This window comes from Sapajus apella, unplaced genomic scaffold (assembly GCF_009761245.1).
Source record: "Sapajus apella isolate SASKATOON/1434 unplaced genomic scaffold, GSC_monkey_1.0 scaffold79, whole genome shotgun sequence".
Taxonomy (NCBI): domain Eukaryota; kingdom Metazoa; phylum Chordata; class Mammalia; order Primates; family Cebidae; genus Sapajus; species Sapajus apella.
The window spans coordinates 9974931-10045904 of NW_022437019.1; the positions used below are offsets into that span (position 1 = coordinate 9974931).

General features: G+C 41.1%; 4 protein-coding genes across 13 annotated transcripts in view; 3 read left to right on the forward strand and 1 right to left on the reverse strand.

Moving 5' to 3' along the window:
* Positions 1-6386: 6386 nt before the first annotated feature.
* PTTG1 (PTTG1 regulator of sister chromatid separation, securin) lies at positions 6387-14104 on the reverse strand. Of its 6 annotated transcripts, none has more exons than XM_032252739.1 (6): positions 14017-14104; positions 13520-13621; positions 13030-13211; positions 11355-11448; positions 7243-7401; positions 6387-6520 (listed from the first exon to the last, which is right to left on the reverse strand). In XM_032252739.1, exons 2-6 carry the CDS (start codon positions 13608-13610, stop codon positions 6441-6443), a joined length of 606 nt encoding a protein of 201 aa, XP_032108630.1. In that variant the 5' UTR covers positions 13611-13621; positions 14017-14104; the 3' UTR covers positions 6387-6440. The 6 variants fall into 6 exon arrangements, with proteins under 6 accessions (XP_032108630.1, XP_032108626.1, XP_032108629.1 ...); XM_032252735.1 differs by having other exon boundaries at positions 13030-13214; XM_032252738.1 differs by having other exon boundaries at positions 13959-14044.
* A 2241-nt stretch (positions 14105-16345) lies between these two features.
* On the forward strand, positions 16346-33549 carry SLU7 (SLU7 homolog, splicing factor). 3 transcript variants are annotated; one of them, XM_032252742.1, is made up of 17 exons: positions 16346-16375; positions 18127-18179; positions 21302-21487; positions 22127-22280; positions 22626-22706; positions 22992-23156; positions 24092-24160; positions 27458-27505; positions 27681-27812; positions 28061-28158; positions 28315-28382; positions 28516-28655; positions 29504-29665; positions 31315-31419; positions 31566-31637; positions 31872-31988; positions 32965-33549. In XM_032252742.1, the coding sequence occupies exons 3-17, from the start codon at positions 21318-21320 to the stop codon at positions 33142-33144; spliced, it is 1761 nt and encodes a 586-aa protein (XP_032108633.1). In that variant the 5' UTR covers positions 16346-16375; positions 18127-18179; positions 21302-21317; the 3' UTR covers positions 33145-33549. The 3 variants fall into 3 exon arrangements, with proteins under 3 accessions (XP_032108633.1, XP_032108634.1, XP_032108635.1); XM_032252744.1 differs by lacking the exons at positions 16346-16375; positions 18127-18179 and adding exons at positions 17559-17640; positions 20249-20480 and having other exon boundaries at positions 32965-33329; XM_032252743.1 differs by lacking the exons at positions 16346-16375; positions 18127-18179 and adding an exon at positions 17508-17640.
* Positions 17565-42701, forward strand: ZBED8 (zinc finger BED-type containing 8). 2 transcript variants are annotated; one of them, XM_032252741.1, is made up of 2 exons: positions 17565-17640; positions 39783-42701. In XM_032252741.1, the coding sequence occupies exon 2, from the start codon at positions 40360-40362 to the stop codon at positions 42142-42144; it is 1785 nt and encodes a 594-aa protein (XP_032108632.1). In that variant the 5' UTR covers positions 17565-17640; positions 39783-40359; the 3' UTR covers positions 42145-42701. The 2 variants fall into 2 exon arrangements, with proteins under 2 accessions (XP_032108632.1, XP_032108631.1); XM_032252740.1 differs by lacking the exon at positions 17565-17640 and adding an exon at positions 36271-36747 and having other exon boundaries at positions 40311-42701.
* A 15492-nt stretch (positions 42702-58193) lies between these two features.
* C1QTNF2 (C1q and TNF related 2) overlaps positions 58194-70974 on the forward strand; it is a 24475-nt gene continuing 11694 nt past the window's right edge. For both annotated transcript variants that reach the window (XM_032252747.1, XM_032252746.1), the window contains exon 1: positions 58194-58468. In XM_032252747.1, the coding sequence (XP_032108638.1) occupies positions 58343-58468 (126 nt within the window). In that variant the 5' untranslated portion in view covers positions 58194-58342. The remainder of the gene's footprint in view (positions 58469-70974) is intronic.

Below are 70974 nucleotides of genomic sequence, written 5' to 3' on the forward strand. Positions count from 1 at the left end.
CTTCTTTAACAGAAACACATGATATCTATTATAAACTGTGTCCCTCCCCCCACCTCAAAACTCATATGTTGAAGTCCTCACCCCCAGGACCTCGGAATGTGGCTGTATTTGGAGATAGGGCCAGTAAAGAGCTAATCAAGTTAAAACGGGGTCATTAGGGTGGGCCCTAATCCAATCTGATGGATGTCCTTAGGAAAAGAGGGGATTAGGACACAGGTAACACAGGGGAAAGGCCCTGAGAGAACACAGTGGGAAGCCAGGAACACGTCTGGAAGAGAAAAAGCCCTCAGAAGGAACCAACCGTGCCACACCGTGGTCATGGACTTCCAGCCTCCAGAATTTAAGAAAATAAACGTCCATTGTTTCAGCTCCCTCAGTCTGCGGCATTCTGTTATGGCAGTCCTGGCACACAAATGCAACATCCCTGTCAGGATTAGTCTTAAATGACAGATATTTCTGGTAATTATGCAAGGTCTTCAGAAACATATCCCTCCCATAAAACTCAACAGCCCCATCAGGAGCAGAAAGAGGCCTGATAGATGAGGTGGTCTGCTTTTGGGGTGCCTGCAGAGAAAAGCTGTGTCCGTGGTGGAGAGGTGTTCCTCTTCATCCTGCAGACATGAACATATGAAGATAGGAATCTTCAGGAAGGGGAGAATGGCCTCTCACCCCCAGATGTACTTCTGCTGAGTTGCAGGAGAAACAGGTAAGCCCATGCTAGTGCCACCAACAGAACCAAGAGTGGTGAGAGAGAGGGCTCTTGAGAAAGCATTCTGGGAGTATTTGTGTGTCACTCTGGCTAGACATTGAATGTCTCAGTATCTGACAGGCACCAAGCACTGTGTGGTTTTGTGTTTGCTGCTTTCTTAACTCCCCCTTCTTTCTCTGTCTCTTTTTCAAGGTATGAATCCATGCCTGCCCTTCCCTCTCTCCCCTTCAGCATCTCACATACCACCCTCTGCCTCTAACTACAAGACTGAAATATGATGTTTTACAACTCTAGTTACATGCAGTTTTCAAACTAATAATACAGAAGATCAATTTCAACTAGCTTTTCGTCTTTCCAGCAAGATGAAGATGCTTCATAGTTATGTGCCCTGCCCCTGACTTACACCTCTGGGCTAGTGTCCCTATAGTGCTGTCCCTTCTGGTGTCCCTTCCTGCTAGAGTGCAGGAAGCCAGGAGCCAGCCTGGCTTGGGATCTGAGCAGCATACCAAAGGCAGGCAGATCTCATCGCTGCAGCAGGGCTGCAAAGCAGAGGTGAGTGCTGGTGCGTGCTATTGCCATGGAAACCCACTCCCACTCCTCGGGCAGCAGAGGAAGGTGGGGCCTCTGGTCTGTTCCACTATGTGCTCTGAAAAGAAAAATGGCTCATCCATCCCAGACTCCTCTTGTAGGAAAAAGAGTCCTCTTCAGAAGGGAGCCTATGCACAAAGAGATAAAGGGGGCCACTTTGCACTCCTTCTTCCTGCTGTGATTCAATTTCACAAACTGATCATTCGTCTACTCCAGACAAGACACTGGACTTGGAGACTGCAAGGATAAATAAGACCCTCATCCAAGTTTACTCTGGCTGGAGAGACGTATCTGCTGTTTATTTGTTCCTATTGCTTGAGCACATGCAGCTAAGGTCCCCAAAGCCACTGAGTGTAGCATATTCTAAAGTTAGCTCTGGGCTTGCCAAGAGATGTCAGCCCTAGGAGCATCAATCATCAAGAGCAGAAAGAGTCCTGATAAATAAGGTGGTCTGCTTTTGGGGTATCTGCAGAGAAAAGCTGTGTCCATAGTGTTAGAGTCATTCCTATCCTTCCTGCAGCCATGAGAACCTTTAAATGAACATATAAAGATAGGAATCTTCAGGAAGGGGAGAATGGCCTCTCACCCCCAGATGCACATCTGCTGAGATGCAGAAGAAACAGGTAAGTCCACGCTGGTGACACCAACAGAACCAAGAGTGGCGAGAGCGAGGGCTCTTGAGGGAGCGTTCTGCGAGTATTTGTGTGTCCTTTTCAGTCTTCTCACTGCACTATGGGGAGAAGGGGAGGATCACTGGCATGTGGAGACTGACTTGAACTTGAAGATTGGTACCTACTCCTGGTCCAGAGATTTCTCATGGTGGGACACCTGCTGGAGTACCCAGGCTTGCAAGGAAATCTTTACCCCATCCTGGTTCTGCAGCCTTCAAAGGGGATGGAAAAGATCCTAGTGATTAATAATGGAAGGTAGGAGGCCATGAACAGTGCCTCGACCAAGCAACAGGAGGACCCACTTGGGAAAGGTGTGGGAAGAGCTGCCATTCTCAGGAGGGACAGGGTCCTCAGGAGGAGAGGGTGATTCTCTACATAAGAACCTCCCCATGAACAGAGGCCACCAGCATCGTACACAGTACAATAGCCAGAACAAAGCCAGCACACTCCCCATAAACAACAGGTGGCCTGTCACACGAGCAGACTCTTCTCCCTCCAGCCGTCCTCCCAGGCTTGGGGCTGGACTAAGCCCCCACAAGGGTCCTAATGCCAGAAGGGGAGAGGGGATGTGTGTGGCGAGCAAAGCATCACATGGGCTTTTGCCCAGCCCTCGCCTGTGCTGGGGGAGAGGGATAAGAGCCTGAAATAGGCTCAAACCTCATTTTAAAATAAGCAAAGTTTAATCTTAATCAAAATTAATTGGAAATCTATGAAATCTGTCTGAATGCTGCTCAGCATCACCCAACACCCAGAAGGGAAGAGAGGTCAACAAAACACAATTGGTAGTAGTTAAGAAAACTAGTTTATGTGGTAAGCAGGTTATACTTGGGCTTGGCGGGGTGCAGATCAACAGGTGACCAGGAGCTGTCTAGGGTGGGAGAAGCTGACCTCCTAGGCTTGTGCCTGCCCCCACCACTCTCTCTCTGGCCCTCATGCTGTGTGATGCAAACAGTGGGTACAGTGCAGCCATTGGGTCTCTAGGAACCTGGATCCTCAGGGACTGGTAACATCTTTACTCATTTCAGCAAGTCCCTAAGCACCTGCCACATGCTGGGCAGAGAATACAACAGTACACAGGACACACCTCATCCAGCTCCCAGCGTAACTGAGGAGAGGGCCAGATACAGCAAGTCAGTGTAAGGAAAAAGCTAAGGTCTGGGGCTAATTGAGCAAATTAGGGGACACAGAGCCTGATCTTGGGGCATCAGAAAAGGCTTCTGGTAAGAAATGCATCTCATTGGAGTACTAGAGATGGACAGGTGTGGGCCATACAAATCAGGAGAAAAAAAATGACACCCCCAAGGAGCCACCACAAGGCCATAGGAGCCACATTGAACAACTCAGACTTCTTCCTGGTGGCACAGGGACAACATTACAAAGTAAATGAAATGGGGAATGAGTGCTTGATGGGCATGGGTTTATACTTTGGGGTGATGAAAGTGTTCTAAAATTAGACAGTGGTTTTAGTTGCGTACACTGCATGTATTTAAACCCACTAAATTGTATATTTTTAAATGGTGAATTTTATGTGAATGTTACCTCAATTTAAAAAATGATACCTGGAAGAAACTTTCAATTCCAACCAGCATGGAGTAACAGGGACCAGATTTACTCTCCTGCCTAAAACTAAAAAACAAGACAAAATATATGAAACAAGGACTTCCCAAAGAGTGGACATCAGGCGACAAAGGACAGCGATGCCTGAGGAATGTGAAATGAGGTGACAAAAAGAAAAAACAAAAAATAAATAAAAAATAAATGAGGTGAGACTGATAACTGTCCTCGCTGACTACTTTTGAGTTTCCAGGCCTCAGAGTAGGGAAGACAGGTAGGCAGGCAGAGCCCAGTGAATTTCCTGAGTTGAAAAGACAACAGAGAGTCAGGTCTAGACAGACCAAGTTTGCAGAGCAGAGCACTGGAGAGCAGAGTTGCACAGAGAGAACCCTGGAAATTTGCAGAAGGTCTCCGGTAATATTCAGGAGAGCACTGATCCGTATATGCATATGAAAAAACTAGCTGGAAGAATCAGAGGGAAGAATTCCTGGAGCTCACACAGGGCCAGGAATAGCCACACTGGAAAACCTCATAATTCAGGGAGCAGCAAGCAGAGTCCTAAGAGTCTGACACTTCAGTAGTAGGGGGAAATTAATCCTGGACTAAAGGCTGCCCTGGTGTTGCCTAACATTAAAGGCAAGTCTCAAATGAATCAAATTGCATCTAGGTAACTTACCCATACTCCAGAACAAAGGTTAAGAATATTAATAGAAATGTAAAAACACCCAGCAAGAAAAAAAGTAAAATCCATGGCTGGCATGCAAAGAAGTAGGAAAATACAACTTGTGATAAGAAGAAATGGTAGCAAGATAACAGCATTCCTGACTGTTAGCTCCTACTCTGAGAAGGTACAGAATCGAGAGAGGCAGGCTCAGAGGTGGTGCAGAGAAAGGTAGAAAGCTTAGTTACAAAGGTACAAATAGTCTTATTTCAAAAGTGTCAGAATTTAACCAAATAGCAACAACCCCCACAAGATGCAAATTATCTATATTAATGGAGGAGCATCTGCTTCAAGTTCTCAGTCTCAACACACATTATGCACATTGTAATCTGATTAACAGCAGATGAAAAGATCAGATCCCTCCATGCTCAGTTCTAACCCAGAGGACAGCAATTAATTGGTAAGGGACTGACTGGTCCCCTTGCTCCCAGCCGTTGGTTCCCCCTACCACAAAAGACAATTTTCCAAAGCTTCAGTTTGTATGAAGCCATTCATTACCACACTTTTTTTTTTTTTGAGACAATCTTACTCTACCACCCAGGCTGGAGTACAGTGGCATGATTATGGCTGTTTAAGTTGTAACTTTGAACTCCTGGGCGCAAGCAATCCTCCTGCCTCAACCTCCTGCAGCTAGGACTACAGGCATATGTCACCACACCCAGCTAATTATTTTTAATTTCTTAGAGACAAGGGTATCACTACATTGCCCAGGGTGATCTCAAGCTCCTCGGATGAAGCAGTCCTCCCACCTCAAACTCTCAAAGTGCTGGGATTACTGGCACGAGCCACTGTGTCCAACCTATACTTTGCTTTTCTTAGCAGCCATTTTACCTGAGGATGCTAAACCTAATACTCTCCCCTAAAGCCAAGTGCCCTAGTTGTCTTACGGTATTATCTTCTCCTAGAAGTCTGCCTTTCTACTAATTCTGGAAAGTCACACTGATTCAGTTATATTTAGAAGGTAAAAAGTTTTCAAGTCAGGATAAGTGGTTGTAGGTGTTCTTAGTATTTCATGCCTAATACCTTTCAGCTTCCTCCAATAATAATGGCAAAGGGTTCACATTCTAACTTGACCATAGAAGCTACTGATATATCAAGGGAAAGACTTCCTATATAACTTAGCATCAAGCAAGGGTCAAATTCAGGTCCATACATGGCCCACGCAAGTCAAGTGAGTTAAGTAGGCTAGGTCCGAGAAGACAAAAAGTAAAAGGTTCACTTCAGTTCTCACTAAGGCCATTTAACGCAGGGTTTGTGAGATGAAAGCCTACACTCCACCTAAAAGGCAGCAGCCAGCAATCCACCTCTCCAGCCCCAGCAAGTATTGAAAAAAAAAAAAAACAGGGTCTACTATGGACACATTTCTCTTCAACAGAATCTCCAAAGCCAGATTGGTGAAATAGTGGGATTATACATAGTGGAAATGTTTAAGGTTTTTAAAATATCATCTACCACCACCCTCAGAAAGAAAACCTATGAGCAACCATTTGCGATCTCTATTTTGATTCCAACCTCAGAATTTAGATCAAAATGCCGAGCTCTAACATTTTCTAGCTCTTCACACCTTTGGCAAATCGATAAACTTCTGAACCTCATTGTCTTATCTGAAAAATAGTGTCAAACATTAAACATGTTTCTCAAATACTAATATCCAACACAAGGTAAACAACTACATACAGTTTCCTATAGGTGGAGTGTGGAACTTACTATCAGTAAATTACTGTACCTGCAGTGATCTTTAAAGAACCTAATTGAAGATCCCACGGAGGTTGAGTTCTTAGAAGATTTAGAGCCTTTCAATACTGAGTATTAAAGTCATTAGAAACTGAGTAGAACTAGCAATAAAGAATGCCTAGCAACAGATACTTAATGAGTTGGAAGTAGCTCTTCTAATTAAGAGATCTAATAACTGCCACTCGTTAATGGCCACAAAACTCAATAAAGTACACATTGAGAAGGATACTTTTCAGAGAAAACAGTGGTGGCTTCTAAAATAAGCTGTTAAAACAAACCAAAGGGATTTAAGTTTTTAGAAATCAGACAAATCTCTTGTCACATCGTAGACTCTGGTTAAACACCTCAGCTAGCTATCATATTGCTGTAAGTAACCTCTGTGGAAGAGCAATCACAATACTAGAAAGAATCTGTTAAAGCATGCTTTATTAATACAAATACAAACTCTAAAGCACTAAGAAATTTAAATATCTATGTCACAGCAAACAGGAGGCAATTCAACATCCAGGGTCGACAGAATGCTTGAAGGAGACTGCAACAGATCTAGAAAACAGGAATCTTATTAAATTTCTGCAAATTCTTGAGTCATTGTTCATATCAACAGACATTAGCTGTCAATCAAAAACTCATGTTATTCCCTTTGCCTAATGAATCACCTCCATCCCCCTCTTGATATGTACTTTTTGGAATGTGTCTGTGGCCCCAGAATTGGCTTTCATTAGGAAGTTTTAGAAGTATCTGAATCTCTATTGTTCTTAGAGACCAAAGAAAGAGCTAACAATCTCACTAATGCAACTTATTAGCACAAATTATCCCATAACAGAATAAACAGAAAACATAATGATGGCTTTGACTAACAGTTCAAACTAAGACCTCAAACCTTCTGCAGTAAGAAGTTATTGTCAGTCCACGCTACAGCACAGGTGTTTTGATCTTACACTAGCTTTGGATCTAACATGGAATCATCAGTCCAAACAAGTTTATTATATATGCTTCAACTTACAGCCTAAGAAGATACAAATGAATTCATCTATTTGCTGTGGCTAAAACTATCCAGTTTCCAGAATAACAATTGCACTGGGGCATTTGGGACTAAAAAGTAATACCAACTGAGAATAGTTTATTTTTCTGAACCTTATCCTTGTCATCTGAAGGACAGAAATTACTCACAGGCTAACTTCCCGCACAACTCTGTTCCCAAGGTAATGAAAGTGTTATGAAACAAATTGTTTGCAGCCCTTCTAGAAGGGCACTTGCTCACTTACTGGATTCCCATGGTGGAGAGGGCATCTTCACAGGTGAAGGAGGGCCCAGCTGAAACAGCTTTTCAAGTTCTCTCTCCTCGTCAAGGATCATAAGAGGCACTCCACTCAAGGGTAGGTGTGCAATCTGGTGCTCTTCAGGCAGGTCAAAACTCTCAAAGTCTGTGACAGAGAGAAAGTTTTTGTCAGGGCAGCAGTTCTTAGCGTGAGCTGTAGACCTCTTGTGGTCTGCGACCCCTTTCAGGTGGTCCATGAGGTCAAAACTATTTTCATGACAACATTCACACCTTTTCCCACAGGGCTGACATTTGTAATGATGGCACAAAGGCAATGGTGGATAAAGCTGCTGGTACCTCAACACAAATCAAGACAGTGACAATAAAGCATATTAGCAGTCTGTGTTCTCCATCTCTCTCCACTTGTAGTTTAAAAACGCCAGTTTCACTTAATGTCACTTCACCACATGCAGTAAGTATTAATTTTATTAGCTCTCCATCCTTGAGAGAAAATGTCTTTTTAATGTTCTGTATGATAAAATGAGAATTATGCCATAAAGCACTTCCACTGTATACCAAAATACGATTATCTCAAAGTAAAATGATTTGTGCAATCATCTGAGTTGGGAGCTAAAACTAGAGAACTTTTTACTGGAATACTGTTTTTACTTGAACTGCAAGAAATTCCATGGTCACTCAGACCTGATACTTGTCACACATTTTCTCAAAGGAATGAAAGAAGTCTATCATCAAGGAAAACTAAGTCTTTGTTGCCAATGACAGAATATGTCAAAATTTTGCCAAAAACAAAAAAAGGAAATTTATTTTTTTGAGATGGAGTCTCATTCTTTCACCCATACTGCAGTGCAGTGACATGATCTCCGTTCACTGCGACCTCTACCTCCTGGGTTCAAGTGATTGCCCTGCCTCAGCCTCCCAAGTAGCTGAGATTAGAGGCCCAGCTAATTTGTTTAGTAGAGACAGGGTTTCACCACGTTGGCCAGGCTGGTCTTGAACTAGTGACCTCAGGTGATCTGCCCACCTTGCCTCCCAAAGTGCTGGGATTACAGGTGTGAGCCACTACGTCAGGCCAAAAAAAGGAATTTCAGAAAACTTATCTGCAGTCATTAGCTTGACAGGTGCCTTAGACTTTTCTGATGAGATCAGTTGTGATATTAATGCTTTTAATATTGTATAATAAAGCACTTCAACATGGGATATCTACATATCTCAGTGAATCAATATTTCTGAATGATCAATGTAAGACAGATAAGAGATACATCCCAAGTGCAAAATAGACTAATGGATTTTACTGTCAAATACAAAATTAATGTCAAAATACAAAATGCTCATGATATGGTTTTGGATTCCCCATTGCAATTATATATTCAGAAACAGCCACTTGTGAGTTTTAGTGTAGTGGCAAAGAAAACTATCCACAGTTACCTGAAAAGACTCTTAAAAACATATCTGTGTGAGGCCAGGTTTTCTTTGTATACTTTAACCAAAACAGATGTAAGATTGAATACAGAATTTAACGAGAATCCAGTTGTCTTGTATTAAGACAAATAAAGCAAATTTTCAAAAATATAAACCATGCCATTCTTCTCAAAACTTTTCCAAAACAAATATTTTATATTAAAAAATTTATTAATGTAATGTGATTATTTAGTGAATATCTTAAGTTTCTCAGTTTTAATTTCTAATACAGAAAAGAGCAGATCACATAAGCAAAAGCGGTCTTCAATAATTTCTAAGAGTGTAAAACCAAAAATAAATTGAGAACCACTGTGTTAGGTAACATTCCTTCTTAAAATCCAAGTACCTTACTTCTTAGCAACTTTTTTTTTTTCGAGATGGAGTCTTGCTCTGTCACCCAGGCTGGAGTGCAGTGGCATGACCTTGGCTCACTGTAACCTCCACCTCCCAGGTTCAAGCAATTCTCCTGCCTCAGCTCCTGAGTAGCTGGGATTACAGGCACCTGCGACCGCACCTAGCTAATTTTTGTATTTTTAGTAGAGAGGAGGTTTCACCATGTTGGCCAGGCTGGTCTCAAACTCCTGACCTCAAGTGACAACCCCCCACCCCTCACCCCCGCTCCCCAGCCTCCCAAAGTGCTGGGATTACAGGCATGAGTCACTGCATCTTAGCAACTATTTAAAACAAGCAATTTTTCTGTACAGTAACAAAAGTATAATTTAATCCTGAATTTTTTCAAGGAGATTGTTTTCTCAAAAGATTAGAAAATCATAGTTCTTATCTTTGTCCTTAGGTGTGAAAGTTCTCTAAAGCCTAAGTACTCAAGAATTGGTTTGCTCTGGGCCGGCACAGTCACCTACACCTGTAATCCCACCCCATGGGGGCGTGGGGGTTGTCACTTGAGGTCAGGAGTTTGAGACCAGCCTAGCCAACATGGTGAAGCCCCATCTCTACTAAAAATACAAAAATTAGCCAGGCGTGGTGGCAGGTGCCTGTAATCCCAGCTACTAGGGAAGCTGAGGCAGAGAATTGCTTGAACCAAGGAGGTGGAGGTTGCAGTGAGCCGTAACTGCCCTACTGCACACCAGGCTGGGCAACAGAACAAGACTCCCATCTCAAAAAAAAAAAAAAAAAAAAATTAGTCTGCTCTTTTTCAAGCCTGGTTAAACCCAGAAGTCAAAAAGGAATTGAACGATACGTGACTACTTAAAACCACTGAATTGTAAAGGAAACCATAAACAGGCAAAAAATTCCAGAGGAAAGAAGTCTGCATTATATAAGGGAGCTAATTATATCTACAAAGAGCTCTTTAATCAAAGAAAAACACAAACAGGAAGTTAACAAAAAAAAAGCAAAACTGTAAGAGGCCAATAATCAAATATGCTCATCACACACACAGTAAATTTAAAATAATGAAATATTTCTTTTCTGATCCAGATTAGAGTTTTAAAACATTGATATTTAGTGAACATGGAGGAAGCAGGCATCTTCATCCACTGTAGGTGGGTTAAACAATTTACACTATTTTGAAGGGCCACTTAGCAATATCTCATTTCTCAAACAGGATATTGTGGTCTTCATTCTTGATCAATATGCATAAATCTACTTCAAGATCCTTAATGGCTGAATGGTAATTATTAGCATGGATGCACCACATTTTATCATTTTAAAACTTAATTACATATGTCCTTGAACTCAGCAATCCTCAGTTTCCCTCCTGATGTACTCTCAAACTTGCAGCAAGATCATTTCAAGAATACTAATTGTAGAAATGTTTTTAGTTTCTAAAAGCCAGAACAATCTGAATGCATATTAGGAAAATAAATGACCTCTGTGGCTAAAGAAAAGGGTAAAAGATACAGCTCAGCAATCTGTAAGGCCCTGCCTGATCTGCCCCCACACCTCACCTGTATCCTCCTTCACTCTGCCTGTATTTTTCCTAGAACCACTTCAGTCCCTTTTCCTCAGGGTCTTTGCACCACTTTGACCTATAATACTTTTTCCTGGCTCACAACCACAGCGAGCTGACTTGTCCAGCATTTGACTTTCCCTTCAAATTGTGGGCTCCCATAGGCAGAGCCCATCTTGTTAAACAGTGCGTCCAGCATCTAATGGTGCCTAGCACACGGTAGCTTCTCCTCAAATGGTTGAATACATTAAAGCTTGAAAAGCTTTTCTGTTTCCAAAACAGAAAATACTTCAGATACATGTAACGGGTTGAAGAAATCTGAAAAACACGTCTTCACTGTTTTATGTAGAATTTTCTAACCAAAGAAATAATCCTACCAAAGTACTCTCAGGCATTGCTCAACCTGACATATAGCTCGCTTTCTACAAAGCTTGTGAGAAAGACTGTCCACACAGTAACTCACTCAATGTTCATCAATACATCTTACTTCCTCTAGGTGATAAGCTTTTACAGACAGGAACAATGTCTTCTACATCTTCGTTCCTATTCCCCTCCTGACCTAAGATGATACCTTGCAAATAATTCCATCAACAGGTACACTTGTCCAAAGCAACCCTGATTCAGTCTCATAGTTTTTGGTCACATATTATATTCATGTCAAGTTACAGCTGATTTGAATACTAAGAAACTAAAGGCCAAAAGCAAGTTTTCGCAATTGCAAAAGATACTACCTAGAGGATTGAAGGGAAAAATTTTTTCTATTTCTGGATAGGCATCATCTGAGACAGGAACAGAGCTTTTTGCTTTAACAGTCTTCCCAGTCATCTAGAACAACCAAAGAAAATATCAGTTAGTGAGAGTTGAAGTATTATCAGCTGATTAGTTTTTAAATTTGTCAATTTCACGCTGCCTTCTAAGAAGCCATAATCCTTACTTTTCCTAATCACACCTAAATACACTTCAAATAATAGGATTCAAATGTAATTCGAGCAGCATGACTTAAAAATTAAATCTGAGCCGGGCGCGGTGGCTCAAGCCTGTAATCCCAGCACTTTGGGAGGCCGAGGCGGGTGGATCACGAGGTCAAGAGATCGAGACCATCCTGGTCAACATGGTGAAATCCTGTCTCTACTAAAAATACAAAAAATTAGCTGGGCATGGTGGCACGTGCCTGTAATCTCAGCTACTCAGGAGGCTGAGGCCGGAGAATTGCCTGGACCCAGAAGATGGAGGTTGCGGTGAGCCGAGATCGTGCCATTGCACTCCAGCCTGGGTAACAAGAGCAAAAACTCCGTCTCAAAAAAAAAAAAAAAAAAAAGTTAAATCTGAAATTTAAGTATCAGCACCTGTCAGCATAAGTTATCAAGAATGCAGAGTTAATTCAGAGCTAATCAACACAATTATTCAACCTAACAGAAGAGAAAATGAGCATGAATCACCCAGGACAGTAGCTAATCATCAAAACCATTTGTGGCTTATGGGAGTATGATTTTTTCCGTGTTACCTTAATTATTTGCTTGGTAAATATTAAAAACAAGTTTGTGTTCCTCAAATACACACACTGAGTAAGAGGCAGCAAGACACTGTCAAGACTTTATAAAAACACCATGGACAATCCCCTAGTCTGGAGTTGACAGGTCTACTACAGAAGCGTGCCACAATGGAAGCCTGCATGTTCCTGATTTATCACACCTCACATATGCATGCCTAGAACTCCCTATGGGGTTCTCACACTTCAGTACTGTGTCTTATTGCTTTTCCTGTATCTTTGCAATTCCTGTATTTAATATTTTTAATTCACTTTTAAAGAAGACGTCCTAGTTTGCACTACATGTAATTCACTAGTTGTTTCCTAATGCAAATTTTTTAAAAAAACTTTGTGTCGCTTGTGCTGGAAAAGAAAAAGTGTTTCAAATAAAGTGTCAATCCACATGCTAACTTCATCTTTCACAGCAAAGTGCTCTGGGTCTGGGATACACAGGCCTGTAGCTTGTGACCCACACTCGCAAAAATCAACATGCTAGCAAATTGTCACCTAACAAGCTGCTGCTTGCTCTGGAAAGCCAGGAGAATGGCAGCACCTGTGCTATTACAGCAGCAACAGAACCTCCTCAACTACCCTCTTCTCTCAGTATGTATCTTCAAGTGGATAACAACAACCAATCTGTTTCAAGACACTAGTTAAAAACAGGTGAGGCAAAAATATGCATTAGCTGCACGTGAGATTTCCTATCTCAAAGTACCAAGAAGCCACAAGGACAATGAGTTTCCTCCACTACTCTGTTTGCTAACCTCTGCTTCCCTTCTACCCAGAGGGAAAAAAGCTAGGTAGGATGACGCCAATGGTCATTTTAAGAGTCAAAAGTGCTTAAGTGTTTAAACAGTGTCTTTATAGCCAACACTCACCTTTTTGGCAGAAAAGCTTGGCTGTTTTTGATTGAGGGGTCCATTGGTCTTTACTGACTTTTCTGTAGCTCTGTTAACAGTTCCCAAAGCCTTTCTAGTAGCTTTAGGTAAGGCTGGTGGAGCATCAAACGTTTTGCCAAAACGTGGTGTTGAAAGTTGAGATCTCCCATTTAAAGCTTTGACTGCTGAAGAAAAAGTCTTACTGTAAGAATATTCCAGCAGCAAAATACCTGTGCAATTTGAATACTGTGTATATAAACTTGACCTCTCACCCCCAAACCCAACCCCCATTCTTGGTAGTGGCATGACTATGATACATCTAATAGCTGAGATTCAGTACTCTTAAATCATCTCATTAAGATATTGAAAATGAAAAAGGACCAATAACAAACTTGACTCTGATTGCCCACAAAGTACACTAAATTGTCTCGTCCAGCTCCAGGCCACGTCCACAATATGAGTGTATCTGACTGCAGTCTTGCATACTTACAAGGTCCAGACCCCAGCTTCAGCCCATCCTTAGCAGCCACACGGGTGCCTGTTTCTCCATTTTCCTTATCAACATAGATCAGAGTAGCCATTCTGGATTATTCTAAAAATGAGAAATACATATTAGATATTGGGGAAGGTGCGAGAAGCTAAGGTCCAGCAACAGTCCAAGCTTCCTATCCTAGGGATATTCACACAAAAACGAGAGCTAAACAGAGAGACAATACAATGACGGGCTTCAGTCAACAAGTACTTCATCCAGCCCTTAAATCTTCCAGCCTGAGTCAGAGGTTCCAAGGTCCTGAGGCAGCAGGCGGTTTGGAGCTGGCATTCATCAGAGGAGAATTGCCGCAGGTCCAGTTCTCAGTCCGAGACCGCGCTCATGGGGGCTCGGAGCCATTTGCGCCCCGGGCAGTCCCCCAGCCCCAGCCCCAGCCCACCTCCTTCGCCCCCCGACCCGGTTCGCCCTACAAAACTGCGACCCTCCGGCTCACTCACGCCGCTCTCAACAGCCACCTTCCTCTGAGATCGCAGTGAACGGACGCCGCGCACTCCCGGTTTAAACCACAACTCGCGGCCCAATTGGTTCTTCCGCCCAGGAGGCGGGGCCGGGGGCGTGGTCACCAAGCAGAACCAATGGAGGGACCTAAGCAGCCAGGGCTCCTCCCCAAAAGCGCTTTTCTGCAAGCTTTGCGGCACGTTTTCGGTGGGGGGCGGGGAAAACTAGGATCGTGTAATATTTTAAAAAACCTGAGTGGCTTTGTTTTGCTCTCCATATTATTAAGCTGCATGGACTGAGGTACTGGCTCAATAACAATGTTTTATTGCCTTAAGATATTTTTATTTAAATGGCACTGTAGGAAGGATGGAAAATAAATAGAATTACTTTTGGAAATGGGGGAACAACCAGTGTTGGGTCTAAAGAATACTAGCAGAGAAGAATTTAAAATTAAGAAGAAATGTAAGTACAGAGAGATCAAACAGCAGCGTTTGAGTCATTCTGTTATGCTTATGATTAAGAACAGACTGATCATTCCCTAATCTTAGGACTGTCCTCAATACTTGAGGCTAAGATGCTGTTTCTATTATACAATCACAAATCTGTCTTAGGAACAAAATGATGATTCTAATGAATACATAATTTAGTCTTCCCTTAAAATCCTATCATTTAATAGTGATTTATTTAAACCTCTAACATCTCAGGAATATATTCCAAAGCTGCCTGGAAGGGCTTGGCCAGGGAGCAAGAGAACATCAGAGAGATAATAAAGAAATAAAAAAGGAATTCCAGTTTCCCAGATATGAAAATAAATTTAGCTTGAAAAAGTTGATGACCTTTTCCTGTTTTTATAGTAAATTGGAATATATTGAACAACTGCAAGATAAAGGTACAAATTCAAAAGATCAAGGCTGACCTGTGTCATTCAACCTCTGCTTCCCACAGGTCACCATATATACATTTTAACCTGCAGATCAGCTGAGAGAGGAGTTGATTCCATATTACTCTTTCACAAAAGGTTTAACACTATACCTGACATAGACATGGTTCTCAATATATGCCAGTTCATCACCTCTTCTTCCCTGGCATTTCAGGACCAAAATTGATTGAATAATTCATTCATTCATTCATTCATTCACAAATATTTATTCAATACCTATTAAATGCTGGACAATTATACTAGGTATGAAGATGAAAAGAGCCTAACCTAAGTGAAGAAAAGAGGAAAGACAGAAAAATATGCATACCTTTATTGTCCCTTCACTGTCCTCTTTTCTTTATCCCCATCCCTTATTTCCTCCTGTATCTCCTAAATTTTACATCATCATATTATCAGCACTCAAAGTGTAAGTTTTTGTGACTAAATCTGTACAACACCTATAGCTTCCAAGTGGAGATTTTCTATCTACAAAGGTTTTGGGGTGCAAGGTTTATCTCCTTACAGTGTCTTCTATTTTCACCAGCAGAAAGCATTGTTTCTCCCAAGGTCATGCAACAGCTGTAAACTATAACCACCCTCTCTTTGAATAACAACTATTTCTTACAAATGATGCCCCCAGACCAGCTTTGCTATTTCTATTACTGGAGATACTCAATTGCTAACCCACCCTCACTCATAACAGCACTTAGTCCCTAATCAGTTTCTCCTAATCCTGCTTTACAAACAGCAACCCCTCCAGAACCAATCCCCGCTTTCCTAGACCTTCCTTAGAACCCTCCAGAGGGACCTCAAGTCTTAGAAAAGATTGAACTCTCTTGTCCTGAGCATTCTGATTCCTCATCAAGATGTGCTCTCCTGGTGGCTTTCGCTAATTAGGCCTTAACACTCCTAAGCAAATTTCAGGAATGTTTTTAAGTGGAAAAAAGCAAAGCCTGAGTGATTCATTGACTCTACTGCCTTATGTTCTCACAGCACCTGGTATTTCTTTCATGGCAACTTTTTACAACTGCTAAATTATCTGAATAGTTGTTTTGGTGTCTTTCACACTCTGATGTAAATTTGAGGAAAGACACTATGTTCACCAAAGCTCCAGCATGTTACGCTAGTCTCTGACTCTATTTCTTCATCTACTGCCTTGTAAAAGCAAAATTAACATTTTTTTTTTGAAGCGGAGCCCTGCTCTGTGCTGGGCTGGAGTGCAATCTCCGCCTCCCAGGTTCAAGTGATTCTCCTGGCTCGGCATCCCCGTAGCTGGGATTACAGGCGCACACTACCACATACAGCTAATTTTTGTATGTTTAGTAGAAACGGAGTTTCACCCTGCTGGCCACGATGGTCTCGATCTCCTGATCTCGTGATCCGCCCACCTTGGCCTCCCAAAGTGCTGGGATTACAGGCGTGAGCCACTGCGCCCGGCCGCAAAATTAACATTTATGTTCCTAAACTCCAGGTATTGCAAATTCTTTTGTTGTTGTTGCTGTTGTTGTTGTTGTTGTTGTTGTTGCTGGAATCTTGCTTTGTTGCCCAGGCTGGAGTACTTACTACGGCGTGATCTCAGGTCACTGCAATCTCCGCCTCCCGGATTCAAGCCATTCTCCTGTCTCAGCCTCCCAAGTAGGTGGGACTACAGGCGTGCACCAACCCGCCCAGTTAATTTTTGTATTTTTAGTAGAGACGGGGTTTCACTATGTTGGCCAGGCTGGTTTGAACTCTGGACCTCAGGTAATCCACCCACCTCGGCCTCCCAGAGTGCTGGGATTACAGGCGTGAGCCACCGCGCCTAGCCTGCAAATTCTTAGTACAAAAAAATAGATTATATTATGTTGAGCTATTTTATTGAGGCACGGATAGTCGCTATTTTAACTTTTACATTCAAAAAGGACACACGTTATGAAGGGAGAGGCAGAGAACAACCAGAATAGACAGCACAAATTAAAAAAAAAAAATTACAAGAAATTCTACCACCAATATTAGTTTATTTTCCAGTATTTTATTTCACATGTATACTTTTAAAGGAGGGATGGGATAGCATAGATACTAATGTTTCTCCAAAATGGAAATCGTCGTATTTTTTTCTAATGATAACATGCCTTATGTTCTCACAACACCTGGTATTCCTTTCATAGCAACGTTTCCCAACTGCTAAATTATCTGAATAGCTGTTTCGGTGTCTTTCGCACTCTGATGTAAATTTGAGGAAAGACATTGTTCACTAAATCCCCAGCATGTTACACAGCCTGGCTACTAATTAGTACCAATTTTAACTGGGTTTTTTTTTTCTTTTTTTTTTTCTTTTTTGTAGCTGATACGTCACCAACTTCCCCATTCATTTCATAGTCCCCTAGTGAGGCTTAAGCTGTTGTCTGTTCTGGGTTTTTTTTTTTAAAAAACTTCCTAAAATTCTTCGAGTCTAAAAGAAACGGAAGTTCCCAAATAGAAGCCAAAAACAAACTGCCCAACTTGAATCTCTCCACAATCCGGGTAAAAAGCGCGATACGCACACGCCAGATCGACGCCAGAGCACCGGAGGCTCCCCGCCCCTCCGGGAAATTAGTGCGCATGTGCCCTTCATCCGGAAGTTGTCTCAGTGGCTGCCGGAATAAGGATGAAAGCCGGAAGTAAACATTACGAGATTACCCGAGCTTCTGTCGGATGGACTTGAGGTCGGCTTCTGTGGGACTGGGTAAGAAAATGTTCCTAGAACTTGCAGGCGAAGGGCAATTGAGGAACCAGAGAAAATGGGTCGAAGGCTTTTAATTACTGGATCTGTCCTCACGGGGGTGATGAGCCCCCAGGTGTGGATGGAGCAAGGCCCGGGGACCGAGAAGGAAGCCGCTGTCCTGAGACGCATTCATGGCACTCGTGCCCAGCCGGACCAGGCCTGCGTCTTCATGGGAACAGTCGGGATAGCTATGAGAGTGTCGCCTTTGTGGCTGGTTTTAAGTAAGCCTCGGAGACCTTGAGCGGTCCCCTGACTGCCGGCGAGGAAAGCTGCTTCCAGTACTCAAATTTACAGACTATTTCCTCGCCAGAAAAATTTCCTTGAGCTTCAGTTTTTCCTAAGTCGGGATGATCTGACTTTAGTAAAGTATCATGAGGGTAAAATGAAAACATCTATATAAATAAAGCGTTAAATAGTGTCTTACGGTAAGCCCTCAGTAAGTGGGAGCAGTTACTGTTATTAGTTGGAGAAAATAAGCCACTCCACAGCGACAGAAACTAGTGAGTACAACTTAGTGACTAAAATACTTTATTCAGTCTTAGTTTTTAATATTTCAGACCCAGAAGCCAGTTTGGAGAACTGACTTTGGCGTCAGAGTTGTGTTTGAAGTCTTTGGTTCTTCCTACAGTGTGTCCTTGGCTGAGGATCTTACCTCTCAGAACCTGTTTCTTCACTGTAAAATGGGGTTCAGACTTATCTACTGGGTTTGTTGTGAAGATTAGATGAGGTGATGCACAGTAGGCTCAGTAAGTGGTAGCTGTTTTAATGAAGGTTATTAAATTTACCATTGTTCTGCCTCTCTTCACAGTATAGTTAGGCCATCAGTTCATATGTTACACAAGTATATGTGGAGGTTTTCTATAAGTCAGACACAGAAGAAAACACCTTTGAGAAGCATTGTAGAACCCCTGGCATTGAGCACTTTCCATTGGGAAAGGGCTTGTGTAAAGGCCCAGTGTCTACAGGGAGTATGGTGTGTTAAAGGAACTACAAGAAGGTCTAGATAGTTGGTAGAGAAGGAAGCGGGGATAATTGTCATGGTGAGGCCGGAAAGTAGGCAGGTGCCAGACCGTGGTGGACCATGTAGGTGTGTTAAAAAGACGTCAGTTTTTAGAGTAAAAATGATAAAATCCTTTGGAGTGTCACTTTTTTTTTTTTTAAGATGTAGTCTTGGTCTATCGCCCAGGCTGGAGTGCAATGATGCGATCTCAGTTCACTGCAACCTCCACCTCCTGGGTTCAAGTGATTCTCCGGTCCCAGCCCCCTGAGTAGCTGGGATTACAGACGCGTGCCACGACGCCCGGCTAATTTTTGTATTTTTAGTAGAGACAGGGTTTTACCATTTTGTTCAGGCTGGTCTCAAACTCCTGACCTCAGGTAATCCACCCCGCTCGGCCCCCCAAAGTGCTGGGATTACAGGTGTGAGCCACCATGCCCAGTTGTCACTATTCATTATGATAGTTATTAGCCACTTGTGGTTATTGAGACTGGAAATGTGGCTAGTCCAAATAAGTGTAAAACCCATATCAACTTTTAAAGACAGAATTTTTTCTAATTCAAATTTGCAATTATAACATGTTGTATATTAGGTTAAATAAAATCTTGTAAAAGTAACGTTACCTATTTCTTTTTACTTTTTTAATGTGACTACTGGAAAACATAAAATCACATATGGGACTAGCATTGTATTTCTTTTAAATGGTGCTGTATTGACTTTTTGGATGGTACTGCATTGGAGGATTTAAGCTTGGGCAGTAGGACATTGTATTAGTCCATTTTCATGTTGCCAATGAAGACGTACCCGAGACTGGGCAATTTACAAAAGAAAGAAGTTTGTTGGACTTAGAGTTCCACGTGACTGGGGAGGCCTCACAATCATGGTGAAAGGCACTTCTAACATGGGGACAGCAAGAGAGAATGAGAGCCAATAAAAATGGGTTTCCTTTTATCAAACCGTCAGAGCTCGTGAAACTCATTCACTACCAGAAGAACAGTATGGGCAGAACTGCTGTTGTGATTCAATTATCTCTCACCGGGACGGTCCCACAACACTTGGGAATTATGGGAGTATAATTCAAGATGAGATTTGGGTGGGGACACAGAGCCAAACCGTAATAGACATGATATGATCAGATTTGTGTTTTGAAAAATTAATACTGTCTGCAATGTGGAGAATTGATTGGAGGAAATCAGAGGATACCAGTAAGTAGGAAAAAGTAATAACTTACACTAGGGTGGTAGCAGTAAGAATGGAAAGAACTAGATGCATTTGAATGATATTCAAAAAGTGAAAATAACGGTTCTTAGTGATTAAATAGATGTAGGAATAAGCTGAAGCACTTAATGTAAAGGGACGGATGGTGTTGTCTTTCATTAAGATAGGGAGAACAGTAGAAGATTAGATTTCAAAAGGAAGGTCATGAGATTGAATTAAGTTGTATTGAATTTAAAGGTGTCTGACCTCTAAGTGGAGATGTCAGGTAAGCAATTGGATATATATATCTGAAGCTCAGATGAAAAGTCTTGAATAGAAAAGTAAATTGTTCCTTTATTATTTTTTGTTTTATAGAAAAATTAGTCGGAGAGCCAACAGTGGTGTATTGTGACCATTGAAACCTTAGAAGTAAATGAGCTTGTCCATTAGTGGGAGTTTAGAGTGGTTTAAAAGTTGCTGACTGAGCCTTGAGGAATCCAACATTAAATAACTGGGCAAAATTTGATGACAAGAGAGGTACAAGAAAAACCAAGAGGGCCTGGCACGTTGGCTCACGCCTGTAGTCCCACCACTTTGGGAGGTCAAGGTGGGCAGATTGCCTGAGGTCAGGAGTTGAGACCAGCCTGGCCAACACAGTGAAACTCCGTCACTACAAAAAATACGAAAAAAAAATTAGCCAGGTGTGGTGTTGGGCACTTGTAATCCCAGCTACTCAGGAGCCTGAGGCAGAAGAATTGCTTGAACCTGGGAGGTGGAGGTTGCAGTGAGCCGAGATCACGCCATTGCACTCTAGCCTGGGTGACAGAGTGAGACTCTGTCTCCAAAAAAAAAAAAAAGAAAAGAAAAACCAAGAGAATGTAGTGTCAGGGAAGTCAAGAAATAATATGTAAAAAGGGAAGGAACAGAACTGAAAAATGTCCATTGGATTTAGCACAATGGTCCTTAATGACTTAATGTAACTCTTTTCTTTAGAATATTTGGGAGTGGGGGGCTAAGTTTGAGTGAGGATGAAAGTAGAAGATGAGGAAATGGAGACTGAATATAGGTAACACTTGAGATGTTCTTTCTTAAAGGGGTACAAAGATAGGACACTCTTTTTTCTCGTTCGGAGTTACTGTGTTAGAAAAGTTTGAGACCAAGGGATTCAGGATATATATGAGAAAAAGAGTCCTGTGAAATTTTAAATACACATATGTATCTCTCTCCATCTGTAAATTGGAGGTGTTGGAGAAACAGTGCTAACAGTATATAGAGACCTTGAGGAGGGAAAAGAGACCCTTCCTTACACATACTATGGGGGAAAAAAAGAACATACGAAACAGTCTATATTATTAGGATGTATTTTTAGTAGTTTGAGTGAACTCATGTAGGCATACTTTTTACTGTAAATTTGACTTCTTTTCTTAGAGGAGGCCAGGTAACCATGTCAGCCACAGTTGTAGATGCAGTTAATGCTGCGCCCCTAGCGGGGTCCAAAGAAATGAGTTTGGAAGAACCAAAGAAGATGACCAGAGAGGACTGGAGAAAGAAGAAGGAGCTAGAAGAACAGCGAAAATTGGGTAATGCTCCTGCAGAAGTTGATGAAGAAGGAAAGTAAGTACTTAATTTTTTGTATGATCTGTTCATTCAAAATTCAAATTCATGTCCACTTAGTTTATTAATTTTTCATCCTTTTGTTTGAGAGGAACCTATCTTCATCATGTATGTCATTTTTGTTTTTATTATTTATAAAACTCGTGCATATGATTTAATAATGAAATTATGTTGAAGGGCTTATAATGAATAGCAACAGTCCGTTTTCACCCTTCCCATCCCTGACCTGCTCTACAGAAGTGACTGCTGTTAAATCTTTCTAGTTTGAGTTTTTCTGGTTGTTACCTTCACATCTCTAAATAATAATACCTACCCAGTTATCTTAACTAACTATAAACATTATTTGAACCAAAGCTTCTTGTGACAGAAGATTTAGATTACTAACACACATCTCTATTTTCTTTTTTCTCCCCCTGCAGTTATATCACTATTCTTAGTTTCTAAGTTGGAAATATTTTCACTATAAAATTATTTCTTCATTTTTAATTATTCTTTATTATAGTATAGAGATAGCAACCATATGCTCTTCCCCCCACTACAATATTTCTATTCTTAGATTTTGTATAAACTACCTTCGTAACTATAATACTGATTATTTTCCAACTTTATTCTTAAAATTTGTTTTTAATTTGATTACAGAGACATCAACCCCCATATTCCTCAGTATATTTCTTCAGTGCCATGGTATATTGATCCTTCAAAAAGACCTACTTTAAAACACCAGAGACCACAACCAGAGAAACAAAAGCAATTCAGCTCATCTGGGGAATGGTACAAGAGGGGTGTAAAAGAGGTATGCAGGCAACCTGTGTATATCTTCATGGATATGGAGAGTTTAAGAACTTAATGTAGAACCTTAATGCAATGCTATTTAAGGTAGAAACAGATAATATAACCCTTTATCCGGTATTGAAATTCACAGTGCATTACTGCTTTATCTTTGTACTTCTTATATAAATTTTATACTCCTGAAGCCCTTAAACTTTCATATTTATAAATGTGTGGAGACTCCAACTCGTTTTCCTTTTAACAAAGAAATCATTTCATTTCACTAGACAAAATAGTAATGAGAGCCACAGTTATTTCTAACTTACTTGGTTAAGACATTTTCTTTGTTTTTCTTTATGTATATTTATAGAATTCCATAATTACTAAGTACCGCAAAGGAGCGTGTGAAAATTGTGGGGCTATGACACACAAAAAGAAAGACTGCTTTGAGGTAAGGTCACCTGGAGAATTTTGAAAACTGTTGTCAGAGTCTTTCTTTTTTCTTTGTCAGAGAGCTTACTTCAATTTTTCTGAGGTCACCTATATTTAGGTACAAGTTAAAAATTAATTTGAGTGGAATTGGTTCAACACCAACAAAATTTTTTGCTGTAAGACTGATAATTGAATAGGTCATAAAGTCCCATGATATATTCATGCCTGCTCTGTAAAAGTTGTATAAAGTTTCCCTTTGGGCCATAAACACTTAGGAAAAGATTAAATCTTACACTCTTTTTAGAGACCTAGGCGAGTTGGAGCCAAATTTACAGGTACTAATATAGCTCCAGATGAACATGTCCAGCCTCAACTGATGTTTGACTATGATGGGAAGAGGGATCGGTGGAATGGCTACAATCCAGAAGAACACATGAAGATTGTTGAAGAGTACGCCAAAGTTGATCTGGTGAGCAAAATTCCTTGCTTTCCTGCTGTTTTTGAAGAATCATCCTTTTGCTGTATTATCTAATTTAGCAGCTCTGTGTTTCCAACCTTGAAACACTTTAAAAGTGGTAGCATTTTTAATAATAGTAGTAGTACTACTGTATAGGCTACCTTTGTAATTGTAATGTTGAATAGAGGAAATAGTGTGCTAACCATATTGGCCAGCAGTTTCTTCTTCTTTGATTCTTATATTGTCCTTTACTCCCTGACTTAGGTAGCAGCAGATATTGGAAGCATGAGGACAGATTAGTGTCCAAAGCTTTTGGTTTTTTGAGGTTAGAAATGTATGGCCCCCAGGCTATAGCTTGTCCTTGAACCTGTATCATAGTTCCCTCACATAGCATTTGGAAGCAGTAGAAGGGAAATGGATAATTTATTTCAGAAAATTTTATTTTAACCCAATTTCAGTTTTTACTGTTATGATTTCACCTATTCACCCTTACTTCTTTGAAGCCGTAGTCACACTGCTTTTTTTAAAAAAAATTAGAGATATCATTTTAAAATTATCAGATTTCATATAAAAATCTGTATTTCACCTTTTCTTGAACACTGTAATATATATGGTAACCCCATGCCTGTCTGGTAAGAGTCAGTCATCTACAGTTACGTGACAATTGTTTTCATCAGGGCTTGCTCTCTGCAATTTACCACTGATGCCATTTGGTTCAGTTTACATTAATGCCTGATTCAAACAGTTTGTAATTCCTGTTCTTTATAAAGTAGTAAGTCTAGGGCTACAAGGAATCCCAAAGAGATGGGTTTGTTCAGTGACCGTTCCTGAAATGAGTTAATTTAAAGTTACTTATTTTAAATATATAAAAATGTAAGTGACAATTTGAATGTTGTAAGTAAAATTTAAATGTTTCCTTTTTCTTTCTTTTTTTTTTTCTTTTAAAGGCAAAACGAACATTGAAAGCCCAGAAACTCCAAGAGGAATTAGCCTCAGGAAAATTAGTGGAACAGGCTGTAAGTAATGGAAATGATCAATAAAATCAATTTTAAAAAGTTAAAACTCTTTTAAACAAAGAAATGGAAATTGAAATAATTCATTTTATAGATCTTCAGTTAGAGAGGAAGAGAGAAATGCTATTGAGGGAAAAAATAAAACTGATACTTTATATACAGTTTATAGTAATATAAATTGATGCAGTCAATTTGGGAACAATATTGCCACTATTTCTATTTAGACACACACACACAGACATACACACTTACTTTTTCAAATTAAATTATTAGATGTATCCATCCTAAAGAATTTTCTAGAGTTCAGAAAAATCATGATGCATAAAGATGGTACAGCATTTTTTACAGTAGTAAAGAAATTGGAATAGCTTAAATATCCAGGAATTTGGAATTGGCTAAGTGCATCTGCATGGTATAATGCTGCTTATCTCTTAAAATGGCATTTCTCAAGACTTTGTTAACAACACTGGTCAACACTCGTATTTGAATGATACATGACAAAAATAGCATAATATTGTCACACAGAAAGACCAGAACAGTAGTTTTTATTTAATGTGGAATTTATGAATTTTTTTTCCTATCCTTTTTCTTTAGTATTTTCTGCACTTTCTTCAGTGAATATGTGTCAGTTTTATAACTGGGCAAAACATTTTTTATATGAATGAAAGGACTATTGTAGCCAATTTTTCTTTTTTTGAAATCCTTGTCAACTTAATAGAGTAAATATACTATGCATATTAGAGTTGTCAAGTTTCTTTTTAACAAATCTAGGCACAAATAATTAGTAAACATTTATAGTGTTTGAGTTTAAATTTCTAAAAGGGACTCTTACCATGTATGAGTTAACAAAGCAAACAGAACTTGAAATAATTACCAAGTAAGCAGTTACCAGGTTACTAAGGTAACCTATCAGGCAAATTATCAGCATAAGTTACTAGATAGGTATTTAAAATCCATCTCTGGCTGGGCATGGTGCCTCATACCTATAATCCCAACACTTTGAGAGGCCAAGGCCGATGGATTATCTGAGATCAGGAGTTCGAGACCAGCCTAGCTAACATGCTCTTAGAAAAGTGAATTTGTGCCGGGCGCGGTGGCTCAAGCCTGTAATCCCAGCACTTTGGGAGGCCGAGGCGGGTGGATCACGAGGTCAAGAGATCGAGACCATCCTGGTCAACATGGTGAAACCCCGTCTCTACTAAAAATACAAAAAATCAGCTGGGCATGGTGGCACGTGCCTGTAATCCCAGCTACTCAGGAGGCTGAGGCAGGAGAATTGCCTGAACCCAGGAGACGGAGGTTGCGGTGAGCCGAGATCGCGCCATTGCACTCCAGCCTGGGTAACAAGAGCAAAACTCCATCTCAAAAAAAAAAAAAAAAAAGTGAATTTGTGTCTGTGAGCCTCAGTTTAGTATGTCTGAAAAAGAGACGACAACACTATTCCCAGGAAGCTTATAGACATACCACATAGTAAGCACTGGGTAATTAGTAGCTATTATTGTCATGATTATTTTTATTTATTACTAACTTTGGGAAAAGAAAAGCGCCTGTTTCTTTTGTTCTAATATATTGTCTGTTGTAAACATAGTGTAATTTATTTCCTCAGTAAGGATACTTTATGTATGTAAGGGCCTAATGATTCTTGCCCACTTGGATGCTTGGATATTAAGACAAACGACATATAGTAGATTTAGAGACTTAGCTATCACTATAGAAATGTATGTAAATGTCCTTTGTTGAACTAGCAAATAGTGGGAACTCAAAAATATTATGTACAAAACATTTACATTTCTGATTTTGAAAGTAACACGTATTAAGTGAAAAAAATTGGAACATTATATAAAAAAGAAAATAGCCCCTGTGTTAAACTATGAACATTTTGAAGTAGGCCTTTCCAGGTCTCTCTTATCCACATATACTTGTTTATGTGTGCCAGAATACCAGATGTTTCTTAAATGGATTATTCTTTATATATTCATTTATTACCTTCTCTTTTTTTAACAACATAGAATACAGTGAGAACTTGTTTTCTGACTATATTTAGACCTATAGCATCATTTATTTTTGTATAAATTCACATGGTTCAAAAATTAAAACAACTTAAGAAGATACACAGTGAAGTCTCTCCATGCCTGTTTCTATCCACCCTAATACTGGCCCAACTCTTTTGTGTGTGTGTGTGTGTGTGTGTGTGTGTGTGTGTGTGTGTGTGTGTGTGTCTCCTTTCAGAGTTTCTTGAATAAAACGCAAATACAAATGTACACTGTTATTCCCATCTTTCTCTCCCCTCCCCTTTTTTTATTCAACAAAGTTAGGAAATGATTCATACTTTTCTGCGCCTTGGATAGAATTACTTTTAATGGTTGTTCAGCCTTCCATTGAGTGCAATAAATTATACAACCAGTGATCTATTAATTTGATTTTTTTTTCCAGTGTTTTGAAAAAACATTGCACATACACAGCACTGCGCATCACATTTTTACATGTTTATATAATTGACATAATACTAGGATAACCTTCTAGAAGTGTATTTCAGTGAGTTTATATTTCCTAAATTTTTTAGTGAGTTTATATTTGTAAAATTTTTATGACATATCACTTAGCTATTATTCAGAAAAGCTATGCAGACTTATGCTTCCATCTATATACTATATATATATATATATGTATTTCAACATCTCCTCACTAATGCTATAATGTATCCTTAAGTATTTTTAACCTTTGAAGCCTTTGTAAAGGGACATGGTGAAATACTGACCATGTTTTTATAGGCATTCTGTGGAGTTAGAAACTATTCTGACCAATTGCTAGTGAAGAAAAGTGTATCCTTGTGACAAGGAGTTTGGCCTCTCCTTAAATTACAGTATTGTGTCACTTGTAGATTTTTTTCATTGCCCAGTCTTCACTTTGGCTCTGAAGATGTTGATCACATGAACCCAGTAACATTTTCTTTTTGGACTTAGTAGGAAACTGGAAGGTTTAATAAATCTGATATGTCTGAAGACTAACACATTTAGAAATTATATTTATTGGGTACTCTGGTCATCTTAATCTTCCTTTTACTGTTCTGTGGTTGTAATCCTATATCAATTAAAATTCTCTTGAAAGTTGCTGGCTTTATAGACAGTCTAATAAAATTATTCACAATGGCACACGTAAATTTGTGTGCTCATTACAACTGAGAAATGTGAGCATTTGTTTAGTTAGAATTAAGTTTTATTGTCTTAACTATGTTTTTTAAGTGTTAATTAGATTAAGTAGAATGAAATCATGAATTCTTTTTCTTCTTTCATGATACAGAATTCTCCAAAACACCAGTGGGGAGAAGAGGAACCAAATTCTCAGACGGTAATACATATTTGCTGTCTCTGAGTATATGTTAAGTTTTTAAATTTCTGATGACTAATAATAAATAATACTAACAGCTTTTAAAGAACACAAGTAAATAAGGGTTTGGTTAAAGGTGGAAAAAAGAAACCTACATGCTGCTTTCTTCTTACTTTATTTTCCCTCCTCTTTTTAGGAAAAGGATCATAATAGTGAAGATGAGGATGAAGATAAATACGCAGATGATATTGACATGCCTGGACAGAATTTTGACTCCAAGAGACGAATTACTGTCCGGAATCTCAGGATTCGAGAAGATATTGCAAAAGTAAGTCTTGTTAACATACATATTTGAAAAATATTTGTCTTCTCAGCCTAAATTTTATCTACTCCGGGTAGCATATGGATAATATAGTCAGAGTCATTCTAAGATAAGGTTTCATTCTGTTTTTCTCTTCACCTGTATCCCAGAAATGTATACACACATTTAATTGATTATGTTCAACTCCTCCAGCTAGTCTGCTGAAATCCCTGTGAGTAAACATTAATTTATTCTTTAAATTTTTTTTTTTTTAGTATTTGAGGAATTTAGATCCAAATTCTGCCTACTATGATCCAAAAACTAGAGCAATGAGAGAGAATCCTTATGCCAATGCAGGAAAGAATCCAGATGAGTAAGTATCAAGTTAAATGTAGAGATTTCAAGATGAGGGAAAGTTAATTGTTTTCTGACCTGACCATAGATGGTGGTCATTTTAATTCAGATTCAGTTTTACAAACTAATTTTCCTTAAATCAATCTCTGAAACATTTTTTTACTTGTATTTACAGAGTGAGTTATGCTGGAGATAACTTTGTTAGGTACACAGGAGATACCATTTCAATGGCTCAGACACAGTGTAAGTATTTGCTCTATGTCAAGGCATTTTATATTAGCTCATAAGATGTTTGGGAATGTTTTTTAAAGCTTGTTTTCAAGAAGCATACAATAAGGTAGCTGGCAATTCATTAAAATGTTTTGAATTACTCTAGTGTTTGCATGGGAAGCCTATGACAAGGGATCTGAAGTGCATCTACAGGCAGATCCTACAAAGCTAGAGTTGTTGTATAAGTCCTTCAAAGTCAAAAAAGAAGATTTCAAAGAACAGCAGAAAGAAAGCATCCTGGAAAAGGTAATTTTGACCAAAATGCTGAAGAACAACTTCTGTTAGAAGTTACTCTTTAATAAGCATTAGTTTTACATTTGGAAAATAACACAAAGAGAATCCCTCTTAATCCATGAAGAAGAGTCCTTTTCTTCCTTTGTCTTAGTCAGAGGATATACAATTTTTGTATCAGCTTTTGTGGCAAAACAAACTACCTCAAATCTTAGTAGCTTAAAATAAACATTTATTATTTCTCATAGTTGGCCGGGTCTCCTGGTCTGGGCTTGCTCAGCTGAGGTTCAGTGATGAACTAAGATGGCCTCACTCTGGTGTTTAGCAATTAACGGGCTAATTGTCCTAAGGGGACCTCTTCTGGGACAGCTTATTGCCACCCAATGTGGTCTTTCATCCTCTAGTAGGGTAGCACAGCTTATTTAAATGGCATTTTCAGAGTTCTAGAGAGTGGCAGCAAAAAGTGTGCTCTAGTACATAAGTGCCTTTGCTTGGGTCACATTTGCCTACTTCCCATCGGTCAAAGCAAGTAATATGGCCAAGCCCAGATTCAAGGGATAGAGAAAGACTTGTCTCTTCATGGGAAGAACAGCAAAGCCATGTGGCAAAAGGGCATGCATGCAAGGATAAGGGGAATTTATGGCCATCTTGTAACTTACTAGACTCAACAGATGCATAGCAACTGAGATATCTATTTGCCTCTGAAAAGATTGGTGGCTTTTTTTTTCCCCTACTGTGCTTTCTACAACAAAACCCAGTAGAGAGTGTTCCCTTTCTTTCTGATTAGAAATAAATATTCTCCTGGAAATTTAAATGCAAATCAGGGTGTAAAATGTATTGAAGAATGTCCATTGTCCTTTTAGTATGGTGGCCAAGAACACTTGGATGCCCCTCCAGCTGAATTGCTTTTAGCCCAGACTGAAGACTATGTGGAGTACTCAAGACATGGGACAGTCATCAAAGGACAGGAGCGGGCTGTTGCCTGCTCTAAGTATGAGGAGGATGTGAAGATCCACAATCACACAGTATGTGCTAAACTGGAACAATTTTGTGTTCTTGTTTGTTTTGCTCTGTATTGCATTTTTCCTTTACAACTTTATTAACTAACCATTTCTATGCTCTATGCTTCTAAAAAAAAAGAATTTAACTCTGCTTCATGGAATTTTTTCAAAAATAGAAGAATTTTGAAGGAATACTGTGTTCATCTATATACTCATTAACTGAATTCCAAAATTTTTAACATATTGCCTTATATGCTTTGTCTAGTTGTGTGTGTGCATATGCACACTGTTTTACATATATATGTAAAATACACATACACACACATAGTTTATACATTTATTTCACTGAAACATTTGGAAATTATATATGACATTTTATCCATAAATGCTGTATCACATACCTCCTTAAAAATGAAGATTTTCTTCTATATAACCACATTGACATTATTACACTTTAGAAAATTAACATTAATTCTATAATATCATCTAATATCCAGTCATTAATCACATTTTTCAAAGTATACAGAAAAATGCCTTTAACACCTATTTTTTGCTTTAGTCAGAATCCATTTCAAATTTGTTTTGATCATTATTTGGTTATTATTGTATCTCTTTTCTAGAGTTTATCTCTTCATTTTCCTGACAGTGACCATTTAACAGATCAGGGCAATTCATTTGTGAATTGTCTCATGTTCTGTATTGACTGGTTCCTAGTTGTGTTATTAATTTGTTTCTCTATCCCCTGTATGTTTTATAAATAGAAATTCAGGTCTAATGGCTTGATTGGATATAAGTTAAATATTTTGACAAGAATATTTAATAAGTAATATATATTCACATTGCATCACAAGCATCATAAAGCATATATTGTCCTTTGCTGTTTTCTTAAAGTAACCAAACTACAATTGTCTCTCTTAGTTGAGGGTCAAAAACCTAACTCCCTGTAGGAGCCAGGCCAGTGATCATATATGAGTGAAGTAAGCCAGGCAAATTGTACATACTGGAGAGCACAGCCCTATCTGTTTTTTTTTGTTTGTTTGTTTGTTTTTTAAAGACAGAGTCTCCCTCTGTGGCCTGGGCTGGAGTACAGTGGCGCAATCTCAGCTCACTGCAACCTCCGCCTCCCTTCCTAAAGCGATTCTCCTGCCTCAGCCTCCCAAGTAGCTGGGATTACAGGCACACACCACTACGCCCAGCTAGTTTTTGTATTTTTAGTAGAGACAGGGTTTCACCATGTTGGTCAGGCTGGTTTTGAACTCCTGACCTCATAATCCTCCTGCCTTGGTTTCCCAAAGTGCTGGGATTACAGGTGTGAGCCACGGCACCCGGCCTCACAAGCCTTATCTAATAGGGGCATCCACTGTTCAGCAATAGCTGATTATTGCCAAGTGATTATGTAGGCCCAGAATTTCCCAGTCCTTAATTTTTCAAGAGAAATCAGATATCCTAAATTTTTTATAGGCTTTTGGGAATAGAATTTAAGAGCTTTGTAACTACAGCGCCTGCTTCTCACACTTCAGGTCAGGCTACCTTCTCCCTGTTAGCCAGCCTTGAATCCCCATAATTTTTCTCCCAAATTACCTTTAAAGGGCTATATTATTTTATACTCCTATCAACAGTATACAGAAGTTTCTAATTTCAGCTTCCTTTTTAAGTAATTTCTCTCTCTGCAGCATATCTGGGGATCGTACTGGAAAGAAGGCCGATGGGGATACAAATGCTGTCACTCTTTTTTCAAGTATTCCTATTGCACTGGAGAAGCTGGAAAGGAGATTGCTGTAAGTAATAGTCTTTGGTTCTTAAAGGTATAAAACAAAGCTCGTAAGTCAAACTAAAACATACTGTCTCATGTTGCAAATCTTAACTTTTTCTTAGATGATTAGTAACTATTACTCAACTCAAATTACATCTTTTTTCCCCACAGAATTCTGAGGAATGTATTATAAATGATGTAACTGGGGAAGAATCTGTGAAAAAACCTCAAACCCTCATGGAGGTAAGTTGATAATCATTTGTCCTGGAGTCGGGGCTTTAAAACTTGCACCAGAGCTTTTTTCTTTTCTTTTGAGACAGTCTCACTCTGTCACCCAAGCTCTTTTGCAGTGGCACGATCTGAGCCCACTGCAACCTCCACTCCTGGGTTCAAATGATTCTCATGCCTCAGCCTCCCGTAGTGCACCCAAGCTTAGTTTTCACATTAATAACACTGCATTTCAATCCTCCCTTTCAGCTGCATCAAGAAAAACTAAAAGAAGAAAAGAAGAAGAAGAAAAAGAAAAAGAAGAAGCATCGAAAGAGCAGTTCAGATAGTGATGATGAAGAAAAGAAGCATGAAAAATTGAAAAAGGTAATTTGCGAAGCCTAAATAGTAAAACTGACAAGTAACAATATTCTTTGTTTTTTGGGTTGTTTTTATTTTTTTGAGATAGGGTCTTGCCCTGTTACCCAGGCTGGAGTGCAAAGGCGCAATCTCAGCTCACTGTAACCTCCACCTCCTGGGCTCACGCAATTCTCCTGCCTCAGTGTCCTGAGTAGCTAGGACTACAGGAACATGCCACTGTGCCTGGCTAATTTCTGTATTTTTTTATAGAGACAGGATTTCACCATGTTGCCTAGACTGGTCTCAAACTTCTGAGCTCAGGTGAACCACCGACCTCATCCTCCCAAAGTGCTGGGATTGCAGGTGTAAGCCACCACTCCTGGCCAGTATTATTTGTGAACGCCTTTATTTATAATGGCCTATGATCTAGCTCTGTCTCCAAATGCATTTTTAAAATGATGAAACAAGCCTAGAGTCTGAGTGATTTGCCCAAGTCATATTAATGGAGATATTGTGGGGTGTAGGTACTGCCTTCTTCTTGGAGTGCTTAATATTATGACTAATGGACAGAAGAAATATGCTTTATAAAGCATTTTTAGAGTTACTGTCATGTTGACCACAAAGAATTCCCTTCTAGCTCCATAATATATAAGTTTCAGCAAGTCTTTGAGAAAAGTCACAATTGTAGTCTCTACCAGAAGTATCATTTGTGAGCTTGTATCAGTAAAGTGAACCTCATTTAATTTTTGTTATTAAATAAAATTTCTTCAACATTAATTAAAAATGTTATAGAATGTTTTGTGCTCTATAAAAATGTCATATGAACCAAATAGTGATCAGTTGTAGCTTAACAGTGGAAGGGCTGACTCCAAAGCTCTTTCAGGCAATCTGTGTTTTTGATAGAGCAGTTCATATTCAGTGGAGTCTTTTGGTACTCTGCCACTTGTGGAGAAAAGAGATCTGATGTAGAGCTGTGATATGCATTTTATTCCTCTCACTGTAGGCACTGAATGCAGAGGAGGCCCGCCTTCTTCATGTCAAGGAGACCATGCAGATTGATGAGAGGAAGCGGCCTTACAATAGCATGTATGAAACTCGGGAACCTACTGAAGAGGAAATGGAGGCCTACAGAATGAAACGTCAGAGACCAGATGATCCCATGGCCTCTTTCCTTGGGCAGTAGTAACTAGTCAGAAGACCATCCAAGATAGATACAGCTGATACATTCAACAAGAAGATTCAGCTTCTTGTTGATGATTGTAGACAGAAAAATCCTTGTCTACTCTTCTTGCTGCCTGGCTTTAATAAATCTTTCAGATGTCTCACAGTAAGTTCACTCCTTTCCATACTGAAGGAACAAAAAGAAGAGGCACATGAAGTTTGCTTTTGGGAATAGAATTTAAAATTCGATTAAGATTTTATTTCTAGTTTTATGAGAGTCATGTAGAAAGAGGCCTTGGCTCTCTACCTATTAAGAATGTCTCCTTCTCTACATTTATTAAGCTTCAAACTTTATTGCTTCAATTTTTGTGCCCTATATTTAGTATTAGCATACTTTGGTTTTGAGAAAAAAGGGGCTCCATTTTTTTTAAATAATTACTAGCAACTCTATGACTACATTTATTTTTATTTCTTATTTTTTTTTTTAGAAATAGGATCTTGCTATGTTTCCCAGGCTAGAGAGCAGTGGCTTTTCACAGACATGATCATAACACACTGCATGCAGTCTTGGGCAAATGATTCTCTCTCCTTGGCCTCTGGAGTAGACTTATTGAATGGAAAACAACTATTTTCTCATCTTTGGGTTAATACTGACTGATCAGTAGTAGGTCTTTTACCATTCTGGACATAAGCCTTTAGATGCAGAAATCCTTTCCTTTATCATAGATATGGTTTACAATACTATTTGTTTTCCTTGTGATTGCCTTTATTTAACAATCATGAGTATTAGACTTTTTTAATCGTAGAATATCCTAATATTTATAGTCAGGAGGTGTTACTTTGTAAAATTTGCAAAAGAAAAAAAAAAAAAACCTAAAGTTGGTTTCTTCAAAGAATTAAAAGAATAGCTTGTAGGGATATTAGTAATAGATAGCTATGATCCTGAAGCCTCTTCTCGGAACATTGTGAAGATAATACTGACACAGTAGAATCAGTGAAAACAGCCTAACAAAAAACCTCTGACATGAGTATATCAACTTTTTTTTTCTTGTTGAGACAGAGTCTCACTGTTGCCAGGCTGCAGTACAGTGGCACAATCTTGGCTCACTGCAATCTCCGCCTCCCAGGTTCAAGCAATTCTGCCGCCTCAGCCTCCCAAGTAGCTGGGATTATAGGCATGTGCCACCACACCCAGCTAATTTTTGTATTTTTTAGTAGAGACAGGGTTTCATCATGTTAGCCAGGATCGTCTCGATCTCCTGATCTCATGATCCACCTGCCTCAGCCTCCCAAAGTGCTGGGATTACAGGCGTGAGCCACAACGCCCGGCAAATATATTAACTTTTAACAGCTCACTGGCTTTTCTAAACTACCAAAAACCACCTGTAGGATACTGCATTAAGTCAGAATCTCAGAAATGGTAGTGTGAGAGTAACTGAATCAAAAGCACTTTGGATATACGTGGTTTCTAGCTTTAGATTGGTATGAAATTAAACAGCAGTGCAAGTAGACTTAATTCTTACTTTAAGAATGCAAAAAATTTTCATATTCCTACCTAAACAGGGTGGTTCCACATAAAGGCTGACATTGTTGTATCTGTTTTGTATTTTATCTTTTGTTAAAGATATATAAATGACAATACTTAACTGTGAGTGGTTTGTAGCATTATTTCTAATACTTGACAGAAAAGTTGTATGGACAGGGAGGGAACCTGAATTTGCTTCTGTGAGTTTGTGTAAGAAAATTTCAGCGTCCTGTCATCAACCTTTCTGGACCTCTTTCCCTCTTCTGTGAGGCCTAGTTTACTTTGATATAGGAAGAATTCTATAATATCCAGAATCATATCTTCTGTTTTATTGGTAATGCCTAGCCAGCCTGGCCAACATGGCAAAACCTTGTCTCTACTAAAAATACAAAAATTAGCTAGGCATGGTAGCACATGCCTATAATCCCAGCTACTCAGGAGGCTGAGGCATGAGAATTGCTTGAACCCAGGAGATGGAGGTTGCAGTGAGCAGAGATCATGCCACCGCACTCCAGCCTGGGTGACAGAACAAGACCCTGTCTCCAAAAAAAAGAAAAAAGTAATGCCTAGGACATTACTCAGATTGATTTCAATAATAGCTGCCTTTGAGTACGGGAACTATGTGCTGTAATTGTCATAATGTTATCTCCTTCTTCTAAAGAACTTCATGGGGTAATGGATGATATGTCAATTTTACAATAAGCACATGGAATTAACTCCCAAGTAATCTGCACAAATCCTGACAGTTATAAGTGTTGGAGCCAGGACATGAAGCTAGCTGTCTCTGAATCTGAAGCCTACCCCTTTCTCTAGTATTTAAGGCCCTAGTTTCTTAAACAAGGCTGGTCGTTTGCAGTTTCTTCCCTCCACAAAAAACTTAAGCTAGCCCTTCAGTATTTACCAGGCTCACACTCAACACCTGAAAATGATGTATCTGGCCCACATTCTTTGACACACCACCACTCCTCACATACACCAGCCTTATGGAATGCTTTTAACAAGATTGTACAAAAATGAATAAACTCATTAAGTTTATAAGAATTCTGGAAATAAATATCCCCAAACAGGAAAGGACTATATTCCGATTTATTTCTTTCAACAATGTTTCCTAGTTTCTACTTGGGATTTTTCTCTCAAACCTCTCAAATAATGAGTTTATTTATTTGAAATCATGTTGTTGAAAGAATTTTAAATAAAAATCTTTCCTCTGAGATGGATGACGATGACTAGGAAATTCATCCCCATGTTCCCATTTATGGGAAGTGAGGGGATCACCCTGCATGGGCAACAGTACACGAGCTATGGAAGCTCATCCTCCACTGCTGAAATGTTTAATCTGAGATTACAATGAGCGTCCTTCTCTTTTTTTCTCATTTATTTCACATGGAATGTGGTAATTATCAAGTTTTATCTCCAAGCTCAAAGCCAGACACAAAGTTCGAGTGCTCTGCATGTTAAAAAGAACTATGTGGACTTTACAGCTCCTTCCATTCCTGAAATTCTACGGTTCATCCTTTCCGGCAGACACAACAAACAATTTCCAGTCCCACGTACACAATCTAAAAAAATTGGGGAGGGCCAGCGCGCATGCTCAATACTCAAGCCAGCCAGCCTGTCCCACAGCCAGTTGTTCCTGCGCCTGCGTACGGGAGACGCCTCGCCCAGTTTGCGGGCGGGAAGCAACCTGGAGAACCCGGATGGAACCCGGGCCTGGCTGGTTAGGAGTATGTTGCGGATGCTTCTCTCTCCAAGCGTACCGCAGATTCCTGTTCGAGGGTGGGACCTGAGGAACCATCGCCGGCCTAGACTGGTTCCGACGGCGAGACGCTGGGCCCTAGACTGAGCGGAGAGCGGAACTGGAGCCTGAAACGGGCGCTCGAAAGAAGCCCGAGCATCCCTTGGGCCTGCGTCTCAGGCTCGGAGACCGGCGGGCGGAGACCGCGCTGAGTCTTTTCTTTCCTCGCCGCTGGCGTTCTTAGCTCACCCAGGAGGCTCTAAAAATCTGCGTCCTTAACAATAATACCACCAGGCCCTATCAATTAAGAGCTGCGTGTTCTTTGCATGCATTCTTAAAATTAAACCTCCCAACAACCCTGTAAGGTAGGTACTGTTATCCCCTCTGGAGGAACTGAGGCTTGGAAAGGTCCCAGCTTGTAAGCGACAAAGTCACGATCCCAGGCGTTTGCCCCTGGAGCGTCTGCCCAGCCACCAAGTTCCTGCCCGCTTTCTCCTGGCTCTCAATTTTATCTAAAACGTAATGGTTAAATGCTCTGCCTCACGGAACACCTGCGCCTACCATGGCCTTGCATACGCAGTGGTTAGATGGAAGTTGAATTATATTTGGTTTGGAGTTTTAGGTTTACAAAACTGCACTTTGGTGTTTTCTGTGTATATTAGCATTCCCTAATTGCTTTGTGAGTGTTCACTTTTAACTGATTTTTCTCAGTTGTGATACGTTTTCGTATCTGCCCTTCATAAACTTGCAAAAACATTTTACTTTGTTATATCAGATCTAAGCATCTGAAGATAATCTCTCAAAAGAATCATTCTTAAAAATGAATGATGCCTATTTTTAAATAATGCTTTTTATTTTTTTTTATTATTGGAAGTTTCCAACATACATAAAAATAGGAACAGTGTAATGATGTGTACCCATCATTCAGCTTCAAAAGTTACCAACTTAAGGCCAGTCATTTCTTTTATTTCCACCCCAATTTGTGCATGTTTGTGAGTGTATGCTGAAGTACAGTACTTCAAAAGAAATCCCAGACATCTTATCATTTCAGTTGTAAATAATTGTATCTAACAAATAAGGTATTTTAAAAACACAACCACAATACCATTATCAGGCCTGTTTAACCATAATTCCTTATGATGATGATGCTTTTTTAATGTTTACATTTTTTAGGATATTGTAATTCCTAAATACCACAAAAGCGCAAGTGCAGATTATAAGGTTCTAAAAACACAAGCCTCTTGGGCAGTAAGTTCATCTTTGAGGCTCTTGAAAATTCTTGCCATCTATTCTCCCATTTTTGAGGGGGCTGGAGAAGAATACTATAAATTGATTTTCCTAAAACTTCTTTTGTACATAACAGATAAATTTTAAAATATATTTGAGATACATAGTCAAAGTGGATAGGAATGGACTCTTAATAGATTTTGTAACGATTTCCAGTTCTATTTTGTTTGTTATGTTTTTGAGACCGTCTCACTCTCACCCAGGCTGGAGAGTGCCGTGGCGTCATCTCGGCTCACTGCAACCTCCGCCTCCCAGGTTCAAGTGATTCTCCGGCCTCAGCCTCCCGAGTAGCTGGGATTACAGGAGCCCGCCACCATGTCCAGCTAATTTTTGTATTTTTAATAAAGACAAGGTTTCATCGAGTTGGCCAGGCTGGTCTCGCACTCCTGACCTCAGGTGATCCACCCGCCTCGGCCTCCCAAAGTGCTGGGATTACGGGTGTGAGCCACCGTGCCTGGCCTTTTTTTGAGACGGAGTCTGCTCTCACCCAGGCTGGAGTGCAGTGGCGTGATCTCAGCTCACTGCAACCTCCGCCTCCTGGGTTCAAGCAATTCTGCCTCAGCCTCTCAAGTAGCTGGGATTACAGGCGTGCGCCACTACATGCAGCTAATTTTTGTATTTTTTTTTTTTCAGACGGGGTTTCACCATGTTGGTCAGGCTGGTCTTGAACTCCCGACCTCAGGTGATCTGCCCGCCTTGGCCTCCAAAGTGCTTGGATTACAGGCATGAGCCACCACGCCTGCCTCTTGTAATGATTTCTAATGTGACTAAAAACATTTTCCTTTATTCCCTCTGCCTCCCCAAATATACATGATAAATATGCATTAATAGAATACAGAAAAATAAGCATTTTATGGTAATGTTGTAATTTTATTAATTAGAAGTGGTTCTAAGCAAAAGTAGCCATGTAGTCTCATTACTTGACAAAAGAAGGCTTAAGATCAGCTCCTTAAACTTCAGGTTGTCTTTTTTGGTTGACAGTCAACCTCCATTTAACAGGCTTATAACAACCATATAACAGGTCAGCTTAATAGTTTTATTGGAGTACATTTTACAACTATTTCATCTTGGTAGATCCACTTGAAAGCTAATGCTTTAAGTAGATACTCTTGGCTTGCTTGTGATTTTTCTTTTAATGGCCAAAGTAGGCATTCAGATTTAAATGTGTACCTGTTACTTTATTTCAGCCACATTCTCTGGCCCAGAACTTTGGAAATTTTGGGATCACTTATTTATCTTGGACATAGAATGTTTTCTAAGGTATATTTGAGCCTACCTGTGGATTATGCCTTTACTCGTTTCTAAAGAGAAAGAGAAAAGACATGGCTTTCAATTTTAGTTGTTAACTTTCATAAGAGGCTGCCATCAACTCAGAAAATGTAGAAAAATTAAATATCTGTTAAAACATTTGGACCATTCACTTGGGAACCTAGAATGTTTGTTAGCTAGGGATTGGTCTGAAGGATGTTTTTATTCCCCTAAATCTGACTACTTAACCAGGAGGTGTTTCAGGATCGCCTGGACAACATCATTTCATATTGTTTTGTTCTGCTTCTGGAGAAGATGATTTATTAGTTCTAAGGTAGTGCAGAGACATGTATACTTTTAAAGGGGTTCCCAGTGATTGTGATGATACCGTATCTTTTGTCACAGATCACTGTTCTAGTTACTATTTATAAGAATTATCTAAAATACTTAATTTAGAATACAGATTCTGTGCCCCCACTCCATAACTAGAGAATCAGAATCTCTATTCAGATAGGACCTTCTACATCCTATCGTTGGGTTAAACAAAACCTTAGGAATGCTGCTTATTTTTAATGTGTGTTTGTGTGTGTTCTTTCTTAACTGCTTTTACTGAGAGGTATTTAGATGGAAAAGCATCATGAAATTCCTTATTGTACTTAAGGATGTTCTCATATGAGAGGGATTTTTCTGAAGTCTCGGTAGCAAGAATAGTTTTTCTCCTGAGCAAGTAAGTTGTTTTCTTTTTTTCTTTTTTTTTGACAGACTTTGTCGCGTAAGCTAGAGAGCAGTGGCACGATCTTGGCTCAGTAGTTGGGACTACAGGTGTATGCCACTATGCCCAGCTAATTTTTTGTATTTTTAAGAGAGACGGGGTTTCACCATGTTGCCCAGGCTGGTCTTGAACTCCTGAGCTCAGGCAGTCTGCCCACCTCGGCCTCCCAAAGTGCTGTGATTATAGGCGTCAGCCACTGCTCCCAGCCTATTCACTGATTCTTAACTGAGGATGTGCATACATATTTGAAGCCGAATGGAAGGAGGTAGTGGTAGTGAGATGCCCTTTCCAGGGTTACAAAATGCGCTAGATTTGTTTGTAGCATACGTTATTGAAAACAAGTTAGGCCATACCTGTAATTCACCAATAAATAACTTGTCTAAGCTCAAATTTCCCGCATATAATTTACTAGCAAATCATTTATTCCAAGACTTTAGCTATGAGTTGCTAGCTTTAAGTTGAACTATATCCTGTCTTGGCTTACTTCTAATTGGCATGCTGCAGGCTATATCTTGGCATGTACAAAATAGCATGTGATGACAAAATAGCATGTGATATGGCTTTATTTTAATTCAGTTAGCCAGTAGTTTTTAATGTGTGGGTTGTATTTTACTCCCAAAGCAAAATTCTGTGGCATCTCTGGAATACTACCTGAGAATTTTTGTGTGCCATGTCGAAGAAACGCAAATGGGATGATGACTATGTTCGCTACTGGTTCACCTGTACAACAGAAGTTGATGGAACTCAGCGCCCACAGTGTGTGTTGTGTAACTCAGTATTTTCAAATGCTGATCTCAGACCATCAAAACTGTCAGACCATTTTAACAGACAGCATGGTGGTATAGCTGGGCATGATGTCAGTAGCCTGAAGCATATGCCCACACCATCTGATCAGAGTGAAACCTTGAAAGCATTTGGAGTTGCATCTCATGAGGATACTTTATTACAAGCATCATATCAATTTGCGTATTTATGTGCCAAGGAGAAGAATCCTCATACAATAGCCGAAAAGTTAGTGAAACCTTGTGCACTGGAAATAGCACAAATAGTTTTGGGACCAGATGCACAAAAGAAGCTTCAGCAGGTACCCTTATCAGATGATGTGATTCATTCTAGAATTGATGAAATGAGCCAAGATATCTTACAGCAAGTTCTAGAAGATATCAAAGCCAGTCCTCTTAAAGTGGGCATTCAGCTTGCTGAGACAACTGACATGGAGGAGTGCAGTCAGCTAATGGCATTTGTGCGATATATAAAAGAAAGAGAGATCATAGAAGAATTTCTCTTCTGTGAACCATTGCAGCTATCCATGAAAGGAATAGATGTGTTCAATCTCTTCAGAGACTTCTTTCTGAAGCATAAGATAGCACTTGATGTATGTGGCTCTATTTGTACTGATGGTGCCTCCTCTATGCTAGGAGAAAATTCTGAGTTTGTTGCCTATGTGAAAAAAGAGTTACCTCATATCGTGATCACACATTGTTTATTGAACCCTCATGCACTTGTCATAAAGACATTGCCTACAAAACTGAGGGATGCTCTATTTACTGTGGTGAGGGTAATAAATTTCATCAAAGGGAGAGCTCCAAATCATCGCCTGTTTCAGGCTTTCTTTGAAGAAATTGGCATAGAATATAGTGTCCTCCTTTTCCATACTGAAATGAGGTGGCTTTCCCGAGGCCAGATACTTACTCATATTTTTGAAATGTATGAAGAAATAAATCAGTTTCTTCACCACAAAAGCAGTAATTTGGTTGATGGCTTTGAAAATAAAGAGTTTAAAATTCACCTAGCATACCTTGCAGATTTATTCAAACATTTAAATGAACTCAGTGCATCTATGCAAAGGACTGGGATGAACACAGTATCAGCTAGAGAGAAGTTATCTGCTTTTGTTAGAAAGTTTCCATTTTGGCAAAAACGAATTGAGAAAAGAAATTTTACCAATTTTCCTTTTCTTGAAGAAATAATTGTTTCAGATAATGAAGGAATATTCATTGCAGCTGAAATAATACTGCATCTGCAACAATTGAGCAACTTCTTTCATGGCTATTTTTCCATTGGAGATCTTGATGAGGCAAGTAAATGGATACTGGATCCATTTCTTTTTAATATTGATTTTGTTGATGATAGTTATTTAATGAAAAATGATCTTGCTGAATTACGAGCTAGTGGCCAAATCCTAATGGAATTTGAGACAATGAAGCTTGAGGATTTCTGGTGTGCTCAATTCACAGTGTTTCCAAACCTGGCAAAGACAGCTCTAGAAATCCTTTTGCCATTTGCAACTACATACCTTTGTGAGTTGGGATTTTCATCACTTTTACATTTCAAAACGAAGTCCAGAAGCAGCTTTAATCTGAGTGATGATATCCGTGTGGCTATTTCAAAAAAAGTTCCTCGTTTTTCAGACATCATTGAACAAAAGCAGCAGCTACAGCAGAAGTCAATGTAAGCTGACATACTTTTTAAATGTGTAATTTTAATCAATATCATAAAATTAAGCTGTAATTCTGTTTCTTTCCATTCATATTTATGATACACTGAATTCTATGTTTGAAAAAATTTAATGACTTTAACTTTGAATGAGGCATGTGAAAGTGTGTTTTGAGAGTAAAAACACAAACAGCAGAAAAGATGAAGTACTACTGCCTAGTTGCTATCATGAGATTTTCCTAATTCTGAGTTGCTGTTTAACCTGTTTATGAGGTATGTAAAAAAGATACCTAAGCACTAGAATATCCAGTTAAATGGTACAATAGGCCAGGAATTGAGCCAGGAGAAAAGAGAAGACTTCCCAGAAGTCAAAAAGGCAAAATGACAGATTGAGTTCACCCATCTTTGTTATGAAGAAGCTAATGAAATCAGAAGAGAATTATGAAATATAATGGGAAAAGGAATGATCTGGCTTGTATAAGAGTTTTTTTAATATACTCTTTGGAGTTAGTCTCACAATGTCCATTCCTATAGCTCCTGTGTTATGAATATTAATAAATAGCCAAATATATTAGTCACTGTTTGTCATCTTTAAATTACTTCAGAACTCCAAGTTATCAAGACTGCTGAAAAGGAGATTCCTGAGCCTTACCCTAAAGATTCTGATTAGCAGGTCTGTGATAAGGTCAAGGATCCTCATTTGTAACCAGCTTTCGTAACTAGATTGCCTACATAGAAATCTATGTAGGCCAGGTAAGGTGGCTCATACCTGTAATTCCAGCGCTTTGGGAGGCCAAGATGGCAGATCACGATGTCAGGCATCCGAGACCAGCCTGGCTAACATGGGGAAACCCCATACTTACTAAAAATACAAAAATAAGCCGGGTGTGGTGGCGCGTACCTGTAATCCCAGCTACTCAGGAGGCTAAGGCAGGAGAATCACTTGAACCCAGGAGGCAGAGGTTGCAGTAAGCCAAGATCGTGCCACTGCCCCCCAGCCTGGGCGACAGAGGGAGACGCCATCTTTTTTTTTGAGACTCTATCTCAGATAATTAGTTTTCTTATATTTTATTTTAAGGTCATTGATAAATTTTGAAAAGGAATATAAATAGAATAAAGACATAATCTTCATGGCCAGCAGATGTCACTCTCTGTGTGGCTTTGAATGAAAGCAGCTTTACTCTCATTACAGATTTTGCCAAATAGCTGATTTGAAACATCCCTAGAAAAGATGCTAGTGGCTCAAATTTAAAATGCCCCAGCTGAGCCTCTGTGGACCCAAAATTGACAGGCAGAACTCTGGTGGAGCCAGTAACCTCCAGACTACAAAAAATCACTGAGAAACACAGGTGAGAAAGAGAAAATATAAGTGACTTTTTCTGTAATACTGACAAGCATGTGGATTTTTGGCATCCTCACTGTTGGTCTAAGTCACCAAAAGCTACTTAAAGTTAGTGACTAATAGGTCAGCATTTTTGGGCACGAACCAATTGTAATCAAAACCAAATAGACTTATACTTTTAAATAGTGAACTTGATGATACCTGAATTTTATCTCAGTTTTATTTTATTTTTTGAGACAGAATCTCACTCTGTCGCCCAGGCTGGAGAGCAGTGGTGTGATCTTAACTTACTGCAATCTCCACTCCTGGGTTCAAGAGATTGTCCTGCCTCAGCCTTCCGAGTAGCTGGGATTACAGGCGCCCACCACTGCATCTGGCTAATTTTTGTATTTTTAGTAGAGATAGGGTTTCATCATGTTTGCCAGGCTAGTCTTGAACTCCTGACCTCAAGCGATCCACTCCCAAAGTGCTAGGATTATAGGCGTGAGCTATCAAGCCCAGCCTCAATTTTTAAAAATAGGCTCTGAGGCCAGGTGCAGTGGCTCACACCTGTAATCCCAGCACTTTGGGACGCTGAGGGAAGAAGGCTGCTGAGGGCAGGAGTTCAAGACCAGCCTGAGCAACATATCAAGACCCTGTCTCTACAAAAAATAAAAGTAGCTAAGCATTGTAGCACATGTCTATAGTCCAGCTACTGGAGCGACTGAGGCAGGAGGATTGCTTGAGCCCAAAAGATTGAGGCTGAAGTTGGCCATGATGGTCCCACAGTACTCTAGCCTAGGTGACAGAGTGAGACACTCTGAAAAAAAAACAAGACTGGTCACAGTGGCTCACAGCTGTAATTCCAGCACTTTGGGAAACTGTGGCAGGAGGATCACTTGAGCCCAGGAGCTTGAGACCAGCCTGGCCAAGAAAGTGAAACCCTGTCTACAAAAGTTAGCCTGGTATGGTGGCCTACACCCATAGTCCTAGCTACTTAGGAGGCTGAAATAGGAGGATCACTTGAGCCCAGGAGGTGGAAGCTGCAGTGAGCTGTGAATATGCCATTGCACTCCGGCCCAGGCAACAGATTGAGACCCTGTGTCAAAAAAAAAAAAAAAATTAGATACAATGGGCATGGCTTTAATATCTGCCAGGCATTTAGAAACATCGAATTTGAAGCTTTCAATGTCTACCTTAATTTGAAGGGCAGTATAAGGTTATTGCCTATTGTAATTTGTACTTATAAGAAAAAAGAGAGACCTCAGGTTATTTTACTTTTGTTTTACAAATTTGCCATAAATCTTACTATAATTCAGCAATGGATTTGAGTCCTATTTCGCTACTTACTAATTGTATAAACTTTGTAGTTCTTGGCATATAGGAATCGAGATCTGACAGTCTGATCATCTTGTTTTGACCTGCTTAAGATTCATTCATTAACTTGCTTCTTTTAATAATAACACCCTGATTTTTCTTGAGGAACTATTTTCCTCCCACTATCAGCCCGTATGACACCCTCCTGGCTGGTTAGCTCTGGTACCTTTGCTGGAATTAATGGGGAAGATGCTATACATGCTAAACTAATAGGATATGTCTGGACTTCCAGTGGTCAGTTTTGCTACCTGTATTAGGGTTCTTCAGAGATTCAGAACAAATAAGATGTATGTACATGTAAAAGGGATTTTATTAGAAAGAATTGGCTCACCTGATAACAAGGCAAAGTCCCACGATAGGCCATATGCAAGCTGGGGATGAGAGAAGCCAGTAGGGATTCAATCTGAAAGCCTCAAAACTGGGGAAGCTGACAGTGCAGCCTTAAGTCTGTGGCCAAAGGCCCTAGAGTCCCTGGCAATCCACTGGTGTAAATCCAAGAGTCCAAAGGCCAAAGAAACTGCAGTCTGATGTCCAAGGGCAGGAGGGGCAGGAGGAGCAGGAGGAAGCATTCAGCATGGGAAAAAGAAGGAAGCGAAGAGATGCAGCATGCAAAAGCTATCTTACCTTCTGACTGCTTTGTTTTAGCAGAGAACAAATGTAAGCTATAAATGCTTACATCAAAAAGAAAAGTCACCTGGGTGCAGTGGCTCATGCCTATAATCCCAACACTTTTGGAGGCCAAGGCAGTTGGACCACCTGAGGTCAGGAGTTCAAGACCAGCCTGACCAACATGGTGAAACCTTATCTCTACTAAAAATACAAAAATTAACTGGGCGTTGTGGCAGGCACCTGTAATCCCAGCTATTCAGGAAGCTGAGACAGGAGAATCGTTTGAACCCAGGAGGCAGAGGTTGCAGTGAGCCAAGATCGCACCATTGCACTCCAGCCTGGGCAGCAGGGTAAAACTTTGTCTCAAAAAAAAAAAAGAAAAGAAAAGTCAATAACCTAAACTTCCACCTAAAGAAACTAGAAAAGTAAGAGCAAACTAAAAGCAAGTAGAAGGAAGGAAATAATAAAGATTAGAGGGAAATAAATGAAACTGACAAACAATAGAGAAAATCATAGAAATTAACAGTTGGTCCTTTGAAAATATTAACAAAATTCAGAAACCTTAAGTTAGACTGACCTAGGAAAAGCAGGAATGAAAGAGAGAACGTTACTACCAACCTTACAGGATCGAAGGAAATATTTTGAACAATTGTATACCAACAAATTAGATAACCTAGATGAAATGGAAAAATATAAAAGGCACAAAGTCCCAAAACTGACTCAAGAAAAAACAGAAACTGAATAGACCTGTAAAAAGTAAAAAGATCGAGTCAGTAATCCAAAAAAATCCAAGGAATTAGGGAAAGTCTTAGGACCAGATGGCTTCGCTGTCATCTGATGAATTCTACCAAATATTAAAAGAACACCAATGCTTCACAAATTCTTCCAAAAAATTGAAAAGGGAGGAACACTTACCTCATTCCGTAATATCAAACCAAACAAGCAACATCACAAAACTACACACCAGTATTCCTTATGAAAATTGAAAAGGAAGGAACACTTACCTCATTATGTAATGTCAAACCAAACAAATAACATCGCAAGAAAATGACAGACTAGTATTCCTTATTAATATGCTTATAAAAATCCTCAATAAAATACTAGCAAACTCAATCCAACCACATATAAAAACAATTATACATTATGACAAAGTGAGATTTATTCCAAGAATGCAGGGTTGGTTCAATGTGAAAGCCAACCAGTACAATACATCAAACTAATAGAATAAAAGAAACCACATGATCATTTCAACAGACATAGGAAAAAACACTTGACAAATACAATATCCTTTAATTAAAAAAAAACAAAACTAGAAATAGAAGGAGACTTCCCCAACTTGATAAGCCTTTATAAAAAACTCACAGCTAACATACTTAGTGGTGAAAAAAAGCCTTTCCCACAAGATCAGGAAAAAACAGTACTGTCTACTCTCACCACTTGTTTGTTTTTTTGAGAGAAGGTCTCACTCTGTTGCTCAGGCTGGAGTGCAGTGGCACAATCATGGCTTACTGCAGCCTCCACCTCCCAGGCTCAAATGATCCTTCAGCCTCCTGAGTAGCTGCAACCACAGGCACACACCACCGTGGTAGGTTAATTTTTTGTATTGTTAATAGAGGTGGGATTTTCCCATGTTGCCCAGGCTAGTCTCAAACTCCTGAGCTCGAGCATTCCGCCTGCCTCAGCCTCCCAGAGTGCTAGTATTACAGGTGTGAGCCACTGTTCCCAGCCACCACTTGTATTTAACACTGTACTTGGAGGTTCTAGGCAGGACAATTAGGCAAGAAAAAGAAAAAGAAGAATTACTTTTTATTACCATTTGTTATTCGACATAGAAGCTCTAAGAGGTGTACTCAGAGCACCCACTGGTGTCCCAGACATAGTCTTTCTTGCTGCCATTGTGTAGCAGCAACCCAGTTTCTCCTTGGTAATCATAATTGATTGCCCTAGCCAGTAAAGTGTTTCCATTCTCTGCCTGTTGGTTCATTGACATAAGCCCAGAACTAATGGTGATGGACAGAATTCAATTGCCGGATAATAGGACCCAAAATGACAGAACTATAATTTATTACAGGAAAAGGACATAATATATAGCATCAGCATTGAAATACAGATATGTATCATAGCTAAAGGCTGCCTCATACAAAGAGGTCGAGAGGACAGTTTTGAGCACTAAGTGTCAGGGCCTGTGGTAGGCAGAAAAATGGTCCTTCAAAGATGTCAGCATACTTATCCCTGAAACCTGTGCATGTGTTACTTTATATGGCAAAAAAGGACTTTGCAAATTTGATTAAGTGAAATATCTTGAGACAGGAAGATTATCCTGGATTATATAGTGGGCCCATTATAGTCACAAGTGTCCCTCATAAGGAGACACAAGAGTCAGAGAAGGAGATGTGAAGATAAAAGCAAAGGTCAGGGAGTCAGAGTTTTGAAGATGCTACTCTGCCAGCTTTGAAGATGGAGGAAGGAGCCACCAGCCAAGGAATTCAGGCAGCCTCTAGAATTTGGAAAAGGTAAAGACAGATTGTCCACTTGAATTTCCAGAAGGAATAAGCCCGTTGACTGACAACTTGACCTTCGTTTATAAGACTGATTTTGGACTTATGACCTATGGAATGTAAGATAATAAATTTATGTTGTTTAAGCTACTGATTTTGTGGTTAAGTGTTAGAGCAGCAATAGGAAACTAATACGGGGCAGTAGAGACACACTCTCTTGGATCAGGCATCAGCAGTATGAGCATGAAACACCTCAGAACCAGAGGGCTCAAAATGGATTCTCAGCTGGAGTTTCTTATACTCTTGTTCACACAGGCATATTTTTGCCACATAAGGAGCAGCTCCAACAACCAAGTTTTTGTGTCCCTAGAGGAAGGAGAACGGGGGAGGGGCAGAAGTCTCTAGGTATAAATCATTCATCTCACTATTACAGTAAGCAGTGTTGACAAACTGGTACAAACTACCCTGAAACTCCTCATACATAAGATTAAAAAACAATGTTACTAATCAGGATATATTATGCCTTGACCAGGATTTGGTGCTGTGCAGACAACTGAGGCCAATTTCAGGCCCACTGGAATTCATCCTCATAACACTTGCCAAAATGATCAGTGGCAGTCTCAACTTACAATTTAGTGGAATCACTGTTATGTCACCTAGTGAAAGCATTCCTCTCTTGGGAAACAAGACTGCCAAAATATCAGAGTTTACCGATGCAGCAGTGGGAAGCACACATTCTTTTGAGTGGATTAATAGGTTCAATAATAAGGTGAGCCACTCCCACTTTTACTTTTTGATTTCTGGACTCATATTTTGACCTTGGAAGTCAGGGTTATATATCTTTGGTTATCAATTCAAAGCACAAAATGCATCCTGTGAAATAGAACATAATCCTTTTAGGTTATTTTCCTCTCAGTTGCAAGTAACTGAGTCTTAAGTAAATCATTCCATCATTCAAATAAACCAGATGCTCCTGGGTGATGAAGTACATCACCCAGACAAAACCAATAAATTCCATGGGCATCAGTCTATTGCCACACTCTGTTATGGACTGAATGTTCCCCCTCCCCCTGCACCCCCCTTCCAGCCGCCAAATTCATGTTGAAATGTAGGCTATGAGATGTATCTAAATCTCATTTAGATACGTTTAGGACTGCCACAGATGCTCTCTAGCTCTCTGACAAAGACTTGAGCTAAGATTTGAAAGTGCTGAGTGTCACACTTTCTTCCTGTAAGCACTCCATGCACTCAGAAGCAGGCATCCCACCTCACAATATTTATAATCATCTTCATTCCAAGCAGCTACGTGGCCCCCAAGGCACCTGCTTCAGGGGGTTTTTTATTACAATAAGTAATTTGAATATCAGTGCCACTCCGTGTCATGGATTACCAGCATTCCATTTCATGAAAAAGAGCTCAACATTTCATTCAGGTCTAAAGACAAACCCAAACACTTCAAAAATTCCATCTTTGAGAGTCTGTTTCCTGGAACCCCTGATCTCAACTTCAGAATCAATCAGGATTCAGTCAGGATACACAAACTATACCCGTTACTTTTTTTTTTTTTTTTTTTTTTGAGACGGAATCTTGCTCTGTCGCCAGGCTGGAGTACAGTGGTGCAGTCTCGGCTCACTGCAACCTCCGCCTCCTGGGTTCAAGCGATTCTTCCACCTCAGCCTCCCGAGTAGCTGGGACCACAGGCGCGTGCCACCACGCCCAGGTAATTTCTATATTTTTAGTAGAGACGGGGTTTCACCATGTTGGCCAGGATGGTCTCAATCTCTTGACCTCGTGATCTGCCTGCCTCGGCCTCCCAAAGTGCTGGGATTACAGGCGTGAGCCACGGTGCCCGGCCTGTACCAGTTATTTTCACAGGGAGAATTTAACATAAAGAAGTGTTAACCAGATGTTGGATAACTGAAGGGGCAAAAGGAATACTACAGTAAATGCCCAAAGCAGCTACCAGCCCAACCAGTGGGAGGATATGGAGAATAATTTGGGATTATGAAAATGGAGAAGATTTAATGGAGGGCCCCACAGAGCTGGGACTGAGAAAGCATCTGCCGTCTGATACTGGTTGTCTGAAGAAGCATAATGAGACTGAGATGGTGGGGGGGAAAATGCAAACTTGAACCAGCTGCTCCTATGGGAAATAACAGTCATTGCCAGGGTAAGGAACTGTTGCTTAGTGACAATGACAGTAACAGGAACAAAACAGAAAAGACCAAGTTCCTTGCCACTCTTCTAGACTCACGATCTTCTTCTAGCATTCCCTATTTGCAGGCTGACAGAAGGCTGGCTGGCAAAGAAATGTGATTTGCAAAGTCCCAGCCCTGGCATCACATAGCTGAGTTTGGAACTGAGAGACTATAGCTTAATAACCAATAGTGTGTGTCTGTATGTGCATGCATACATTCTGAACCATTTTAAAGTGAGCTCGTCATGTGTCTTCACCCCTACGTACTTCAGCATGCATCGCCTAAAAATAAGGACATTATTCTTTTTTTTTTTTTTTTTTTTTTTTTTTTTGCGACAGAGTTTCACTCTTTCTGCCCAGGCTGGAGTGCAATGGCGTGATCTCAGCTTACTGCAACCTCTCCCTCCCAGGTTCAAGTGATTCTCATGCCTCAACCTCCTGAGTCGCTGGGATTATAGGCACATACCACCACACCCAGCTAATTTTTGTATTTTTAGTAGAGATAGGGTTTCACCATGTTGGCCAGGCTGTTCTCAAAGTCCTGACCTTAGGTGACCCGCCCACCTCGGTCTCCCAAAGTACTGGGATTACAGGCATAAGCCACCGCTCCTGGCCAACATTATGCTATATAAGTACAAAACCATTCTTCACACCTGAGAAAAATTAATAATAATTCTTTAATATTACCTAATACTCAGACCATATTCAAAGTCCCCCCAATATCTTTTATTTCTAATTTTATTATCTTTTATTTCTGAACCACCTTTTTATTTTTTCATGACAGTAAAATTTTGAAGAATATCCCGCTTACTTGATTTGATTGTCTTCTTATATGCTATTTAACTAATTATTCTAGGTTTTCTGCTAATCAGAGATTAGGTCAAAAGTCTTTATTCAAGTTAGGTTAGTATAATTTGATTCAGATTAATAGGTATATAATGCCAAATTGTTACATCCATGGTAATGCTAAATTTTCTTAATTGATTACAGAATAACCACCAAATCTATGTTTTTCTCTTTGAACTTTTTTTAATGTTTTATTTTTAATATGTAATATAGGCATATGGTAAATGTGAAAGCTGTGACTCCCGTCCCATCCCCCAGCTCCAGAATTCTCCCCAGAGGCAGCTACTGTTACCAGATATCCAGATATGTATCTTTAAAGAGATGGTTATGAATAAACAAGTATGTGCATGGGTACCTTTGTGTGTGTGTGTGTGTGTGTGTGTGTGTGTGTCTTCACAAGTAGTAGCACACTAGACACTCTTGAATACTTCAAGACTTTTAATTTACTGTCAATAAAATAAACTTACTGGATGTAAATTAAGTGGATGAGGCATAGTCTTCTGAGTGTTATTTAAAGGAAATCTGTAGAAGTCTTTTGAAATATAAGATTTAGAGAAATTAGTCTCCTTCTACTTCAGAACAGCTAACGGATAAAATACCCCTTTCCAGCCACTACCAATATCTCATTTACACCGTTTAATCATGTCTCATTAATGTGGGATTTCTACTTTTCTTCCCAGCCAAAAAGCAAAGATAAATCCTTTATTTCTTATATTCCTTCCCAAAATCACCCCGGCAAAATGTGGCAACGCCTGTTTCTGGACTCATTCATAGGTTACTTTCCTCAGAACCTGATTCTGCAAAGCAGAAACCTCTAGAACTTCTTAGCAGGGCATTTTCTCAAATCAAACATTAGTTCATTTCTGATCCACACACTGAGTTGAGAAACCTCATCAAGAGCTTTTTGCATCAGATTCCGAAATGAAGTCTTTCCAGCTGAGGCCCTTGGGGAAACCAATTGGAGCTTTTCTGGGTCAATTATTATTGAATGTAAGTGATATCTATTTTGGTCTGATTTCATCTGCACTAGGACTCTTATCTGTCTCAGAGCTTTAACTTTCTTAAAATCTAAAGCAAGAAGAGCCTCTGAGAACTCTCTGGTTCTTCTTTTCCTTCTCTTGAAAACTACTCTACTTGTTGAAACCTTCTGTTCAGCTAAATATAGTCTAGTAGAAGGAACTTATGGCTAGGTGCAAGATTTGGGTTATTCCAACTCTGACCCTCATTCAATGTGTAATCTTGGAAAGATGGCTTGCCTCTGTGCCTCGGTTCCTTCAGGTGTATAATGCGGGAAATACTTGTCACAAATTTTTTGAAAGATGGAACAAAATGCTATTTTAAAATTTTTTTAAGAAAGTATATTACTGTGGAAGGATTACTGTTATCCAAACTCACTGGCACATCCCCAGATCCAGCTCATCCACAGAGGAAAATAAGAATTTCCGACAACTACAACACAGCATTTACTTAGTTTCTATTTTATTGGAAGGAGGGATGCTGAATAAGTAACATATTCCCATGGTTTTAAAAATCAAATCATTCCAAAAGAAAAGCAGTGAATAATAAGGCTCCCTCTCATAACTGTTTTCCAGTTCCCCTCTCCAGAGACAACTTCATGGGTTGCAATTTCTTGTGTCTCCTTCCAGAAATAATTGTTTTTATTCCCGTGTGTGTTTGTGTGTTTTCCTTTCCTTTCCTTTATTAACATATATAGTAGCGAACTGTATACATTGTTCTGCTCCTTATTTTTCTCACTAAACAGTATATATCAGAGATAATTCCATGTCAGACAGAATTCTGCCTCTGTAGATACATAGAGTGATTTATTTAATCAGCTCCCTATTACTGGGCATTTAGATGGCTTTTAATCCTTTATTAAACAAGGTTGCAATGAATATCCATATGCACATTTCCAGAATAAGTTCCTGGAAACAGAATGACTACATCAAAAAATAAATTGGGTATTTTTAATTTTTTGTTAATTGGCAAGCTTTTGTTTGGGTTGATCTTGTTTCATTCTAAGTGACATAATACACAGAGAGCCAATGCTCACTTCAACATCATGGTTTTTTAAACCTGGGTGATTTTAATCTTTTCCCTCATATGACATTACAATAGTGAGTACAGTTCTCCAGGCTCGAGGGCTTAGAAGTCTGTGGAATGGCAGCAGGTCTTCTCTATGAACAGCTGTCTCCCCGTTACTGCCACATTGGTGAGCACCATCTGGAATTATCTCATTCTGGAGAACTTCACAGCCCCTTATTAAAAGTAAGGATCTGAGAACTTGGGTCTTGGCCATCAGCTGTTAGGAATGATTCAACAATAGTTTTAAAATGTTATTTTATACCAAAATTGGAGAAAATGAAAGGCTGAAAATGGAGGGGGAAAGCCTACATTGAAATAATGAATATAAGTCAGAAGACTTTCTTCTTCTTGGCACAACCATCAAGTCACTGAAGGTCTCTGTACCTCTTTGTCTTCCTGTATGAAATGAAGATCATGGACCAAATTATTTCTCAGGACCTTTCCTCCTTTGAGATTCTGAAGATTCAGATGCAGTATACAGGGTACTTGTCCTCCCAATCTCACCATTTTCAAAATGCAAGAAGTGTCACAAATCACTACATGATTACTATCCAAATGGGTGATACAATTGGGAAGGGATTTAGACAGTGATGTGCTGGCGAACAGGCTGGGGGCTGGGGTAAAGAGAAAAGTGCTCTGATTTGTAGAATTTGTTGATTTCCATATTGTAATTACTTTCACATTACCAGCATGACATCACTAAACTCAGAGTTGGGAAGAGATGCACAGAATTGGCTGCTGGGATCCAGCAAACCAGTTAAGAATGCAAAGAAGGCATTTTCTTCATACTGTTCAATGCTGAGAGGACTTGATAAAAGAGGGAAGATTTGAACTAGGCATTGAAGGATATTGATTAGGACTTTCCATGCTAACTGACAGAAACAATTCAAACTAGCTTAAAGAAAGAAAACGAATATAAGAATGAGACTGTTTTAGCACAAGTATCTGAAAAGGGGCTTTAATAATGTAGTCATGGCACTTGCTCCACCTTTCAGTTCTTCTTGAATCTGTTTCTATTTGTGTATTGTCTCCTGCCGTAAGCAGGGTCTTTCCAAGTGGCAGGAAAATATAGCTAGTGGCAGCCCAGGCCTACCTCTTTGCAGTCAACAATTCAAAAGAAAAGCAATGCAATCTTATGGAGATCACATGGAAAGACTCTGGCTCACTCTGGTCTCATGCCCACCAATTCAGCTACTAACTGGGCAGAAAAGGAAAAGGTACGTAATTCACACTCCCTTGCCGCTGTAGCCAGAGGGCAGACAGAGCACTAGGATGGACCTCTCTTCCCTTACCACCCAAAACACATGAGAGTCATCCAAACAGAGCTCCCTAATGGAAAAAGCCATGAATTTGTGGTAGAAATATGGGTAAGGCTTTGTGGAGAGGCAGAAGAAGAGAGAGTAATTAGAGGGAACAGCATATACAAGTGCAGAAATGTAAACATTGATGGTGCATTTGGGAGTCAGTGAGAAAACCACCCTGACTAAAGCAGAGCTACCCATAAGACAGTGGTTTGCAACAGAGGACAATTTTGCCCCTCTAGAAACATTTGGCAATGTCTGAAGACATTTTTGGTTGTCCCAGCTGGGGTTGAGAGGGTCTGCTACTAGTAGGTAGTATCTAGTGGGGAGAGGCCAGAGATCCTGCTAATCCTGCAACGCACAGGACAGCACCCTCAACAAAAAAAGGCTGTGTTTAGGCTAGTGTTACACAGGAAAGCATTAGAAAGAGTAAGGTAGCTTGTACATACTCTACTCCTTCTGCCTGGCACCTCCCCACACCTTGGCCACCTTTGTATGACTAGCCCTTTTTTATCCTTTGGGGCTCAGCTTAAATATCACCTACTGAAGAGATCATCTAGACTTCTCAATCAAAATAGGTTATCTCACAGACTTCATGTCAGTATTCTTTCCCATGTTTCCCTCTTATTTTCCTTCATAACTTACCACAGTTTTGAATCATATATTTATTTGATTGCTGGTTTCACATCTGTCTCCTCATACGCCCTGTGGAAGCAGAGACCTTCCTTATTTGTTCATCACTGTGACCCCAATGTCAAGCAGAGTGCCTGGTGCATTATAGTTGCTTATATTTAATCAACTGATTAATCTGAAGGTTGATGGTAGGATTGAAATGGGGCTGAGCGTAGGAGGTGGATAGAAAGAGGAAAGAAGGCAGTCCTTTCTTCCCTGCTTGTTCTGATCCACACTTATCTCCCTTCCCTGACTTTCACAGCACCTATAGTTCATAACACGATATGTCAGTTAGGATTTTAAGCAAACATGAATGTAATAAAAAGAATCAAACTCGGAACCATTGCAGAACAAGTTCTGACTTGGGTTTGCAGGAATGAGTCTCAAAACCCGTCACCCTACTAACCCCACCATCCCAAGGGAACAGTTAACTTCTGCCACAATCAGGAGGCCAGTGACTGGCCTAGTTTACAGGAACACAACATCTTAGGTGTAATCTGGGGATCCGGAACTGCCAGAACTCCAGAGTCACATTGCACCTTCCAAGTCAGCAACAGCAAAGTAGATTCCTCCCAGGCTCTTCACAAAACTCAGTTTTTGTTTTTTGGGTTTTTTTTTCTGAACACAATTTTGAATTCAGGTCTTGCCCAGTTGCTCAGGACTAGCTAAACCTACATTATAATGGGAGCCCCAACAGCAAGGAGTCTAGGAAATTGATTTTTAGCTTTCTAGTCACTGTTTTATAGGAAGGCACACCAAGAAAAGTTTGGACAATTGTGGAACAAACCAGTCTGCCACATCTGGCTTATAGCTGCCCCGCTCTGTAGCCATCAATGTCATAATGTCATCATCTTCTCTAGATGGATACTAGCATGTTCTTTAGACATGAATGGATGTGAAATGAATTGAATGGAAGGGGAAAATCCTCCTCTTTCATGTTCACACTTTGCACCTTTCCTGTGGCACTTATTCTATTTTGCCTCCTAGTGTAATTTCTGTTCTCATTCAGAAGTTCACCTCTTTGTCCCCATACTCAAAATAGTTGGTAAATATTTATAGACTGTGGCCAGGTGTGGTAGCTCACACCTGTAATCCCAGCACTTAGGGAGGCCAATGTGGGTGGATGACCTGATTCCAGGAGTTTAAGACCAGCGTGGGCAACACGGTGAAACCCCATCTCTACTAAAAATACAAAAATTAGCTGGATGTGGTGGTGCGTGCCTGTGGTCCCAACTACTTGGGAGGCTGCGACAGGAGAATCATTTGAACCGGGGAGGCGGAGATTGCAGTGAGCTGAGATTGCACCACTACACTCCAGCCGAGACGACAGAATGAGACTCTGTCTCAAGCAAACAAATGTTCATAGACTGAGTTCAAGACAAAGAGAAACTAGGGAGAGGAAGTCCTAAGCCCCAGTCTAGCTTGACACAGTTCTTGCAGCTCGTGGAACTGCAGCTTAACAAGTATTTTGGATTGCCTGCTACATGAAGCCATCACCACTGCAAGGACCCATAAGACAAGGACTAAGGAACTCTGCTAGGCTTCAGGAAACCTAGGTTCCAGGTATCTTCAAAAGTTGAGAAAACATTTGTCCCCATTCATTCAGTCAGTAAATGTTTCACATTGCCAAGTATAGCATCACTTCCTTTCTTATACTTTTCATTAACTTTTTTTTAAAAAACCAACAAGAGTAAGCCAGTGATTTCAACCTCTGTCATAATGAAGCCACATGGGTAACACACAGATATTCCCACTGTACCCTAGGAGAGGGGCTTTCCTGAACCCTTTAGATTCTGAATGGCCTCCAGGCATCTTAAGCAGTTTCCTCACCTTTCAGATTTCTGACACATCTGACACAAGGGGCTGTGGATGAAAGTTTCCTTTCCAGACATCTGTGTATCAACACCCTAAACTCTGCTTCACATGTTATCACTCATTCATGTTTAGAGCTCACAGTTCGCCTACATTCAGACAAGTCTCAGTCGTCTCTCAGGGTTCACCTGAAACATCACTTTCGCAGGCCTTCCCCTGACCGCCCAGTTTATACTTTTAAGTTTTTCTTTTCTGTAACACTCATTTCGCTTGTAACCACTTTTATCACCCCCAGATGGAGGGCTCTAAGTTTCATGAGGGTAGGCATCAAGCCTATTTGTTTCCCTCTATATCCCCAGCACCTTGCTTGGGGACTGACACATAATGGATGCTTATTAAATATTTGTTGAATGAATGTTTGTTGAGCCTACAAACTTACATTCTTAAACAGTATTTATGTAATATTAGTAATAATTCCCTACATAGTTCAATGGCTTACCAAACATCTTTATGAGTGAGTGTCCCAACTTTGGGGTAAAGACAGTGCAGGTAATATTATTCTCCCAATTTTTCAGAAAATAAATCACTATCTGTGAGGTTATCTGACTTGATTAAGGCAGTGGATCCAACATTAGAATTTGAATGCATATCTGTATTAAATTTCTGACTGTAAATTTTGTGTCATTTACCAGCTGTTAACCAGATGCTCTGGCCGTGGAGTGAAATATGGGTAGCTAGTGGAAGACAGCAGTGGAAGGAACAGGGAGAAGCAAAAGCCAGGCCTTGGAGGGATTTCCTTTCCTCCAGTGCCTGCTTGGTTCCTTAACAAGATTGCTTTGCCTGTCCTGGGAGCTGAGGACACTCCATACATCTCTCAATGACTTGAGGCTGGGCCAGAGAGTGAGTGAGACCAGTGAAGCCTCACTTGCTGGGGAGGGGAGAAATGAGGGCTAGGACACAGGGGCACTCACTCACACTATTGCATATGTGCACACTCCAGACAAAATCCACACAAAGGCATGCATACAAATCAACACACAGAATGAGCCACTGTACAGTCATACACACATTTAAACATGCACCCCACATACAGATGTCTAGCCACTGCGGTGTACGTCCAGCCGCTGATGAGCACTCCAGTTACACACCGAGCTGCCATCTTCGACATGCGCATGCATGTGTGGATACACCGAACAGCCCTGATGAAAATGTTAATAAATGTACGTATGCACACACATAACTAAACACATATATACGATTTATCATCACACTCAAGTACATGCACACCTTTATAAACACGTGGGAATCCATCAGTCTGATCACTCTGGCCCACAAAACCTCCAAATACACTAACAAGCTCTACACACGCAGAGATGCATCGACACACCCGAGTTGTCATCAGCGCTGCAAGTTTTTTTCCAAACAGCTGCTAAAAAGAGAGTGCTGCGCTGCGGGCCAGCCCACGTGACCGGGAGGAAGGCTCTCCCGCCCATGACGGGATGGGAAAACTATGCCTGGGGCCAGCTCTCGGCCCGGCTGCCGCCGCGGAGGAAAGCAGGGACGTGGAGCGCCGCCGAGAGCTTCTTTGCTCCGGACGCCCCGGGACGTGGCGGGCAGCCGCGAGGGTGAGTGTCCCGCACCGCGGTCGGGAGGGGCGGGAAGTGCGCGCGGGAGGAGGAGGATCGCACTGCTGCGGGCGGGGCGGGGTGCGAAGGCGGGAGAGCTGCCAGCGCGCCCTCATTGCGGGCTGGGCAGCTCCCTCACTCCTGCCTCTCACTGCTGCCTTCTGTGTCATAATACAAATTAACATGTTTGGAGTCCTGACTCTATGCCAGGCTCCGTGCCCAGTGGTTTACCGGTTACAGTAGTCATACCCGTATTGAGCGCCTACTTTGTGCCAAGTCCTGCCCGCACTTTACTTGCGCTCTTTCATTTTCATGACAACAGATTATCCCTGTCTACAAAACAGGAACTGGGCTCAGAGACATTAATGACTTCAACAGGGTTGCACAGGTAGTAACTGATGAAAAAGGGACTTGAAGTCTGGTACGTTTGAGTCCAATACCCGAGCTAACAGTCACAGTTAACATTTACTGAATGCATTATTTCATTTAATTGTCACATTTATTTAAATATATGATACAGACTGTCAAACTGAGCTCAAAAGGTATTGAACGTCAGGCAGAGATTTGTATCCAGTGCTTCATGACTCTCTTCACTCTCCTTCCTCCCCCTAAACTACTTGTCTTAATATGCTTTGTTCTTATTTCTCCATCCCCACTGCTGCTGCCCCTTTCTAGGATCTCACTTTTCAGCTGAACAATTGCAATGGCCCCTAACAGTCTCCCAGCCCAGGTCTCTCCTCTGACACCATGAGTCTCTTGCACAGCCTCACTGTGATCCTTCGCTGCTCCTTGACCACAAAACTGCCGTGCTTGGAACTCTTCAGGGGTCCCTTCCTTAGGCTGGCCATCTCTCAGAGACCCTGTGCTTCCACCATGCTGAACTAGCAATAATAATAGCCAATGTCCTACATAGGTCAACCCAGGGCTGGTGCTCAGTTAGCATTGTTAAAAATCTGTCCTCTCACATCCTTATGTTTGCCCTCCCTCTGCACCATTCTCTACTTTATTCTGTCATCGGGAGTAATTATATCAATTACTCCTGCTCTCAACTGCCCACTCCTCAGACTCTCCACACGTTTCCAAAATCTCTAGAGCCCTTCATTCTAACATATCAGATTCACTGCAGAATTTGTTTCCTGCCAAATGTCTGACTTCTCTCCACCTCCTAGCAGGGAAACCACACTTACCTGTCTTCCAATCCTTAAACCTTAGGGTTACCTTTTGTTTTAAATGTTGTAAAAGTAACGATACTCATCGTAAGAAATGCGGACAGTTCAAAAAGGTAGAAAGTGAAAATTAGGGCCGGGTGCGGTGGCTCACACCTGTAATCCCAGCACTTTGGGAGGCCGAGGCGGGTGGATCACGAGGTCAAAAGATCGAGACCATCCTGATCAACATGGCGAAACCCCGTTTCTACTAAAAATACAAAAAATTAGCTGGGCATGGTGGCGCGTGCCTGTAATCCCAGCTACTCAGGAGGCTGAGGCAGGAGAATTGCCTGAACCCAGGAGGTGGAGGTTGCGGTGAGCCGAGATCGCGCGGTTGCACTCCAGCCTGGGTAACAAGAGCGAAACTCCGTCTCAAAAAAAAGAAAAAAAAGAAAAAGAAAAGAAAAGTAAAAATCCACACACTCCCTCCTGAAAGGTGTAACCCCTTTAACAAGATTTTGTGTCTTTTCAGAAATTATTTCTCCAACCCCTCTGTGTGTATATATATGTGTATACATATATACATATATATATACACATATACATATATATATACATACACACACACACACACACACACACACACACACACACACTGTATTTGTGCTGGGTTTTGTTTGTTTTGTTTTGTTTTTGAGACAGAGTTTTGCTCTGTCGCCTAGGCTGGAGTGCAATGGCTCACTGCAACCTCTGCCTCCCAGGTGCAAGCGATTCTCCTGCCTCAGCCTCCCAAGTAGCTGGGACTACAGCTGCGTGCCACCACACCCAGCTAATTTTTTCTATTTTTTGTATTTTTAGTAGAGACAGAGTTTCACCATGTTAGCTAGGATGGTCTCGATCTCCTGACCTCGTGATCCACCCTCCTCAGCCTCCCAAAATGCTGGGACTACAGGCATGAGCCACCACACCTGGTCATTTTTTTTTTTTTTAACTCAAAGAGAATCATACTTTACGTTCCATGGTACAACTTGATTTTTTCACTTAATAGTGTGTCTTCTCCATGTTCATATCTGCATATACAGGCCTACTTTGTTCTTCTAATGGTGTCATACTGTGTCATTGTATGGATGAACTGAGACTACTTTTCACAAGGCTGGAGTCATCTTTGAAGCCACTCTGTCTCTATGGAATATTCATCCAAGATGTCACTTTTTCTATGCAAACCTCCCTGTTCTTTTCCCCTGTCTCTCTATTCCTTTTCTTATCCTGACCCTGCTGATCGGAGAATCTCTCCGGCAGTCTCAGTCACTGATGCTTCCTGCTCCTGAATGTTCTTTGTGGGGTAAGAGAGTCCTCTCCACACCCACAGCTTCACAGCCACTCCATCTTCCAGGTCAAAGGCCTGCCCGCCTTACTTTGCCTCCCTGAGCTGAACTCTTGCATAAATCAAACTTCCCTTAATTATATTCTATTCTAGCTTTTCTTTTGAAAGGAATTCTGTGCCAAATATTTTTTCCAGCAAATAACCTTCCCCTGGATTTGTTCACTTCTATAAATAGCTTACTTCTATAACAGACATACACATATGCATACACATCTCTGCCTTGTTAGTAACTCCCCTGCTAGCTGAGGGGCCATGGTAAAGGAACATGAGCTCTGGGCCCCGAGCCAGCAGGCCTGAGTTCCACCCCACTCTGAACTTTTCCTAGGTCAGAGTTCCACCCTCTGACCTAGGAAAAATCATTTTTCCCTTTTCCAAGCTCTGTTTTCTCTTCTGCCAAGTGGAGATGACAGTATCAGCCTCCTAGAAGTGTGGGGAGAATTAAAGAAGATATGAACATCAGAACTTTGAAATAAGAACACACAACATACATGGAGCATCATCACTCTTTTCCTCTGGATCAGGGGTTGCAAACCCAGATACCGACAGAGGCTGTGAACAATGTGTACAGGAGTGGGATGCATGACATTTGGGAGTGGTGAGGACTGTGGACACTGAAGAACTCAGGCTCTTTGTCCTAGTCAGCGTGGGGCACCATAACAATACACGGACTGGGGAGCTACAGCAATAGACATGTATTTCTCATGATCCTAGAGGCTGGAAGCCCATCATCAAGGTGTCCACAGTGTTGGTTTCTTCTGAGGCCTCTCTCTGTGGCTTGCAGGTGGCCATCTGCTGTGTCTTCACATGGTTGTCACTCTGTGTCTGTGTCCCGATCTCCTCTTCTTATAATGACACCAGTCATACTGGATTAGAGCCCACCCATATGACTCATTTTACCTTGATTACCCTTGTTATGGTCTGATCTCTAAATACAGTCCCATTCTGAGAACCTGAGAGTTAGGACTTCAATGTGTGAATTCTGGGGAGACACAAGTCAGCTTGTAATATCTTGTCTCAAAGGGCAGCCACCTGGTGACCTGCCCAAACGCAGGCTCAATGCTGCCAGAGCCTTCTGCTGCTCCAGAAAAGCAGCAAACGCCGATGTTAAACGTAAAATCTCCCAAGTTTTACATTGGCAACAATTTAAAATTCAAAACCCAAAACCAAAAGTATGCAGTACGGAGTACAGAGTATTCTGTGATCCACGTGAGGCCGCCGGTAAGCTGGACCGATCCCTGCTTGTCTGGGCTATCATTTCCTCACTGGCAAGGGCATGTTTCATAGCTTTTTAATCCTTCTCAGACAGTCTTTGCACATTTTTTATTCTTTTTTTTTTTTTTTTTTTTGACAATGTCTTGCTCTGTCACCCAGGTTGGAGTGCAGTGGCACTATCTCTGCTCGCTGCAGCCTCTGCCTCCTGGGCTCAAGCGATTCTCCCTCCTCAGCCTCCCAAGTAACTGGAACTACAGGCATGCATCACCACGTCCAGCTAATTTTCATAGTTTCTGTAGAGATGAGGTTTTGCCAGGTTGTCCAGGCTGGTCTTGAACTCCTGGGCTCAAGCGATCCACCTGCTTTGGCCTCCCAAAGTGCTGGGATTACAGGTGTGAGCCGCCATACTCAGCCTGCACATTGTAATATTAACAAAAAGTTAAAAGCTAATCATTGAATGACTAAATCTGAATTTTCCAATCTTGTTTAAAGTACGGCACACCCGTAGAAAAACGGGCATCTATAGCATTCATGCCAAGCTATTAAATTGCATCAGCCATTATAACTGCCTTCATCTTCAACTTTGTCATTGATGCCAAAGCTTACAAATGTTCAGCTCCTCACAGGTACAGCCAATTTACAGATGAGGAAACAGCAGACCCAGGTCTGCTGATTTATTCTCATGAGTATAATAACCTTCTCCCATTGCATCATCTCTCTCTTTGTTCTCAGGAATGATTATTGTATCAAAAAAACACTACTGTTACTGAGTGCTTACTGTGGGCGGGTTGCTGCATTATTTCATTAAATATTCACAACTACTCTATAAGAGAGGTGTGAACAGTCAAATTACTCAAGGGAGGCATTCCTAAAGACCTCAAATAATTCAAAACTGGTGTCATTAGAAGCTCACCTGCTGAATGGAAAACGAAACATTATATGTTCTCACTTGTAAGCGGGAGATAAGCTATGCAGATACAAAGGCATAAGAATGACACAATGGACATTGGGGACTCAGGGGGAAAGGGTGAAAAGGGGGTGAGGGATAAAAAACTACAAATAGGGTGCTGTGTATACTGCTCAGGTGTTGGGTGCACCACAATCTCACAAATCACCACTAAAGAACTTACTCATGTAACCAAACACCACCTGTTTCCCAATAACCTATGCAAGTAAAATTTTTTAAAAAAATACCTCACCTGCTGAAGAACGGTAGATATTTCTGATTACCTGTTAGGACAGTGCTATCATGTGGCTATAGCATAAACACAGTTTACAATTTAAAAAAAAAAAAAAGATGGGGCTTCACCATGATGACCAGGCTGGTCTTGAACTCCTGACCTCAGATGATCGACCCACCTCAGCCTCCCAAAGTGCTAGGATTACAGGCATGAGTCACCACACCTGGCCACAGTTTACAATTTACAATCCACAACCTTGGAAGATTCTTGACAGCCTTTAATTTGGGATGTTGGGGTTATTTCAGATTTCACACATAAGTGAAACAATAAATATTCAAATTAAAATAAGACCATACAGCATTATTTTTCTCATTTTACAGACAAAGAAACTGAAGCCTAGAGATATTGAATAATGTGCCCAAGATCAAACAGCTAGAAAATGAATTAACCACCAGACCAGCTCTGTACTTCTCTAAGGGCCTGTATCTGATTTTTTTTTCCTCTGTAGAGATGGTGGGGTGGGGGTGGGGGGGGGTGTCTCGCTTTGTTGCCCAGTCTGGTCTCGAACTCCTGTCTTCAAGTGATCCCCCAACCTAAACCTCCCAAAGTGCTGGGATTATAGATGTGAGCCACTGTGCCTGGCCCTATATCAGATATTTAGGGCTACCCTGGAGGCCCATCAAGGCCTGACCAGAAATGACTCCATGGAAGTTCTTGAGTTCACCCAGAAAAGTCAAGGAAAACTTAGCTTTTTCTCCCTGACCCCTTCAAAGTTCAGAATTCATTTCCCTTCCTTCAGCTCTTAGATCTTCAAGTATGGTCCCTTCTATGTCATTCCCAGAGATCATTGTCTAGCCCCAAAATTTCTTTCCCTGCCACCTGCCTGGTCTTGGACGCTGTTACATCTAGACGCTGTTGGAGCACCTATTACAAAGGAAAAGCAGAGTGAGGCTTGATTTTCTTTCCTGGTCTCACAGGTGTGCAGCTGGATGCTCAGGATAAGCAGATAGTTAAAATCTGCCCAGTAGTTCTAGGGCTCACAGGGGCCCTACAGGAATGGCATCCACATCTTTTCGCCTCCAAATCTCTGGTGTCTGACCACAAAGGCAATAATAATAAACCATACTATTTATTGGGTGTCCATGTGCCAAGCCACAGTATCATGCACACATGCACATATGCACACCTGATACCCCATTTGGCCCTGTCACTTGGTGAGATAAGCACCATCCCACTTGTTCCCTGGTCTTTGTATTATGGAGCATGGACACGCCAGATGGCTCAGAGTCGTGGACACACCATCCTTCCCTCAGAGCCGAAACAGCAGGGCAGGAACAAAGGCCCAGCCTCTGCAGGGTTTTGTTTTGTTTTATTTTTGTAATACCTGACAGAACCATAACTCAAGCTAACTTAAATGAGAATGGGAATTTGTGAGAAGATATAGGAGTCCCTACCTGAAATGCTGCAGGACTCAGGGTGGGAGATCAGGACTGGTTTTTGTTAGTTCAACTGCGGTTAGTGGCAATTACAATTCTAAACAAGGTCTTCAAACTTGTATCATTACATTCAACATCCATTATCTTGTTTGATTTTCAGAAGGGCAAGAAATAATAAAATAATAGAAGCTAATGTTTTCATGCCTCTTGCCATATGCCAGGCCTTATTCTGGAAACACTAAATCCTCATAACAACTGTCTAAGGTAGGTTCTATTATGATTGTGTTCATGCTGGAGAGGAGGAGACTGAAGAGGAGAGATTAAATAATGTGTGAAGGTGCTGTAGCTAGTTCATGGCATCTGAACTCACGCGGCTATGCTGGGGCCATTATAGAAGCCACCATGCGGCTGTTGAACAGTTGAAATGCGCCAGTCTGAATTGAGATAGGCTGCAAGTGTGAAATACATCACTGGGCTTCAAAGACGTAGTACTAACTTCAGAATGTAAAATGTCTCATTAATTTTTATGGTGATTACTTGCTGAAATATGATATTTGGGAAATCATGGGCTAAATAGCACTGAAATTAATTTCACCTGCTTCTTTTTTGCTTTTTTAATATGACTACCAGACAACTTAAACTGACACGTGTGACTTGCGTCATTTTCCTACTGGGCCGTGCTGCTCACACCCACTCCCCCACCACTGTGGTCAGGCACGTGGAGACTGGCCCTAGGGATGCCACACAGGGATGTGAACACCCTCAGCTGCCGTGTCTCCCCCTCACATCTCGCACAGCTGCTGCATTCTCCTCTCCCACAGCAGTGCTTGGTCTCCACATGGCAGAAAACAGCTGCAGACAGTGCCAAAGCTTGATGGCTCTGTCTTCAGCCACCCCCAGGCCTGACTCTTGCCCTCATTGTGCAGGGGAGGCAGCTGAGGCTCAGAGGTGCAGCAGGCCAGGGCCCACAGGGGCGGGCTCCACTGCCCACCACGTTATACACCACATTTGTCATTTTGTAAAGGCTGGGCGTGCATATATTAGAAGATACAATTCTTCAGCTTTAACACACAGGCTGATTTCCTGTGTGCTTTCAGGAATTCTCACTCAGACAAAGCCCTGGCTTCCGAGACCTTTTTAGATCATGGTGTGTCCTTGGATCTCTGTTTCTAGGCTAAGCCAGAAATGGGGAGAAAGAAAGAGAGAAAAGAGAAGATCAAATATTTTCTGAGGCATCCTGGCAAGTGGGCCCCATGACTTTTAAGCCTCTGTATTTACACTCTGGATTCTGGACAATTTCCAGATGGGCACTGATGTTGAAATCTGGAGAGAGGGGACATTTCGTGTGCACTGTGTGAGGAGCGGCAGCCAGCCGCTTTCTCCTCCAAAGCGTCTCTTAAGCTTTTCAGAGAAGCTGGAGAGGACTGTTTCCAATTTACTTCCTGGAATTCAGAGAGGGCATGGAGTATATTTTATTATAGTATTCTATTCTCCCATCAAAGCAAACTTTCCGTGAGCTTCATCTGCAAGCAAGCCTGTTCCTTTTAATGCCAAACACAGGGAGAATTGCCCTGCTGGGTGAGATTTGGGTGTCTTCCTCCACCCAGGATGAGGTCTCAGTTGCAATTGGTGACAATTACAATTTTAAATATAGCTCTAACTTTTGTATCATGTTTTGTTTTCAAATCCACTATTTTATTTGATTATCTGAATAACCCTGTAAGGCAGATTGGACAAACGTTAATTTCTCCATTTTACAGGTGAGGAAATGAAGGCCCAGATAAGATTAAATGACTTTTTCACAGTCACATGATTAGTAAGTTACAAAACTAGGACTGGCACCCCGGTCTTTAGAATCCAAGCCCAATCATTGCACTGGGTTTTCCTCAGTAGCCAAGTGAGGCTTTGTCATCCACATGTTTATTGAGACCCTTGTGATCCCCTTGTTTTATAAATTATAATAATGCTGTTGGGCTGGGGAGGTGCTCAAATGCCAGTTGGACCTCCACCCCGGCCAGTATGTAGGCTCTTGACACCATCTCAAGGAGGAATTCACAGATGAGTCAGGAAGTTGTGAAAGTGTGGAGATTTAGTGCACGGGAAAAAAGTACACCCTCAGGAAAGGGAGGTGTGAGCATACTCAAGAGAGAGTTGGGCAGAGGGGTTTGGAGTTTCTATCTTTATGAGTTTCTTTAACCAAGGGGTGGAATATTCATGAAAATTCCTGGAAAAAGGTGGAGATTTCCCAGAACTGTAGTGCCACCCATTTCTACACCAAATATGGCTGTTCTCAGAGCTGCTGTGGCATTGCTGAATGTGTGATTGAATACACTGATGAGGGTATACAGAGGTCCTAGGTGAAACCTAGGTCAAATCTATCACCATGTTGGGTCCAGTGGGTCTTCGCCAGCTTGGTCCACACCCTGTTTTTCAGGGTCTTATTGGCCTATAGCCTCTAGTCATGTCAAACTTCTGCCTGGAATTTTTATTCTTCTATGATCATCCTGGATTATTCCTGTCTCAGTAGGAGTGACTAGTTCATTCCAGTTTGTTCAGCAGCTGTGCGCTGAGCACTTACTCTATGCATGCGCTGCGCTAGGCTCTGGCAGCACAACAGAGAACGACGTGCAGGCCCATACTTTCCTAGACCTTCCATTCCGGGGAAAGAGCCAGAGAGTTAACAAGCCAAGAAGCAAACAAATGCATAATCACAAATTGGGCCAAGGCCTTGAAAGAACAGGATGGTATAAGAGCACACGCAGGGTGAGTGGAATGCTTTGGATCACATGATCAGGGCAAGCCCCTCTGCAGCGATGATAGGAGACCTGAGACTTGAAGGATGAGACTGGCACTACCTGAGGGCTTCCTGGAGGCAGTTAAGGATTGGAGGCATTTTAGGCACAGTTCTTTCCAACCGTGCTTCAGCCAGCCACTTTCTCCTCCAAAGGGTCAAACACTGGGCTAGGTAGAATCTTTGAATGCATTCCTTCACTTGTTTCTCACACTAACTCCCTGAGGCAGGTATACTATTATTTTCATTGCATAGTTGAGGGAGCAAGTGGCTGGGTGTTCTGTGGCTCTTAACCACAGAGTTAAATGCCACTACTGCTTGTCGGTGTGTCAGAATCTGACAACCAACAGGTCAGATTAATTTGCGCGTGATTTACATCTTCCAATCTGCAAGGGGAGATTGTTCGGCTCCCAGGCCTAGCAGGCTTGCTCAAGGCCCAGACAAGTATTCCTGGAGCTTCCACTGGCAGATAAGCTCAAGAAGGATCAGTGAGAAGCCCATGTCCCTACTTCTGGCCCTTCTCACATCACAGTCTGGGCAGAGGGCCCTTGGGAATAAACCAGGGGGCCATGCTGGGGGGGCAGGAGGAACACTTTCCTGACAGTACAGCCGGGCTGTGGCACTTTAGCTCCTAGAGCTTTTCTAGAACATACGTGTTGATGAATCATTAGCTACTTAATAGTGAGGTGAGAAGCCCAGGGACTGGGCAGATGAAAGAACTCATCCAAATTCAGTCGGGTGCAGTGGCTTACACCTGTAATCCCAGCACTTTGGGAGGCAGAGGTGGGCAGATCATGAGGTCAGGAGTTCAAGACCTGGCCAGCATGGTGAAACCCCGTCTTTACAAAAAATACAAAACATGAGCTGGGCGTGGTGGCGGGTGCCTGTAGTCCCAGCTACTGGGGAGGCTGAGGCAGGAGAATTGCTTGAACTCAGGATGCAGAGGTTGCAGTGAGCCGAGATCATGCCACTGCACTCCAGCCTGGGTGACAGAGCAAGATTCCATCTAAAACAGAAAAGAAAAAAGCTTATCCAAGTTCAGTACGCCATGATTCCATTTCTGGGGTTGAACCAACTAATATTTTTTATCCTTTCAGCAGAAAGGCTGTAATGAAGGCTTCCATATTCAAAAAGCACCTTCCCACCCCCAGAAAGGTCAAATTAGGAACTGAGACTGTTTTCTTAAAAGTGAGAAAGGACTAATACCTCTCCTCTGGTTAATTGAACAGCTATCTATGGATCACCTGCTATATGTAAGGCATTCTGCAAGGCCAGCCCACCCTAGGGGCCAGAGAGAGAAGGACTTAGCCCCTGTACTGCAGGGGGTCAAAAGGAAGGAGGGATTTGATCTGTTCTGGGTAAGAAAAGGAGGGGGAAAAAGAACTGATTTGTATCAAGGGGTGTCAGTGCCCTCTCTTCTGGATTTCAGCCACTGGTTTTCTATTCGCTGTGAATTTTCTTGAGGGCAGAGTCCAAGTCTCCAACACTTACTCATTAAGCAAGTATTTCTTGAACACCCACTGTGTGTGAGGAAGTTTGAAGCCAGGTTCCAGCTGGGGTCCCTGTTCTCATGGAGCTTACATTTTACTGGAGACATATGGGGGAGGCAACCAAATAACGTAAATATGAGTGAGTGCTTTCCACTGCTGGAAAAGAAACGAGGAGTTGGAAAAAGGGAGCTTGCAGGAAGTGGACGCTCGCTGAGAGGGCATGCCAGGGAATGCCTGGAGGAAGTGGTATTTCAACTGAAATTCAGCAGATGGAGAGCCAGCACACCAAGAGGGTGGAGCCGTGAAGTTACTGGTGGAGTGGCTGGCGTCTTGGGGCTGAATGGAGCTTGGCCTGGAAAAGGTAGGTGGGGTGGGAGGGGGGGATGCTGGGCCAGAGAAGCCGAGGGAGCCAGGGAGGAGCTGAAGTTGGGGCAGAGGCTAGAGCCAGGTCATTTGGGGCCTTGTAAGCCATGGCAGGGGTTCTGATGTTTGCTGTTTAAGCCAGCATCTACTGGAGGGTCTTGGGGAATACACCCTGATCTTTTGGCTCAGGCCTTGGAAACACCCACCTTAACACACCAAAGGGGCTTATGATGGGGACCCAGGGCTCAGGAGGCTGTCCCCTCCATGCCTCTCATCACCTTGTCTAATTCAAGTATGGGCCTCTCAAAGGACAGGAGGTTTTCCTGAAACATTGATTTACTCCAGCACCTGGAGAGAGAAAAAGCATCGCTTGTACATTTTCTTTCTTTCTTTCTTTCTTTTTTGAGGAGTTTTGCTTTTGTTGCCCAGGCTGGGGTGCAATGGCGTGATCTCGACTCACCACAACCTCGGCTCACCGCAACCTCTCAGGTTCAAGCAATTCTTGCCTCAGCCTCCCAAGTAGCTGGGATTACAGGCATGCCTCACCACACCTGGCTAACTTGGTATTTTTAGTAGAGACGGGGTTTCTCCATGTTGGTCAGGCTGGTCTCAAACTCCTGACCTCAGGTGATCTGCCCAACTCAGCCTCCCAAAGTGCTGGGATTATAGGTGTGAGCCACTGCACCCAGCTACTTGTACATTTTCAAAGTCATGTAGTGTGTTTGTGTACAAATTGTAAAATAACACACAGGGCATCAAAGAGAGTTCTCTATTGGTGTGTGTGGTTTTGGCATATGCTTCAAGGTCTTTTCTGTAATGTGGGATATTTAAGAGGAAAAATCTAAGAAATGCTGACATAATGGAAAGCATTTGGGTACTAGGGTCAGCCAAACCCAAGTTCAAATATAACTTCTGCCACTAACTAGTTGTGTAAACATAAGTAAATTAGCATCTCCTAGTTTCTGTGTCTTCTATAAAATGGGGGGAAATGGCAGGGGCAAGAAGCAAGGTGGTGTGGATTAAGCATAGTCTTCAGAGACACACGGACATGGGTTTGGACACCAGCTCTATTAATCCCTGATTGTGTGACTCTGGGTAAATAACTTCACTTCTTGGAGTATCTGTTTCTTCCTCTGAAACAAATGGGACTGTAAGTGTATTGCATTCATAGGGCTTAGGTAAGCTTCAAATAAAACCATGCAGTGGGCTGGATGCGGTGGCTCATGCCTATAATCCCAGCACTTTGGGAGGCCAAGATGGGTGGATCACTGGAGTCCAGGACTTCAAGACCGGCGGGTGACATGGCTAGATCCCATCTCTACAAAAAATACAAAAATTAGCTGGGCATGGTGGCACACTCCTGTATTCCGAGCTACTCGGGAGGCTGAGAAGGGAGGAACACTTGAGCCCTGGAGGTGGAGATTGCGGTAAGCCGAGATCACACCACTGCACTCCAGCCTAGGCAACAAAGTGAGAAGAAGAAGAAAAAAGTAATGCAGAT

Bases quoted from the DNA above. Each gene is read 5' to 3' on its own strand.
- SLU7 (XM_032252742.1), top strand. From the start codon at position 21,318: ATGTCAGCCACAGTTGTAGATGCAGTTAATGCTGCGCCCCTAGCGGGG. The intron at 22,707-22,991 runs GTAAGGTCACCT...CACTCTTTTTAG, and splicing joins AAAAGAAAGACTGCTTTGAG to AGACCTAGGCGAGTTGGAGC. The intron at 27,506-27,680 runs GTAATACATATT...TCCTCTTTTTAG, and splicing joins AGGAACCAAATTCTCAGACG to GAAAAGGATCATAATAGTGA.
- ZBED8 (XM_032252741.1), top strand. From the start codon at position 40,360: ATGTCGAAGAAACGCAAATGGGATGATGACTATGTTCGCTACTGGTTC.
- PTTG1 (XM_032252733.1), bottom strand. From the start codon at position 13,335: ATGCCACTACCAAGAATGGGGGTTGGGTTTGGGGGTGAGAGGTCAAGT. The intron at 11,449-13,029 runs GTGAGTGTTGGC...TGGTTGTTCTAG, and splicing joins CAAGCTTTTCTGCCAAAAAG to ATGACTGGGAAGACTGTTAA. The intron at 6,521-7,242 runs GTAAGTGAGCAA...CCTGTTTTCTAG, and splicing joins CTCTCCACCATGGGAATCCA to ATCTGTTGCAGTCTCCTTCA.